The sequence below is a fragment of the Gadus morhua genome, chromosome 15, assembly GCF_902167405.1.
Source record: "Gadus morhua chromosome 15, gadMor3.0, whole genome shotgun sequence".
Lineage (NCBI taxonomy): Eukaryota > Metazoa > Chordata > Actinopteri > Gadiformes > Gadidae > Gadus > Gadus morhua.
This window is the reverse complement of record NC_044062.1, coordinates 20,797,912-20,870,000: the sequence shown is the minus strand read 5'-3', so window position 1 is coordinate 20,870,000 and position 72,089 is coordinate 20,797,912. Positions and strand designations below refer to the sequence as shown.

The 72,089-nt window shown below is 42.7% G+C and overlaps 2 protein-coding genes and 1 long non-coding RNA gene across 3 annotated transcripts; 2 read left to right on the top strand and 1 right to left on the bottom strand.

Moving 5' to 3' along the window:
- Positions 1-28,182: 28,182 nt before the first annotated feature.
- On the top strand, positions 28,183-30,381 carry LOC115560042 (uncharacterized). Its single transcript, XR_003979670.1, has 2 exons — positions 28,183-28,414; positions 29,241-30,381. It is a non-coding gene; the product is annotated as an uncharacterized LOC115560042 (long non-coding RNA).
- A 4,915-nt stretch (positions 30,382-35,296) lies between these two features.
- On the top strand, positions 35,297-37,091 carry LOC115560462 (uncharacterized). Its single transcript, XM_030379892.1, has 4 exons — positions 35,297-35,532; positions 35,720-36,004; positions 36,156-36,275; positions 36,717-37,091. Exons 1-4 carry the CDS (start codon positions 35,397-35,399, stop codon positions 36,962-36,964), a joined length of 789 nt encoding a protein of 262 aa, XP_030235752.1. The 5' UTR covers positions 35,297-35,396; the 3' UTR covers positions 36,965-37,091.
- An 80-nt stretch (positions 37,092-37,171) lies between these two features.
- Positions 37,172-39,234, bottom strand: LOC115560461 (protein ANTAGONIST OF LIKE HETEROCHROMATIN PROTEIN 1-like). Its single transcript, XM_030379891.1, has 2 exons — positions 38,824-39,234; positions 37,172-38,203 (listed from the first exon to the last, which is right to left on the bottom strand). Exons 1-2 carry the CDS (start codon positions 39,105-39,107, stop codon positions 37,306-37,308), a joined length of 1,182 nt encoding a protein of 393 aa, XP_030235751.1. The 5' UTR covers positions 39,108-39,234; the 3' UTR covers positions 37,172-37,305.
- Between the last annotated feature and the right edge of the window lie 32,855 nt (positions 39,235-72,089).

The following is a 72,089-nucleotide window of genomic DNA, read 5'->3' as shown; positions in this document are numbered from 1 at the left end:
TAATCTCCAGTCTGCCTCAATCCTTTTCAGCTCACTTAATTTTTCCTTGCATCTCTTCCTGAGGATGTTTGATTTCGTTATGAGCTGAGCCATCAAGGTGCCGGACTTACCCTCAGCTTGCTCGGTAAACAGGTCAGCATCTTTCTCCAGAGAGCCACATACCTCCAGGAGAGTTTTCTTTTTCTTCTTAAGCTCAGCGATGTGTTCTTCTGCAGCTTTCCTCTTCTGCCCTTGTGCAGCACCTTGGCTCTTCCTCTTTTCCAGCTCAAGGTGTTCTCTATATTTTGACCTTGCTGATCCCACCGAGGTCAGCAGCTCCTTGGTGAGAGGGACATTGGCAACCCCCCCACAAACGGCAACGTAGTCACCAGTCTCTGGGCAATGACAGTGTCCTCCTTAAGGTTTACAGTTTCCACCTCCTTATTTATCGAGAAGCCTCTCTCGACCGTTGCCTGCCCATGGGATAACAGTAGGATCTTCTGACAGAAACCCCAAAGCTCAGGGTAGGGTTGGCCGAGAAAGCCATGCAGAAACACATCAAGCCTGGTTTCGAGGGGCCGGAAGGACAAAAACTTCTCACTTTTAGCCTCGACAGACATGAAGTTCCCAAACTGTTGGATAATCACATCACCTGTAATAAAACAGATGAAAGGAAATATGTGAAATCTTATTTAGATGATTAATTATGATAAGCAGATGGTCTTATGTCCAATTGTTCCTTATAATCAGGAACAACATTAAAACTATTCTATGAACTATTCATACCAGCAGCGACACCTCTGGACAACTGCTTGTCTTGCAGGAATTTCTGCACTACACTCCTCATTTTTCCCTGGCACCAGTCCGGGTCGGAGTACATGGCTGTGGGATCCAGGCATGCCACCTGTCTCACAATAGGGTACTTCAGGGGGCTCTTGTCCTGGACTTTCGTTAGGATATTTGACATACCCTTCACGCAGTCCTTCCTAAACTCTAGGGCAGTGAGCTCTCCTATGCTGTTCTTTCTCTGGAGGTCCTGACAGATGGGTAATGTGTTGTAAATACAGCTGAATGGCCTAACACAGCATTCTCTCCTGCCTGGTGGATATGGAGCATCATTTGATAGAAAGTAAGTAATAAGTAATACATCTAAATTACCTTCAGGGCTGCCTCTGCACTCAAGCCTATGTCAGCTTCCTTCAAGTTGACCCAGATCTTTTGGTCAGCCACATCCAGCCTCACCAGCTGCACTGGAGTGATGTTTTGGAGATGCTCCCTCTTAACAAAACGCCTAAGCATACTCTGAAAGGGTAATAGGAATTGTTATATAGAGGGGTAGGTACCTTGATAACCACATTAACCATGATAAACATTTCTATATTAGTTATTTAAAATAATCTCTTAACATCACCATAAGAAAGTATAAATAATGATGAGTGACCTTTACTGAGCAAAAACATAATCTTTCAGTCATTTTATGTTTTTACGAGTTTCATGAATCAAGCTACCAAACAGCGTCTCCCATTTTTGCCTGCTACACGCATGCCCGCACACATACAGTATGCCCCACACACGCTCAACTTGTTTTTCTTTTCTTCTTGATTCTTCATTATTAATTTGATTACCTGGAACAACTCCACCAAGTCCTTGCAAAGGAATGGCATGACTGGTGCGTCAGTCTGATACTTCGTCAGAAAGGGAGTGAACGTCCTTGAGATGGCCATGAAGAATTAGTAGCTTAGGCAAGATGAGTGGATCTTGCTTGGCTGCTTCTATGGTGTCAAATGAGGCTGTTCCAGGGTTTGGAACCTTCTTTGTCCGCACTGCATCCACGTATGTCACCAGTGAAGGCCATACCTTTAATATTTCATCATGTATGTGTTTATTATTTCATCATGCACGTCTATTTTATCGTATTTTGCAGCACCTTGTCATTTTGTTTTGACAAGTGCTATAATATAAATAACGTTTAATTACTATTACCTCTATGGCCCTTTCTACAACTGGCAGGTTTTCAATCCACCGATGCCCACAGAATGGTAGCGGGAAGACTGAGGATTTGGTGAGGGCAATGAAGTCATCCCTCCTTGCTGGTGTGTTATGAAAAAGGTAGTGCATCCCCCTCAACACCTTGGTGGAAGAGAGCGGAATGAGGAGTTAACCGTCATCTCTGATGGAGAATGACTTTTACCCACCCATGCACACACTGATAGCACTGGTGGGACTTCTTCACTAAAATTGTTTAAAGGAGCAATATATTGCAGGCCCATTCCCCCTGTCATATCAGACTGTAAAACCAGCACCGCCCATTAGACCACACAGTGACAGTGATATCTTTTTCTCACAGGGGCAACTTGAGTCAAGGAGGCAAATGGGCTGTTGCCCGGGTAACCAAAGCAACATCCTGAGCAAATCCCGAGACTGACGGTTAATGTACATTATGTGTAAATGGTAATAAACATCTGTAATAACATTAAATCAAATTCAAGCTCTATTTATATTCTTTCTATTGTCCATGTGTGAAACTAATTTCCCTAGTGAAACTAATGAAGATTTCTCTTAGTTATAATTATCTTACCTTCTCCAGTTGCCACATAGAGAATCCACATTTGAATGCGTTATGTAGGGTGTGGAGGCCACAGCTACCCACATTCACCAGCTGGACACCACCATACTGCTCAGCGTGCTCTTGCTGTAGAAGCTCAAAGAATTTCCAATTTACATTGGGTCCATCCATGGAGATGGACACCATGTTCCTCAGATTCAGCTCCTTCACACACTCCTGAGAAAGAAGTTGATTATGATTATAATGACATGATTGCCAATGGTTCAGTTTAATTTATTTCATCCTCAGTTAACATTAACTCTCTCCCTCTTCCATCCATCCACTCCCTTCCCTTATGTCCCCATCTCTGTGCGTCTAAAAAAAATAATGGGGTAGAAATTACTACCCTACACAGCATGAATACACACACATGTATGAACTTAACTCCTTTACTCACACACACATGTATAAACACACAAACATAACACTCAAAGCTGCAAGCACTTTATATTCATCATACAGCCACATTATACCTTTTAATATGTAATTGCATTACACATATGCAAGCACACACATGCCGACACACACACAAACACAGACACACGCACACATAATTATATATACGGCCCCCAAGCACACGCACACGCACACATGTCATCATTCCCTATTTTAGGCCGACCATTATACTGAATAGGCCTGCATAATGAAATTGCCCAAATGCATATAAAGTTCACAATTAATCATTGAAAAAAATGTATATTATTTACTTTGAAGTGGTGCAGTAAATCTCGGGCTGTTGCGTGTCCCATGAATTGCGAGCCCAAGTACCGGGAATGCACTTGATCTCCGACCCAATATCGGACGTGCACGTCAAGTTGTTTGCTCTTAGTGGCGTGGTTCAACGTCTCATCAAACATCAACACAAAATCAGCCTTGTTGACGCTGCAGATTAGCTCGTTGCGGATGAACGGCGCTAGTCCGAAGCGAGTTATATACGCCGTTTTGTCCTTTCCGGCCGTAAAGGTGCTCGCGATTTGAGAGTCGGGGAACATCATACCGAAGAGCTCTCCTATCCCCTCATTTGAGTTGTAGGACTGGTGCTTGACCACTGTGTTCAAAATCCACAACACCTCTGCTTTCAGTGTTGGTGTCGCACCAAATGCTACCCTCAGGTCAGTGCTAGCAGCGCGGACCGTCTGCGGCGGTGACGCCGGGGCAGAGATGCAAAATGTAGAAATTGCTGGGGTCTGTGTGTGGCTCCTGGCAGAGGTTTTGTGTTTTTGGCTCTGCATATGGCTGAGGACAGCCTTAATCCCCATGGTGCCGAGCTTAAATGTACTTTTGCACAGAATGCATCTGGCCTCTTCTGGGTTGGCAACAGACGCTAGCCAACCTCTGAAACGGACGTCTTGCAGCCAACTGACGTTGAACTTGCATTTCCCCATTGTTGCAGACTAGCTAGCAAGCGCGCAGACATCCGTTTATATATGCAGCTAGCAAGAAAGTAGCCTCTCTACATCTCCTTCCCGAAAAGTCCCGCGAGAAAATTTAAAAATAAAATAGTCCTGCCCCGACAAATTTAAGACCTCCGAGTTATTTATTTAAGATCAGCGTATGACATTTTTGACGAATTTAAGACTTTTTAAGGCCTTAAATTTAGAAAAATGAATTTAAGACTTTTTAAGACTTTTAAGACCTCCGCGGACACCCTGGGTATCTGTTTCCAGAGCGGAGCAGGGAGAATGGTCCGTAGCCAGGATGGCTGGGGTCTTTCAGGATGCTGCTGGTCTTGCCCTTGCACCGCTTGGTGTAAATGTCTGCTAGATTAGGGAGTTTCCCCCCTACGGTACGCTCAGCTGAACGCACCACTCTCTGCAGAGCCTTACGGTCCTGAATGGTGGTGTTCCCATACCAAGCGGTGATGTTCCCAGTCAGCATGCTCTCTATGGTGCATCCATAGAAGCTCTGCAGGACTGGTTTGGAGGCTCTGAATTTCTTCAGCCTCCTGAGATGGTACAGTCTCTGTCTGGCTTTCTTTCCCACGGTGTCCAGGTGGGTAGACCACGTCAGATCATCGGTGATCTGGACACCGAGGTACTTAAATGTATCCACCCTCTCCACAGGGGTCCCATTGATGGATACAGGCGTGTAGTCCCGTTTCTGTGTCCTCCCGAAGTCCACCAGCATCTCCTTCGTTTTGCTGGCGTTGAGGTGCAGATTGTTTTTCAGACACCATTGTGTCAGGCACCTCACCTCCTCCAGGTAGGCCGTCTCATCGTTGTTTTGGATTAGGCCTACCACTACGGTGTAGTCAGCAAACTTTATGATGGTGTTTGAGTCTGCGATGGCTTCACAGTCGTGGGTGTACAGGGAGTACAGTAGAGGGGACAGAACACAGGCCTGGGGGGCCCCTGTGTGGAGGGTGAGGGGGGATGAGGTGTGCCGGCCAGCTTTCACCACCTGAGGTCTCTCTGTTAAAAAGTCCAGGATCCACCTGCAGAGGGCGTCGTTCAGCCCCAGGCTCCTGAGCTTTTTGATGAGGGTGGAGGGGAGGATGGTATTAAAGGCTGAACTATAATCAACAAATAATAGTCTCACATATTTCAGCACTTTCCCCTTACTCTTGTCCAGGTGTGATAGGACACTGTGTAATATGTGAGTAATGGCATCCTCAGCGGATCTGTTGGGCCGGTACGCGAATTGTACTTTGATACAACGTCAGCGTTTCATAGTATGATATTTTTTTAATTCTGATAAGTTGCGACACATAGGTATACTGACTCATGTATCGTTTACGGTTTAGTGCATTTGAGAACAGTGTGGTCTCAAGACGGCTGCATAGACCCACCAATATCGACCTTTGGTTTTGCATACTGGTTTTCATTTCTCTTCACAATAGATCAATAGAACTTCAACTTGGTTGCACTACGGCGTTGTTAGGTTTGGTTGTCATTCAATGCGCATGGCTGAAGCAATGCTCAAGGAGGGATGTAGTGTGAAATTAAATCAAAGTAGATACTGTAAAACAATTAAAATTAGAATTAAAGGAAATGTTTTTGAACAACTAACTGCTGTACATGAGTTTGTATTTCCACAATAGAAACAAAAGCTCCAGAACCAGATGAAGACACACCCGGAGCCTACAAACTACCACCGCCGAGCAAGGACTAACAGTCACATGAGGAGATCAAATAACAGCAGGATTTGAATCGGTTCTGTTTTGGTTGTCCACCATTAGAAAAATATTTTCATAATCAGCAACAGTTCGTAAAGTTTTCCACGAATAAGGTTAAAGGAATATATAAGGTATGGATATGTTATTGACAGAGCAAGGAGGGGTGTATGCGATGATAGGCACAAACTTTTATCCCCAATAACACAGCTCCGGATGGGTTGGTGACCAGGGCGCTGGCATGATTACAATCCCTCAGGTTCGAATTGGCAGAGAACTCCGGCATTAATGACCCTTTCACAGGATGGATGGAGAATATGTTTGGGAGGTGGAAAGGCATGATCCAGTAAGTGCCCGTCGCGGGAATAATGGCAGAGACCGTGTTAATTGTCACCGGCTGCCGTTGTATTCCCTGCGCACGAGGGCTACTGCATCTGCTGATCACCACAGCAGTGAGCGCTACAGAAGCGCCAAGTGCCATTCAGGCTTACATGGGGATCAGATATGATCCGATGAAAGTGAACGATACATCACCTGAGGGGCCCGACCCTATCCAGCTGTAATATGTAGAATAGTCAACACCTATACTATTCTAGTAGAAGCGCCTGTATATAAGATAATCAATATCCTGGATTTACTTGAATAACTAATTATTGAACCACCAAGACGGGTTGTGTTTGTTATTATATAGTATTGTTTGGTTGCGAGTGCAACCCGTTATTTCTGTATCGCTGCATTGATAATGGTACTGTTGATCTTCTTTGAGACGGTTGTTTACAGGCTTCCTGTTCCTGACACGACGACGATTGAATGCCTGAAGGAGGCTCCCATGATGTGAAAGTAACCTCTCTGTGAGCAAAGCCCTTGACAAGGAGGGACGAGTCTTGGGTTCATGAATTACAGGCCCCGACGGCGACAGAAGAAACAATGGCTGCGATAATAACAACGTCCAAAACCACCCACATGCAACAGCGCACCAATACACGAAGATCACCTGAACCACCCAAATCCATGCTAGCCTATCAATAATCTTGAATTTTTATCATGACTACTAATTTTGTACTTTACTTTTGCACATGTTGAAAATGTTATGACCTTGTTGCACATAACCAAAAAGTATTAGCTTAGGATTTCTATGGATACTTTTGTTTGTGTGCTGTTTGACCATATGATTGTATGATAACCAGGATATATGTTCATTGTTGTATTGTTTATATGACTTGTATTACCTATGAGACCCATCAGGGCGAATGCCGTTACAGTGTTATGGTAATCCGTGGTGGTTTTTACTCGGTAAAAACCGAGTTTTCCCACTCGGTTGGTGCTGTTGATGATTTACCCTACTTTGACTATGTTTCGGTCTGGTAAATGGTGTTTATGATTTAAAATATTGTATGGTCATCTGAGATGACCAAGGAGGGATTGTTAAGTATTTTAAGGAGCTGCATTACCCTCACATAGCCACAAGGGGAGCAAGACCTTATTGAAGGCTGCTCCATGCACAGAAGTCAGCACCTTTAGATAGGTGAAGAAGCCGAAGCTATTACATCACCCCGGCCACGCCCACTGCATAGGCCACGCCCACTTGACGTCCTCTATCGGATGATTCGAAGTGAAGAGCCCAGAGATCAATAGGTAGACGGCAGAGAGCCACCGGGCCTAAGCCCGGGGGCTTGAAGTAGATCACGGTATTTTCCTCTCCACGCCCCCTCCCTTAAGCTTCATAGTTTACCATACCGAAACATGCCTACTTTAACAAATAAAGTGAGTTAAAAGCAACCCGGGATTGGACTATTTTCTTCGAAGAATGCTGCAATACCAGCTACTTCCAGAGTGATGGTGAGGGGGAATGTGCCTGAATTGTGCAGAGATGTTTTGGAGAGGAAAGAAATGAGGTGTCAGAGACATATTTTCTGTTTCTCAGCCATGTTCTTAAGGTGTTCTCTGACACGATCGAAGCACTTGAGGCAAAATCCTTCAGCATTACATCGGTGTTTAAGGTAATGACTGAACTAAAACAAAGGCTGGAAAGAAGGATGAAGGACAGGTTATTTGGGTTCACTGTCAACACCAAACTGAAGCAGCTGCCCCCTTGCCAGTCAAAAAAATGTGAGGCCGATTTTTTCTGCTTTTTTATGATAGAGCAAAGAAGTACATCAGTGAAAGATATGACTTCTCTGACACAAGCTTTCATAGCAAAGTGGCCAAGCTTGGCCTCACAACTGCTGTGCCATTTGAAGACTTCAGTGCTGCTGTCCAGGCCTGCAATCTGGACATTGATATGGATGGACTGTATGAGGAATATGCCATGGTGGAAGGTTCCTTCAGTTCACCAGAAATGGAAGGTTGCCACAGTGAGGAACGATATTTGAAACTGTTCTCCAAAGCAGATGTACCACTTGTGAATCTCAGGAAGGTCAGCGCCTATATTTTCTCCATCCCATGCAGCAATGCACACACAGAACGTGTCGTTTCAATGATGACAACTGCATGGAGAAATTAGAGGAATCGTCTGGATGTGGACAGTGTCAAGGCTGAGCTGCAAGTGTGTGTCAATTTCACTTATCCCTGCACAGAGATGTACAAGAAGTTCACTGGAAACAAAAAACTCTTGGATGCAGCCAGGAAAGAACAGAAGTATTGCAGATAGACAATTTACTATTTTGGTGAGTACACTAATCTTATGATTTCACTGATGGGCTACATGAAATATTTATATTTATTGGGCTGAAAACAATACAGATTTTGGAAGGTTGATAACTAAATTGTTGCAATGTTGTTATTTGTCTCTGCAGGATATAAAAAGGCCCAGGGGCAGTGGAGGCTTGGAAGCCATGATGACAGAGGGGCTGTTGATCCTGAGCTGCTACAGAGGGTGAATGTGGAGTTGCCTAAAGACAGGTCTGCTGCACACACACATACACTGAAGACATGTAAAAAAAGACTGAAGCACTTTAGAAATGCTATACTTTTTGAGCAGTTGAATGTATTTTTTTTTTTTTAAATCTATTCTGTTGTTTACATAAAAGTTTATTTAGGCTTTTTTAAAAAGCATTTTTCTTTATTATGTTGTTACCTGTTAATTGCTTTTCACATTTAAGTCCCCACATGTTATGCTTTGTGGCACTCCTCACTTTTAAAAAGATTAATCTCAGTGGTCACTTTTTGAACACCACAATGTATTGAATAAATACAAATACTGTGAACAAACACTTTTTGCTTTTAACTAATATTTTTTTCTATTCAGCTACACAAACATCATCTTTAAACCACTCAAAATTGTACTATAAATGAGTGTATACCAGAGTCCTATGTACACCATAGTAATTTATTGATAATAATGTCCTCCTTTTTGGTGTTATTGAAATGGTCACCCTACAGTACAGACAGATACTGACTCACGTTAAGCGCAAGGTGCGGCGTGTGACTGGACACAGGTGGAGACCGCACCGCGTTATAACGGATTTCGAGAGTTCGCTGCTGCTTGCAATTCAGACGGAACTACCCAATAGTCAGTCACAAGGCTGTTATTTTCACTTTTGTCAGAGCTTATGGAGGCGAGTCCAGGAACTGGGCCTTTCAGGTCCATACCACACAGCAAATGCCAAAGTGTTAAAATCCCAGAGTATTCATGACCAGAGTAGATTTTATACACTTTGGTGTTGAATAGGCACTAAGTACATTTTTTGGGGTGTACCAGAAACACTCTTGGGTGTTGTCTTTAAGTATAATGCTGGTGTAGAGTAATTTAAGTGTATATTTTAGGATGATAGACTCCCTGAGTGTCCAACGGTTGATTGAAACTTTCCCGGCCGCACGTCGGTTTAGGTTTCGATTCGTCATTGGGTCGCTGCCAGGGGCGAACTGGCCATCGGGAGGTTCGGGAGATTTCCCGAACGGCTGGTCGATTTCAGGCCGAGCCGGCCGGCCGTAATTCTTTTAGATTTTCTATAATTATTATACATATATATATATTTTTTTATTACATATTTATATCATATTTTTTGTTTTAAAAGATGTAAAAAAAAAAATGAAAAAGTTAAGTAAGCCGTGATTTGGGACGGCCTGCGGCCGGATATTTGCTTACAGCGCGAAACGGAGCTCTTGCCTGACGGTGAAACGGGGCCGATGTATTACTGTCAATTTAGAGGGGGGAGCACCCCTACAGTGTATGGGGGCAAAGCGAGCGGCCAAAGCAAGGGGCCGAACGGCCCCTCCCAACTTGGACTGCTCCGCGGTCTGTCATTTCTGATTGGCTCAGCCTGACACACGGCCGGGTCACTTACAACTTCAGTGAGATCAACTTCTCGTTGATCTCACTGAAGTTACACCGAAATACGAAAATGTCAAAAAGGTGGTGGAGAGGAAAAAGAATTGGGTGGCACTCAGAAGTTGAGGTTGAAAAGGAAAAAAATGTTAGAGCAAGACGCAGCCAAATGTGCTAAATTAACCGACCATTTCCGTGGAAAAGCCAAGGTTGACGGTGACGCCTCTGTCAGCGAGACCAATGGTGAGGCGGGAACAGGACACAGCAACATAGCTATGACAGGTGCACTAGCATGCATGTTTGGCAATATAATAATGACTTAAACTAATTATGGAAGTACCAGAGACGTCAGAGAACTATTCATAATATTGTAATGCCCACGGAAGAGGCAGTGAATGAAGTATTGATTAGAGAGCGATTTATTAGATACCACCGCTAATAACCATTGGAACACTTCAACACCGGTAACCACAGCAACGGACAACAAACCCCGGCCCGCCCCCATCTCCCAAACCCTGTGTATGTGTCAATGACAATTTTTTTCCACTAAAATAATTCTATCTTGCACTATTTAGATCATTTTCAGCCTTGATTTACCTTTCTAGGCACATGCAATTTCTAATATTTTGTACATGGACAAGATTGCTTATAAAATATTTCCCAGTGATCTTCACAATATTCTAAACACATGCACATCCCAACATTGACATGCAGTTGCAATGCACATATCCACGGATAAGGACTCATTTTTATTATTTTACACCAGGGCAAAATTCTACGCGCGCTATTCCTGCGGTCTCATAAAAGGCCTCTCCATCCCAAAGTCCCGGCAAAATTTTTGGGCCAGTCCATCCCTGGTCGCTGCGCCTTCTCATTGGTTGAATCTAGAGACATGTGACCATCTGTCCTCTTCCACACTACGCGGCAAACTGTTTCGGCAGAGACCGTTGACTAGAGAGGATCGAATCAATATCGCCAAGGAATTGCTCCGAGTGAGCAAAGACATTTTTGAACTTCACGGGAATGTAAACAGGTAAGAAAAGTACCAAGTGAATAATACACAGGGTTTCTATGTTTCATAGTTAGTTGTGTGTGTGTACTTCATATAGGTCAGAAATTGTATTCATAATGGGTCTTAAGAAGGTATTAAAGTCTTAAATTTAACTTCTTCAAACCTGCAGAAACCCTGAATGCAGAATATTCAGCATTTCTTCGTCTTTTAGATCTGATAACCAACTTATAAATGCTAACGATTTTAGCTAACGTCAAACTTAATGGCCAATGCTAATGAGGCACATGTCTTCAATTTAGCTAACGCCTCGTTACCAATTTTAGCTAATGCTAACGAGGCTCGTGGCTTCAATTTAGTGGGAGCGTGTGTTCCCCGGGTCCTATGTTCCCCGGGTCCTATGTTCCCCTCTTTGTATGAGAATCGGGAACATCCTATGATAATAACTTGTTTGTATTTGGCCACCTTTTTAGATGCTGACTATTTATTGACAAGAACTTTTTGAACCTTTTATGTTGTGTCATGTGCTTTCATCAGGTGTATTTCATGCTCAAAGTATATTGCTCTCCCTTTTCAGGTTGGGATAGTGACATGGCCTCACTTCTCCTGCTGGTCTACCTCCTGCCACCACCTCCAAGTGGAAAGAAGGGAGCTGTCAAAATCAGTATCCGGGAAGCTGTGGATCGTGTAGTGAAGTTTCACAAGGTAATTGTATCCTGATCATTTTTTATTTTTTTTAAAGGTCCCATGGCATGCCGCCAGAGCTTGTGTGTTGCTGATGGATGTCACAATCTCTGTGTTTGTCAATCTACTCATCGAGTCTTGAAAACAAAATGGCGTCGACGGGTGATCTACTGATGGTATTGTGTCCATAAAATGTACTTTTTAATAAACAATCTGTACACTTCTCAATGCCTCGTTTTATATGTTAATACCCTTATTGTACTACCAAAGAAGTGTCGGGCTACTTCTAGCCTTTTAAATGGTTTAAAATAGCGATTTAGTTTTTACCATAACCACTGCCCCCATTGTTCCAAGTTTATAGCGTTTTGATAGAATCGGCTAAAAACAGCCAACTGAAGAAAGCATCTCTATGTGTTTTTTGTGCTCCAAAACAAACGTTTCAACTCGTTATCATACAAAACATATCCCAAATCCGTTTTACACCGGAATGCCCCTTTAATTGGTTGACAGGGACATATTTATTTATTTATTTTCAAGTTGTTGGTTACATCATATAAATGTAAAACTAAATATGGTTCTTGATGTAAAATAATTGAAGTTTAACTATAATGTTAACTATATTATATATGTATGCACTGTAACAACAACAGCAGCATCAATAAAAATATAATGTTTTCAAGAATCTAATGTGTAGACTCATTCATGAAGTGTTGATAATTCACCTCAAAGGTGTTGGTTGTACACCAGTCAGAGTACATTCTCACTCTAGAAATATTAAATAATCAGCTCTGCGAAGTGCTCCATAGCACTGACTTGGAATACATCTTTTTTCTCTCTGGGGTTCTAGGTTTACACTGCAGGTGTAAGGAAGCACTGAATGAGTGCCCAAAAGTACCACTAATAGAGTACATTTGCACTCTCAAAGTGTTCAAATGTAACTCTAAATTTGGAGTACATATTTTCCTCTTCTAACAGTATTCAGTGAACACTGAACTCTTGGACCTATATATACCCCGAAAAGGGTGTTCAATGTACACCCATAGAGTACAATATACACAGATTTTTGCTGTGTTGCATTTAAAGTGTATAGGGGTCATTCTCACGAAACCATGAAAATGCCATGGCATGAATGATTTTAAATATGAAACATGCAATTTAGTAATATAACAAAATATCATAGTGAAGATAAAAGTTTTCTCTACCTTGCACAAAGACTCATTTCAACATAGGAATTAATTATTTTTTGTATTTTATTGTATTTTCCACTGAAATTCTCATTACCGCAATGTGTCCGCTCGGCCTGAATGTACTTTATATTGTAATTTAAACAGAGTAAAACTAAAATATTCTGAAAAAAAACAAATTAATGTTCTACTACTGGATGTTCTACTATTGAAAAATTATGAACTGAATATTCATCTATAACAATGACAATTTTTTTTTGGAAAAATTAAGTGTCCATGACCGATGTTCTCATCCTCCGCAACATTTATGAATGACTGTTCACAGACACACACAGAATTTTCAATAAAGTTTGATTTTGAATGAAGCAAGACATCTGCCAGTACCTTCAAGATGACTACAAGGTAAGCAGTTCTCTTTACATTCTTCCAGTTAAAAGTTAAGAATTCTCTTGTCAGACTGCATAGACGACAAATTGATTATCATTACCGAAACAGGTAGTTTTCTACAATTACAAAAACATAAGATTTAAAATTTTCGGTGAAAATATACTTCAATAATGTCTTATCAAGGCCATTGAGTAACCTTGATGTTTGGCTAACATGGCTTCTCAATTGTTAGCATAACATGCCAAGGTTCCTCATCCTCCGCAACACCATTCTCTCTTACCGCTACTATTTAAGGCCAGTTGCAGTAGAGAGAACTTCTGTATCGGTAATGAGAATTGAACCATACAGACAATACTTTTTATTATTTAATTTATATTATTAACTATAGATTTAAATATGATGTGCTAACTGTTGATTTGTTGCTTTATGTGATGTTCCATTGCAGACAGTCAGCAAGTGACCATAAGAAAGCTCTAGCGAAGGCTAGGCTGAAAAAATTCAGAGAGAAGGTGTACAACAGTCCAGAACTGCTGGAAGAGTACAGAAGGAAGGAGAGAGAGAGGTTAGGGGTTAGATAAGCTAAAGCAAGAGTTATTAGCATGTACAAGGGTGGGCTGGTAAACGGTAAAACAAAAAATATAAAGCATTAAGGCCAAGTTATGCTACCACATCGACGCAACGCATGGGGCTTACGTCCCCCTTAAGGTACGGCCACACCAACCGCGTTACTCGCGTTAGGGGCGTTGAAAATCGGCATTTTTGCATAGGGAACCATTAGTATAGTCGCGTTGAAGCGTCGCGTTAGGGGCATTAGACGCGGCAGTCGCACGTAATTACGCACGTAAACGCACCAACGCGCAAAATTCAAAAGATTGAACTTTCAACGCTCCTACGCGTGACGCTTAGCCGCAATAGCCAATGAGCGTGGAGCTTGACCCGACGTCACTGGCAGAGAGAGCTTGCACAGAAGCATACGGCCGACATCTTTCTTTATTCTGGGTGGAAATAGTAACATAGTTACGCCATTAAATGCGTTTATGTAAACATTTCTCGCGAGAAATGTGCATTTTACTTTCATAATGTTCGCTCGGTGAATCTGAAGGATGTTTGGTTTGATAGTTATGACGAAGAGGGAACGCCATTCACTTGCATGGACAGCGCTACTCGCGTTATCCAACGCGAGTAACGCGTTTGGTGTGGCCGTACCTACACAATGATCAAGCGTCAGGTTAGGCGCGTTACTCGCGTTATCCAACGCGAGTAACGCGTTTGGTGTGGCCGTACCATTACGTCCTTGACGACTCTTCTTACCTCACTGCTGCGAGGATGAAAATGTCATCAAATATAATATAATATCCCCCCCCCCCCCCCGACACACACACACACACACACACACACACACACACACTTCAAAGCCATTCAGTCTCTACTATAATATGACGTCTATAACAGTACGATTTTCTCTGTGTTTTGAGACATTCTAATTTTATGTCATGCTTCCTTTCTGTTTTTTTAGACATCAAAAACGAAAGGAAAATTGTAAAATCAAGCAAACTCGGGATCTAACAAAGAAACAACATGAAAAGAAGAAGAAATTGTGGCGGAAAAACTCAAAAAGGTACTACAATAATAAGAAACAGCTAAAAGCTGTATTGAACAATACACCATCAAGCGAGGAAGATGATCAACAAGCAACTAATGAAGGTGAAAATATTCAAGAGGACGCAGCCTCCCCAAGAGAACAGCCATTCTCACCTCAGCAGCACTCAGATATCCCTGCCATCAACCCCACTCCAAAAAGACAGACTCTACATACACCAGGACCAAGGACATCTACCCCAAACCAATCACCCAGAAAGAGCAAGAGAAGAAAGGAACGACTATCAAAATTAAATTCAAAGTTGCGCCACACACAAAATACACTTCGGGAGAGGACCAAAGAGATGGTAAACCTAAAGAAGAGACTAAAAAGGCTTGAGAGCATGGTCAAGAGGAAGCAGATTACCAAGGTCAACATGGAAGGTAGAGAGGTCACGAATAAAACTAGAAAGAGAGATAATCAGAGAAAATTGCCCAGTAACAGCCAGAGAACCCTCATGCGCACAATTGTTAGCTGCTTCCTTCACCAAGATTAAGTGTCTACTATAATAAATGGGAAGTCTGGCGAAATTCGAAAAAAGGGCCAGATATTCCGCAAGAGATTCTTAACCGACACAATGGCAAATCTTCATATCAGATTTCTGTCTGAAAATCGCAGGCACAGCCTTTCCAAGTCTCAATTCTTTAAACTCAAACCATTTTGGATTGGCCAGAGAAGAATCTCAGACAGAAAAACATTTGCATGCAAAACACATGAAAACTTTGGTCTCAAAATAAAGAAGCTGTACCAGCTTGGGGTCATAGCAACATCATCCCCAAGGGAAACTGTACAGGCCAGTGTGTGTAGTGCTGATGATATGTCCTGCATATACAGAACATGCAGCAATTGCAAAAATAAGACTTTTCCCACAACAATGGATCCTTCAACGAAAGGGAATATCATTGTATGGGAGGAGTGGGTCACTAAATCAGTTTCATTCACCAAGAAATGCAAAGATGGATCCACTGAAGAGAAGCAAGGAAGGAATGCTTTTCTTGAAAAGAGGCATACCTCCATTGAAAAGCTGGTGGAACTCACACATGACCACCTCTCAAACTTCTCTAGACATATTTTTAATATCAAGCACCAGTTTGAAAGACTGAGGAGTTTGAGGGAGACCCTGACCCAGAACGATGTAGTGGTCCACATTGACTACAGTGAAAACTATTCTTGCAAATACACCAGGGAAATTAAGGACACTCACTTTGGAGGTGGAAACCAGCAGGTAACCCTCCATACTGGAGTGATCTATCTCGATAGGGGCAGGGTGCAGTCATTTACATCGCTGTCAGCCTGTCTTCAGCACAACGCCACAGCCACATGGGCTCACCTTGACCCAGTTCTTAAGAAATTACGAGTGGAGCATCCAAATGCCAGAAAAATCCACTTCATATCAGATGGGCCCACATCTCAGTATCGAAATAAAAAAAACTTCTACTTGGCGTCTACAGTGCCGTTCGTGCAAGGATTTACCCATGTGACATGGAATTTTACTGAGGCGTCCCATGGAAAGGGTGCTCCTGATGGAGTGGGCGGCGCCCTGAAAAACCTGGCGGACAGAATTGTGGCCTACGGTACCAGCATACCAGATGCCGACACTCTCTTTGAGCAGCTGAATCACAATTCATCAGTGAGGCCCTTCAAAATCACAGAGGAGGACATAACAAGTGGCGAATTAGTACCGCCGTACCTGAAGGCAGTACCTGGGACGATGAGAATTCATCAGGTGAGTCGCTTAAAGACAACACATTCAAACTAAATGTAAACAAGCTGAATTAACTATACCTAAAGAAATGAGAAATTAACCCTTCTACTCTTCACAATATTTGGAAAATATCCTGTAAACTGTAAAAAACAGATCTAAAAATTAAGTAATTTGAGTATTGAATTGTAGTTTGTTCATGCTGTGAATGTATGATACTAAAAGAGAGAAACTTATACTTACCTGGGTTCCTGGAGGAAATATCCCACAAACTCTAAAAGAGAGATGCTTTAAGATTGAAAGATAAGATGTTCTACGTGTGACATATTTCGGCTTTTTAGTATGTTGTACTAATATCAAAATACGTATAAGTTGTATGTCTTCATTTAATGTCTGAGTTGAATGTCACCTAAAGTTATATTATTTTCTCCTCAAGCTGACATCGACAAAACCAGGCCTTACTTACACCAGAGAAGTGTCCTGCTTTTGTGATTTTGACTGTGGATGCTTCAGTCCAAAAGAATTTGATTTTCAAGAGAAGGGGTCGTCAGAAAAGGAGAGTGTTGAGACAGTTTTGGAAGTGGGGAAGTGGGTCCTCGTTGAATATGATGCAGGACTGTTCCCTGGCACTATCACACAGGTATGTAGAAAAATGTTGTGGTATTGGCACGTCATGTTATTGATAATAAATCCTGAGTCCTATTAAGTAATTAATTGTTTTATTTTCTTCACAGATTGTCAATGATCAATATGAGGTTGACACCATGAGTTGTGCCGGAGCAAACAAATTTTACTTTCCATCTGTCCGATTTGATGGAGAAAAGGTCTGGTACTTCTTTCACGACATAAAATCCATCATCCCAGAGCCTCAACCTGCCACATCCTCAGCTCGACACTTCTGTGTGTTGCCTGAGATCTGGGCAAAGTATTCAAACAGCTGTAGGCCCTAAGTGCAGTGGTAAAATGGTTTGTTTCTTCTAATGTAGCTTTTAACTTTACCCTGTTTAGCCCTTTCAAATGTTTTTGCATGGGTTGTTTTTATTTGTTCTCTGTTTTGAGCCTATGGTATGTATGCAGTGCAAAATTATATTATATATTTTATTAATTCTATGAAAAATGAAATGTAGTGAAATGTAATGACATTTAATGAAAAGTGCAAAATGAAATTAATTATATTATATTATTATAGCCAATATTATCACATGTATTTTCTATATTAAATGTTACTTTGTTTTTAACCATACCTCAGTCTGGGTATACTTATTATCATTACCGAAATAATCAATCTCATTTCCGAAACCCATGTATCATTACCGCAACAGGTGTTCATTTCATGTTAATTTAATTAATTGAAAAATAGTAGTTTGTTTTTTAAATGCATGTGCATAATCTATACATTTAGTTCTTTCAGGTTTGCCACATTATTTCGAAAATATGCCAGGTTTCAATGAAATATCAACAATCTTAGGTTGTAGATTGCGGAAGGGGTTGCGGTAATAAGAGAAATCAGCCAAAATATAATAAAAATGTAAATTAAAAAATAAAATTATTTCAAAGTTTAAGTTAACTGTGCATGACTGTTAATGATAAAAAATAAAAATGTATTAGCATTCCAATTTGTCTTGACATTTTCAGACCGTTGCGGTAATGAGATTTTTAAGGATTTGTTTTGGAAAAAAGGTTCAAAAAGGTATTACATTTACTGACAATGTTTTTGAATTAGTGGTCACAAACACTTCAGACCTTGTTATTAAGGCCTAATGGTGCGGCCACACCAACCGCGTTACTCGCGTTGGACAACGCGAGTAACGCGCCTAACCTGACGCTTGACCAGTGTGTGGTGGTTCAACGCTTCCAACGCGTCAATGCGCCAACGCAGTTAGATGAGTCCATGTCCATGCAAGTGAACGGAGCGTTCCCTCTTCGTCATAACTATCAAACCAAACATCCTTCACATTCACTGAGCGAACATTATGAAAGTAAAATGCACATTTCTCGCTAAAAATGTTTCCATAAACGTATTTAATGGCGTAACTATGTAACTATTTCCACCCAGAATAAAGAAAAATGTCGGCAGTGGCTGCGCTGGAGTCCGAGGTAGGAAACCCAAACGCCGCCGTGTTTGGGTGATAAGAGTTTAGATCGGGTTAGATTAAATAATCTCGGATATAAATAACAATAATCGGGTTAAATTACTTCACATGGTGTGTCTGGTGTGTTTCCAGCATTCGCAGTGTTGATCAGCAGAGAAGCAGTCCGCCAAGACGTTGAGGTTGCTTAGCAACCAGAGACTCTGTCCATGCAAGTGAACGGAGCGTTCCCTCTTCGTCATAACTATCAAACCAAACATCCTTCACATTCACCGAGCGAACATTATGAAAGTAAAATGCACATTTCTCGCTAGAAATGTTTCCATAAACGCATTTAATGGCGTAACTATGTTACTATTTCCACCCAGAAAAAAGAAAGATGTCGGCCGTATGCTTCTGTGCAAGCTCACTACTCTCTGCCAGTGACGTCGGGTCAAGCTCCACGCTGATTGGCTACCGCGGCTAAGCGTCACGCGTTGGAGCGTTGAAAGTTCAATTTTCTGAACTCCGGGCGTTGGTGCGTTGGGCGCGTTACTGCGTTTACGTGCGTAATTACGTGCAACTGCCGCGCCTAACGCCCCCAACGCAACGCTTCAACGCTTCAACGCGTGTACCGCGCCTAAACCAATGGTTCCCTATGCAAAAATGCAGATTTTCAACGCCCCTAACGCGAGCAACGCGGTTGGTGTGGCCGTACCTTAAGAAGGAAATTTGTTGATACAAGCCTTTTTAAATATTTCATGTTTGAAATCTTTGAAACCAAGATTTCATGAGTCAGTGTCATAAAGGTGTATTAGATTAGGCTATGGTAAATCCCGAGTCTATCCGCGTTACCTTTGAATCCTATGTCGATTAAAGTCGAGTAGGCTAGTGAGTAGGGGAGAGCCGGGTCGATTGAAACACTTCAGTTAAACGTCTTTTTCAAAGATGACGTTACGTATACAAATAAATTCAACAAGTGATCAACAACTCACATGTGTGTTCTCTTAGTTACAAGTGTAATTTAATAAATATGTTGGATGATCGAGCTGTTTTTTAACTTTGAACGTAAGCTGACATCTGTTTCATACGCCCCGCCTAGTCAGGACGTTTGAAACACACATGCGGGACAAATGAAACAGCATATTTTAAAAATAAACTATTGACCTTACTCTTGTTTTTATGCAATATACCGGACAACATAGTAGTGTACTCGTCATTGCTAAAATGTCTACGCGCTGTACCGGTGGGACCGTAGGAAATATACAGAGACAGTTAAAATAAATAATAGGCTCAACAGTGGCCGCGTTTACATGGACACATCTGATCCGCATAGATTTCTATGCAGAATAGAAAATGATCATATATACGCCTCATTCGGAATACACTTATGTTAGGCATAGATTTCTATGCCGAATAGAAGAGGTGTAGTCCGTTTTAATCGACATGTATACACTTATTCCGAATAGATTGGGGTTTAACTTAGAGCAGCTGCAGTAGTTTGCAATTGGTCCACTGAGCTCCGTCTGTACTTTTATGCACACCGAACTTGACCGCTGTCAAGGAAAGTGGATTTATTGCCTGATTCACGTCTTTGTTATCACTCGTAAGTAGTCCGGTAGGCGTGTCCGGTTGCTAGGCGACGGGACATGGGTGTTTATTAATGACGTGTTCTCATCCAAATTCCTCTTGTTTGCGGCGGAGGAGGGGGTAAATATAAAGATCGGACGAGAAATTGACGTAGCTGTGCTGTCCTCCTCCTTCTTAAGTGAAGGAGCAGGCAGAGAAAAGCTCTCTCCTGTTGTGCTTTCATTAAAATCAAATACACAATGCCAAATAGTGATAAGACGTCCATTATGTCGCTGCCGGTCCAGAGATGTGTCAGGTGTGCGCGAGAGACATAACGGACACTTTTGTAACTATACATGGTATACAGTACATTTGGATCACATTTTAGTAACAGATCTATTCCGCATAGAAATCTATGCGGATCAGATGTGCTATGTAAACGCGGCCAATGTGTATCACAGATAACCCCCGCCTTTAAACTTGCAAATCCGTTGGCACAATTTGCTTCTAACTATTGACTTGTCAATATGTTCAGTTATTTTGGAATAGTTATGTTGTTAAATTTGTGTAGGTTAGGCAAGCAAGGCAGTAGGGTTAAACTGGTTAACAGAGTGTGATTTTTGTTCTCATGCAGAAGACCAGCTACTATGTTTTCCGTTGTCTGCTTTGACAATTCTGAGGAGGTTGAGGTTGTGCCAACGCAATGGTACAATAGTGGGGCATGCAGGTGGCCCCCCCCAAAAGGCTGAGGGAGTCAATCGGGCCATAAGGCAGCTGGAAGAGCCCCAGGATACCTGGCCTCTATTCGACAATGCCAGGTTTTTTTTTTCCCAGGTATGTATCCTTAAATAATTAACTGATCAGTCATGATATCAATAAATACAATCCTAAATTCGAGTTCTGTTCAACAGATAACTATCTGGAGTGTCGCCAGAAGCTGCCACTGGCTCAAAACCAGACTGATTTGGCATCAGAGGCCGAAGACCCAACAACAGACCGGAGACCCAAAAGAAAAATCAAGTATGACTTTTATGCTTTAAGTGCCTTTTGTTCCAACATATTTGTGCAAAGCCAGTCTCTTTATGAAGTCATGTATTTGTCTTTTGTTTTGTCTGTCTCTAATAAAGGCCAAGTAGACACGTTCGAATGGACTTTGAAAGACAAGACCCCTGCAGTCCTCCAAAGAAACAGGCCTTCCAAATCCTCCCTAAGGCCCCTGCTATCTCTGGACCATCCAACATCAGGCGCTTCATAATTGCGCAGCCCACGCAAAGTAGGTGTTATGAGGTCCCTGTGACCAATGAGGAGCCTCAGGGTTTTCAGGTAGTAGAATTGCAGAAGTAATTTAATTTCGCTTTTTTAGTGGAGATGATAGATGATAAAATAAGTAAATTGTTGTTAAACTAGGCAATCATAATTGAACATTAAGTTGAAAGTTGAAATAATAACAATTCATGATAACAATATATTTTTACGCCCGGCTCCAGCACTTAATGACCCTGGGGTCAACCCTTCGCCAAGCAATTGGCACGAGTTATGGTGGAGGTGACATGGCAGAGACAGGGTCAGAAAAGGAGATGGTAGGGACACCTTATCAGGGCCAGTCTGTCAGTCCAGGGACTGGGACTCAGAAGGGAGGCTGTGATCAAATGTGTGGAAGTACGAATTAATGTGTCACACTCCTCCAGCCTACACTCGATATATGAGTGATATATTCACTAGGCCTTCAGCGGATTCGAATTGTATCCGAATCCGTTCGGTTCGTTTACCACAGTTCGGAGCATTCTGGAGATCCGCGGATTTCGGTTTCATGAAGGCATTGCCTTATGTAGCGTATTTTGCCTACTGTAGCCTACGTCCGATACAAAAGGGTGTTTAGGACCCAGCGGAATGCATTCTCTCCAGTGCTGCCCGAGCCAATGAGGTAGCTGTAATAGGTTGTTTTCTGAAGTTCAAGCGCACGATTCCTAAATTTAAAGAAAGTAATTGATACAATTATATTCTAAATATACGGGAGATAAATACAAACGGGTGATAAGCGGGATACATGTGTCAGTGCACCATGTTTTCAAATGCATTTAGGGGAAAATTGATTGCACAAAAAAGCCTTGCAAGTTGTCTGATTGCAGTCAATTAACACATTGCAAATAGCCTGTGGGTCTCATTCATTTTTGTGTTTCTCCCCCAAACCCTCCGTCAAAAAAAAGTCAGCCTTTTTACTACCACGGACGTGATCCTAATCCGAACCGTATCCGAAACCGAGGCCCAAAACGGTTATCTGAACCGAACCGTGGACACACTGATCCGTTTCACCCCTAATATTCACTATATATATATTTATCCTTGGAATAGAATAGATAAATACACACAAAAATACATGCGTTGAGGATTTAAAACTGCCTTTTTATAGGCCTACTAAATGTTTATTTTTTTCTTTTTCAGCTCTTCTGCTTGACCTGTTGGTTAACCAACAAATCCTGATGGACCAGCAAAAGACCAGGATACGCATGATCCAAGACCTCCACAGAAACACCCAGGGAGGTCAGAGGATGTCCACCACCTCCAGGCATACTGCCTAATTTCCACTAGGGGATAAACAGGCTCTGGAGGCCCTGGAGGGCGACCTGGCAAGCCAGCGGGACCTTCCTCTTCCTTTGTTTCCCATACATAGAACAATGTGTGGCACTGCACCACAGAATCAACACTTAGCACCAAATGGATTCCGCTTCTTTTTTTTGCGATTTTTAAAGATAAATATCGTTCCGTTCATTCATCTCCTCATAGCACTCTTTCTCCCTGACATTTTCGTTCACACAAGCACACACACACACACACACACACACACACACACACACACACACACACACACACACACACACACACAGGCTGAAAAAGGGTCCCACTCCGCCTCACGCACCACACATTGCTTTCTGTCTGTGGGAAACACGTAAGGGATAATGCCCGCCGAGGTGTCCATTATCGGTGTCGTGGAAATATCAATCATAACTATAAATATACATCACATACAAATGATATTAACCTTGTTTATATAATTATTACATTAGAAGGAACTGCATTCATTCTCCCTGTATCTTAAATCACATCCCTTCCTCCACTGGAGCCAGCCAGTCTGGTATTGAAATCGGGCCAATCTACTGACTTCTTTGTTGTGTAAACTGCTTACAGCCATGTCTTACAGACCTGCAGACATGTCCAATATCCACCCATTGTATTACAAATGTACTTGGCCTAAGGTCCCTCCCACTCCCTTCCCACAATGAAAACGTTCCCTATAAGAATCTTGTGAATCTATTGTCTCGTCGAATGTGTTCTTGGTAACCTTTGGAGCCAGGACTTTTCCCATGATCATGCCTTAAGATTAAATCAAATATTTCGCTGTCTGACGTGTCCGTGAGAGAACTTTCTCTTCATCAATCGGGAATTAATGGACGACGCGGAGGCGTCGGTACGGTTGCGCAAATTAAGACCATTCATTTATATTTTCATGCGTTTTACAATCCAAATATAAAGTTTTTCACAAGCCATAACTTTGTTTCCCTGGTAACGCCTGAGGGGTTGACTAATACCTGGAACAACCATTACCCTCCCGTAAGGTTCTTATGCAACGGAAACGTTGTTCACTCCTCCACTAAATAGGACAGACCTTAGCTACGACTTGGCAACGGGAGGTATTCTAGTCCGCTCAGCTATAAGCCAGAGAGCTAACGTAATGCATTGTACATATTTCTAACCCGAAATTCTCCCCAGCCTTTATACCACAGATACTCTAGTGTCTAAAGCATATAAACGTGTTGTCTGATTACAGTTTACTTCATTTTTCACAATTCGTTTTAGCTCTCATTTAAGAGACAGGCTGATACGATACGCCAGCTAGCGCATTAATTGAGAACTGTGAACAGACAATTTGACGGAACTACTTAGCAGGTGTCCGTATATCAGGAGTTAATGCACACCCTGCAGCAAATCAGAATCGAGTATTCCCCCAGACCGTGGTATAATTAAGGGTAATGCTGAATGATTTATTCAAATAATGGTAGGCTACTTTTCTTTTGGATAAATAATGCTACTGGTTCTTATTTTTTATAGGTTATCACTCTTGGATTGGCAGGCGGAGCTGATGCCAAAGATACAGTGTGGCGCATTCTGAAACAGGCCATCAAAAATGACCTTGCCAAGAAAATCTCATGGCGGGGGATGAATGGAAAGATTTCATTTGAAAATCTACACCTGAAGGCAGTAGTGATGGGTAAGCATTTTAACTGTTCATCACGAGCATCCTGTTCTAGTCTCTGATAACTCTATGCAGATTTTATCAGGCTGAAACCATCAGTCTGAACTGAGCTCAAAGCACTTTTGAAATGTTTCTGGGAGACAACATACAGGGTTAGCCACAGCCTCAGAGCATGCACCTATCTCCCACCTGATGAGATCTATTGGCATGCTTACAGTTGGGACTTTGCGTAGGGATGAAGATTATAGCATGCATTACAGTATTGCTGTTTAAATCCAGTTATATCTGTTAAAATCACGAACACAAACATTCTTTGTGTATGTCTTCAATTTCAGATGCAGTGAGGCGCAATCCATCCTGCTCAACCGCAACGGATGTGCAGATTGCGGATGCCATTAAGCAATGGTTTTACTGGGCTGGGGATAGGGAGGGAGGGAGGAAAAAACGCCAGCCGGCTCCAAACCAGGAGCAAACTGGTTTGGATTAATCTAATAAAAAAATACTACTTTCAATTATTTTGTTTCATTATTCGTGCATTATACACATAGAACATAAATTAACAATGTAACTTATGAGGTTTGGGTCAGTTATGGGATCACTGGGTCAGTTATGGGATCACTTTGGGTCAGTTATGGGATCCCTTGGGGCAGTTAGGGATCACTTTGGGTCAGTTTTGGCTTCTTTTTGGCAAGGTTCTGGGTATTTTTGCCACTCTTTGGGATACTTCTGGCTACATTTTGGTATTCCAAAATTGGCTTTGGCTGGGTTTTGGTCTCCTTTTGTTTTTCTTTTGGTGCGCCTAATTTGGGCCAAATTTGGGCCGTACATCATTCCAAAGCTTTACCAAAATGGCATGCCAGTTTTGGCCCATAAGACTTTTGCTATCTGGGTTAGAATAAGACAACACTTTTTATGGTATTTTAGTGCTTCCTCTATTTTATATGAATATTAATATGCAGGAATTATCATATTTCTTTCAATAGCTTCCATGCCATGTGACCCAGTGACCAGGGACGTCCCTACGAATTCTGGGCCCCCTGACAGAATTCAATTATGAATTCCCCCCCCCCCCCATACAATTATATATAGCCTACATTTTTATATATTCATTCACATTTTATAATCATTAAATATTTGGTTAGACTAGGTCAAAATTGGGTAGTCATTATCATCAGAAGAAAATGAATAACAACTGTATAACAACATGATAAACCTACCTACTTACCTAGGCTACTTTGTACACTAGATAGTTAGTTACTATTTAGTTACACATTTACCTGGGTTGTAGTTACTATAGACAGAAATAAGCTAATAGACTGTGACAGTGCTGCTTCTACTTAGACTGTCCTCCTTCTCCCCTTCTTCTATTTCAACCTCACTGGCTTCTTCTGTGGGATGATCATGGCTCGAAGAGGGCCCTGACTCTAAAATACATCATATAATTCAGAATATGTCTCATAATTATCTGAACATATTAAACAATGTTGTCAACAGTCTATTTGATTGGATTGAGCTGGGCATGACTAAATATGTATTTGTATGTTTTCATTTGCTGCATTAGCCTACAATAAATAGCAGCTATTATTCTAAGGGCAGACTACTTGTCATTTTAGCTGACTTAAAACTTAAAAGTCAGCTAAAATGTGAGTATCCTTAGTTTAATGTCTGCTAATATTGTAATGCAGTCAATCAAAATATTCAAAATCTGTTTACATAAATGTTATTATCATGCTGGCAAGCAGTATGGAATGTTAATCATTGCATTATCTCCAATTATACCATTGTCTGGGTGAATACTTGATTCTGATTGGCTGGAGGGTGTAGGTTAAAAAGTGTTAATTTACCCCTAGGAAAGACGTTGACCCTATGGCCACGTTGCTTGGCAACGCCTGCATACAGGAGATATTAAATGGTCTGCTCCACTTGTAAAAATAATGTAGGCTTTTTGTACATAGGCAGGCTATTGGATATCATGTGAATGGTAATGCAAACGATCTTTTCAGTTTAATCATCAAGTGCAGGCTGTAATTATTTTAGCTACAGTAGCGGTAGCTGCTAGGCTAAGTCTTGGGAAAGTGTAGAGGAAGGCATATACCTTTCTTGGTAAAAAACTGGGTGACGAACTGTCGACCGCTTTGAGCTCTTTCCTCTCTCTCTTTCCTCTCTTTCCTCCCCTGACAACCTGACTTCTTAATTTCACCGACCGGGATACACACAAACTGACTTTAGACTGCTAGTTTAAGATACTAGCAGTCTGCACTTGCTTCACAACGATCTGCCTGGCTGCTACTTTGCTCTGCAGTAGCGTAAGACTTGGGCTGTACCAAATAATGACAAATGAGAGGGGTGATAATAGGGTGAAGACTTTATAATGATTTTTGTAAAAATGGAGAAACAAACCACAACAAAACAAGGAAACAAACCACCTTAATTTGATGATTTAATCCGAAAAGGGGGGGGGGGGGGGGGGGGTGGAGCGATTATTTTTTATTTATTTTTTGGCTCTAGGGGGCCCCCCCCGTGGCCCCCAAACAATTGCGGGGCCCCAGGCAGTTGCCTGGTATGCCTAATGGGATGCGGCGCCTCTGCCCATAAGGACGTCCCTGCCAGTGACTCCAAACCAGTATTTAATTGTAGAAGCAAACCCTAAGAATAAGACACACCACGTTTCATGGTATTTGAGTGCTTACTCTATTTTATATCAATATTAATATGCAGGAATTATCATATTTCTTTCAATAGCTTCCATGTCATGTGACCCAGTGACTCCAAACCAGTATCCAATTGACCCTTCGCTAAGCCACGCCCAAAAACCGCCCTAGGCCAATCGTAGTTTAGCAACGGTAACTAAGCGCGGAGGACCTGACAAACTTTTGTGCTAAGTGAAGATGCCGAAGCACTGTGCCTATGGGTTGTGCAAAACGGACAGCCGATACCCAAAGAGTTTGGAGGGTGGTGTTGTTTTTTTTCCATTCCCGAAACCCAAAACTCAATACGAGAAATGCCGTGAGTGGATCAAAAAGTGTGGGAGGCCCCAATCACAGATGAATGTCTCGACGATAACCAAGAACACTTACATTTGCTCCAAGGTAAGAACAAGCTAAAGTTATCAAGTTATCAAGTGAGCTAAATCATCTCAGTATTGCTTGAATATAATTACGGTCCTTTGTTCACAATGCATATATTTTAACGTAAAAAGAGACTATAAGATACTGTTGAATGTATTTTGGCACTTTGTTAAGTGTCCAACATGAAGACAAGCTAATGTAATAAGTAACAGTCCCCGTTTTTCGCTTACAAAGATTAAAACATTACACTGTTTTGCAGGTGTTTACATGTCTGAACTGATCATGTCCCCGGATTTTATCTCAGAAATATGGTCACCTCATAATGTAATTAAGCTAGCGGATAGTTAACTCATCTCAGTATTGCTTGCAAATGATTACGGTTCTTTGTTTAGAATGCGTACATTTTAACGTAAAATGAAATGATAAGAGACAAGATGCAGGCTCGCTTTGACATACTGTTCAATATATTTTAGCATTTTGTTAATGGACAGCCGACACACGACTTCCCCAATCCCATTGCTGCTCTGCCGGGGTCAATTCGTACGCGGGAGCATCAGGGGGGTTGCCGGAGGTCTCCACGGAAAAGGTACGCAAACTTACAGGTTCACTAGTCACTTATGAGACGCTCTCACATCTGTTTAAAACGATGTTCTTTATTAGGTAGTGAAATTATTACACAATACAGCATGCATACTTCATATGAAATGTATTTATTAATTATTGAAAGAAAATGATCATAACCTCAAGAAAACAACTGTGTAATCAAGTAACTAAACTAAACCTGTGTTCAACTGATTGTTTACAGAATCAGGTGTGACCAGCCGGAAACGAACACCTCATTCTCCACCGAGGACACATCACTACAGTGTGACTTGACCAACAACAGCGGTAAATTTAAATGGGGAGGAAGAAACTAAAGAAAAACAAATCTAGATTGTTTTTAATGTTACACCACTTTTCCACATCAAAATGTATCCTCTGTAAATGGTAGTCCTCCTCACACATCACAAAAAAGTCACACCAAGGCATGCCTGTAAGTCCCAGCTGCCCTATTATCTGATAGTAGTAGGCGTGGGTCTCCTTTAACCTTTGACTACCATCTGACTGTTTTTGGAGATAGGGACGGACATTCTTGGCAGCTGCTCTTTGATGGACATTTTATTTCAAGAAGGCCAAAGCTTGTACCATCTTTGACCCTCCTATCTGGGGATGTGCCGAGGTGTGGAGCATTGGGATTAACCACAAAGCCGACAGGGGAAACTAGATTGCCTGTTATTACTGTATACTTCTGCGCTGCCTCGGGCTCAAGTTCTACCCCTCGCCTCATTGCCTTGGTCTGCTTACCTGAGGTGGCCTTGAGCCTAACAGCCAAAGCACCGAAGTCGGCCCTCCTAGAACAAATACACTTAAATACACTTGATGTGAGTCGTGGAGCCCTTGCAAGATGCCAGGTTTTATTTGCATCTTGTTGTCTGGTCTCTCTTTCTAGGGCTGCAGACTGGGATAGTGTGATTGCTAAGACATCTAGACTACACATGTCTTTCTCAGACAGCACAAAACAATAATTTGAGGGCTGTGCTGGCAGAGGGAAATCTGGGAAGTTATATGAAGTAGATGAAGTAGATGATGGTCCTGGAGGGTCAATGAGAGGAAGCTGTAAAACATAAGAAAATAATAAACATTAATCATTTCTCTTTATTTTTGTCATTAACAGAAGATCTCGACAACCAAGAGGAACCGAGTCTGCAACCAAGCCGTGAAGCCAACCAAGAGGAATTGAGAACTCTTCAGGATGCATTAACTGCACAAAAGCAGGAGATAATTAGTCTGAGGGTTAAGCTTGAGGCAAAGGACAGGGAACTCCACCTTCAGAAGTGCACAGACTTAAACCCTGAGATATTGAACATAAGCCATGTGCCTGATTATTTCAAATACTGCACAGGTTTTACCTATGACCAGTTTAATGTCTTGTGTAATTTGTTTTCCATTCCAACTGACCCAGATGCACCACAAACACACATTCCACTGACATATAAAAAGATTGATAATGAGATCTTAAAACTTACGCTGCGCAGTCAATTGTTACTGACACTGATGAAATTTAGACAAAATTGGGACCACAAAGATTTGGCATTCCGCTTCAAGATTCGTTTACAAAGTGTCAGCACTTTGATAAACTCCTGGGTGGACTATATGTTTGAAATTCTAGGGAAATTGTCTGTTTGGCCACACAGGGACGTTATTCCAGAGAATATGCCAGCTAAATTTACAGAACTTAAAATTGAGAAACCTAGTTCACTAGTGTTGCAGAGTCAGACTTACTCCACCTACAAGTCTACAAACACCCGTAAGTCTCTGGTGGCATGTGATCCACGAGGTGCCCTCATTTATGTGTCTGCCCTCTTCACTGGATCCATTTCAGACAAGGAAATATTCAATAGGAGCAACATCATTGATGTTTTGAAGGGGTGTGTTCAGTGTGGCTACCTAAATGTAGGAGATGGATTGATGGTTGATAAGAGTTTCCTAATAGAGAAAGAAGTTGAGGAGATTGGCTTGAAACTTAACATTCCACCTTTTGCAAGAGCAAACAGACAGATGCCACATGCAGATGTTGATCTGACAAAAAAAATAGCCAAGCACAGGGTCCATGTTGAAAGAGCTATTGCGAAGATACATTTTTTTAAAATTGTGTCAGGCAGAATCCCCATTTCTCGGCTTGGGAACATAAATCAAATATGGTATGTTGTCAGTATGTTGTCTAACTTTCAGCCACACATCATCAAATATTAAGGTTTGTGTGGAGAACAGCTAGGGGGTCATGATGAAAAATAAAGAATATATACTGTACTATACACTGCCTCATCTCATTCATTTACCTGGCTTAGACCACTTCCTAGTGAGTATTTCTCTCCTCCTACAGTTATGTGAATAGGGGGCCTGTTCACCAAGTAGCTGATAGGTGTTCCTGTCTGCCTTTTGAGAAGCGCAATTTTCTCCTCTGAGACGTAACTGAGACGGTCCTGAAAAACAATTCCCTATCAATGCAACGGTAGGGCTTTCATGTGCAGAAGTCTGTTGTGCATCCTACTTGGAAACCTTAGATCCCTAATGTTCAAAGTACCTGCTTCCTGAAGAGCGACAATCAATTGGCCGCCGCTTACGACTTTCGGTAGCTTTAGCCACAACTACAGTTGAAATTGGTACAGCCCTGATCTTGCTACCCTTTGGCTTGTGCCACTGCTGAGGTAGGCTTGTGCAAGATGACGTGCTCGGCTCATAATCTCTTGCTTTAGATATAGCCAGGTCCAAGGCATATACCAGACCTACTACGTGTGAGCAGTAGCCTGCGGCGCTAAAAAATAAAAGCGGGAGAATTAATCTTTGCCAAAGTGATCAGACGTCTTGGTGCTATTTAACAACACGTATGTACAGTTTAAGCTGTTCGATTTATAATTATTAGAAAATCACTTACCCTGCTGTGCAAGAACATTGCTGCTCCTTGATGCCTCCAGTAGTAGCGCTAATGAGTAGCAAGTGAGGTGTCTCTGTTTTCAATTGCGACCTATATTCTTTGGCCTCAATATTTATTTCCCCATTGTCTGACTTCGCGCAGATGTCATGAATGTATCCCTCAAAAGCATACTGAAGCCCCTTTTGCCTTGTTCTTTCAGAGATCTCCCCTGAACTCCAGAAATTAGCTATTATCTCTCTCGGGACGTCAGATAACGGTACATACATCATTAAGTTTAATGAGAGAGGTACGAAAGCTTGTCAGGCGTAGCAACAGTAGTTAAGGGGGGCGGGGCTAAGCGAAGGGTGAATTGTAAAAGTAAACCCTAAGAATAAGACACACCGCTTTTCATGGTATTTTTGTGCTTCCTCTATTTTATATTAATATTAATATGCAGGAATTATCATATTTCTTTCAATAGCTTCCATGTCATGTGACCCAGTGACTCCAAACCAGTATCCAATTATAAATCTAAAGCCTAAGAATAAGACACACCCCTTTGTATTGTATTTTAGTGTTTCCTCTATTTTATATGAATATTAATATGCAGGAATTATCATATTTCTTTCAATAGCTTCCATGTCATGTGACCCAGTGACTCCAAACCAGTATCCAATTGTATTACTAAACAGGTTCTGATTTAATAAAGAATTATAATAATGAATAAAATAACGCTAAGAGGTTCACATATTTTCAAGCAGCAATTTGTGTATGTCTATTATTTATATATATACTGTATATAGTAGAGCTGTCAGTTAAACGCGTTATTAACGACGTTAACGCAAACCAATTTTAACGGCGTTAAAAAATTTATCGCGCGATTAACGCAATTGTTTTATTTAAAAAATATATATATATTTTTTTTTTGGCTCAAAACATAGAAGCAGTAGCCTGACTGCTATGTTCAAAGCAGTCGTTTAATTGCACTATAGGCTCTTTTTTTTTTATCGTCCTGTTTTGATCAGTATATACCAATGTTGTTATCAATAAAAAATCATTTGCACAAGGCAAGCCGATGCACTTCACCATGTTGATAAGATAATTAAAATGAGAAGAATTAATGGACAAAAAAATCAAGGGATATTTAGCATATAAAAATAATTTTCGATTAATCGTGAGTTAACTATGACATTAATGCGATTAATCACGATTAAATATTTTAATCGCTTGACAGCTCTAGTATATAGATATATCGATACATAATAGCATATGTATAAGGCTATATATGTGTTTCACCATTGCTGGAGGAAGCAAGATATGTAATAATTATTACCATCATTAGGTGGCGATAATGCACCTGAACTTGAAGGAAAATCACATAGAATTTCGTAAGAAGAAGGCAGTCAGACTTACTGAAAATGGTCCGCTTCAAAAAAGGCCAGAGAAAAAGAGCTACAGACCTTTGGCAAAAAGCTGGTGGTAGGGATGTTGTTCTCAGGTCCTTTATTGATCATAGATTTTAAGTAAATGTTACATCTGAGCAGTGGTCCTCAATTACACTTGCCTTGGCAAACACCACAAAAGGCAAATTCCACAACTGGTTAAGGGTCATCTGGGATGAAGACAGAAGAGGAGTCCGCACAGAGTTGCTTCATGCAGGTAGCCCTACTGTTCTTAATTTACTTTGTTGAGCCCCCAGAGGCTGTGAAGTGTTAGTCTATTTTTTTGTCAGGCTACATCTAAGTACAGCAATTTGAATATAATTAATGAATTTCTGTCACTGTAGAGCAGTTTCTCAAAGTGTTTGCCGTGACGCATGTTCTAGGGTTTATGATTAGTGCATGATCATTGTTCCGTGCACTTTCCTTCTATCCTTCATTCTCATGTCTCTTGTTTTTCTGTCTTTATTGATGTAATACTTTTTTACTGTTACTGTTTTTATCTGTTAAGTATATTTTTATCTATGCATTGTATGGTGACCTTTGGTGTCATGAAAGGCGCCCTCAAATACAATTAATTATTATTATTCTTGTTATTATTATCTATTGTCATATTGTCATTTATACTTTATGACTGTTACGTATTTTAAGTACATAAGCTGCTCCCACATAGCCATTAGGAAGCAGGATCGAACACACAAGCTGCATTACCCTCACATAGCCACTAGGAAGCAGGATCGAACACTTAAGCTGCAATAACTACTCCAGCCACAGATGGCACCACCTTTAGACAGGGGCGGAGCTATTACGTCACATAGGCCATGCCCACTTGACGGGAAAAGGCGCGTGTTTGAGTTGGAGAAGACAGAGGCTGCATCCGAATACTCATACTTGCATACTATATAGTATGCATTTTGTAGTATGCGAAAAATATAGCGCGTCCGAATACTCAGAATGCATTCTGTAGTACGGAAGACGTTTCCGAATGCGTACTACCGCCAAAGTAAACCACGGACCTCACTACGCTATCCCACAATGCAACCGGAGTCTGGTAACAAACAAAGAAGAGATGGCTGACCCGACACCACCAACAGCGGCTCCCGCAAATTTCGAAACATTGAAATGTAAGTACAACATTGAAATGTAAGTACAAGTATTAAATGTTTCTTTAATCGGTCATTATGAAAACTGTGCTGTCTTTCTTGTCATGGTAAGGTCAACCCTTGATCTGTTTTTCAGGCTAAGGTAAATGCTACGTGTTAGCAGCTATCTATCGACAATAATAACGTAATTTCAGGTAGTAAACTAGTGCCGTTTTGTTAGTCCATCGTAGCTTGTGTTTGCTGTGGATATAACATTTATGTTGGTTTATATGATGGCTTAACGATAGGTTACGATTGTTAAATGCGTGTTGCGTTCATACTACAGTCTCGGCATCTGTGCAAGCACGCGAGTGCCTTGCACAGATTACGTGCCTCCTTCCCTCCTTCCCTGTGTCAAATAGCTCAGGGATTGATCAGGGGAGGGAATAACGAAAGGGAATAACGAAAGAACAAGGGCATTGTGCGGTCGGGCGGGATTACAATAAGGAGTAGAAAAATATTAATTGAGAGTGGGAGAGATATCAACGTACCAAGTGCCAATATGTTTTGAACTGGTAGTCAATAAACTCACCAATGAATTACTTTGGCTGAATATCTGATTTGTCATTATTTGCTTGGACGCAGGGACTGACAAGGACACCCGCCAGTTTATAGCCTGGCGGGCAGCTAATGCAATGCTATTCACGGAAGAAATCGGCGAAGGATGGCTTTGAGTACATAAAAGTAAACATATGTTCGAAGACTTTGGTTAAATATTGTTGTTTTATCCTGTGCTCATTGTTTTTGTCTCTCTTCTGCAGACAATTTATTAAAGACAAGGGGCTGGGGGGGAAGATATCCACCCAGCAGGTGAAGAGGAAGTGGGAAAACCTCACTGCAAAATACAAAGTACGTTTTTGTGCTTCTACATCAAAGATCATGCTAAATGTGCTAGGACTGCATAATTTTAAGATATCATGCTTCTTGGTAATGTTCCATAGGACTTGCGCAAGCCCCAGTCGGGGGTTGGCACTGAGGACGGGAAGGCCACAGCGGCGTCATGGAAGTGGTACAGTGAGATGGACGGTATTCTTGGACAGAAACCATCCATCTCACCCCCGGTAGTGATCTCTTCCTCCGGCCAGGGCGCCGCTGTGGCCACCCCGTCCTCGGTGCCATGCACCTCAGCAGATGACACCATCACCCCGCCACCAAATAAAAGGCACTCGTCAGGTGCCGTTACAGGGTTGAGGGAGCTCAGGGAGAGAAGGGAGCGGCAGGACCTGGAGAGAGAGAGAGGCTAGAGAGCAGGAGGAGAGGCTTAAGGTGCGGCCACACCAGACGCGTATCTCGCGTACTTCGCGTATGAAATCGCCATTTTCTCCATAGGGAACCATTGGTTTACGCGCGTATTACGCATATTAAGCAACATTTTACGCGCGCATGTGGCGCGTATATTTACGCGCTATACGCGCGTATATCGCATACATTTCAGAAGAGTTCAAAAAATTGAACTTTTTACACGAAGTACGCGAGATACGCGTCTGACGAGACACGCATTGCCCAATCAGCGTTGAGCTTGACCCGACGTCACTGGCAGAGAGTAGTGAGCTTGGACAGAAGCATACGGCTGACATCTTTCTTTTTTCTGTGTGGAAATAGTAACATAGTTACGCCATTAAATGCTTTTATGGAAACATTTCTAGCGAGAAATGTGCATTTTACTTTCATAATGTTCACTCGGTGAATGTGAAGGATGTTTGGTTTGATAGTTATGACGAAGAGGGAACGCTCCGTTCACTTGCATGGACAGAGTCTCTGGTTACTAAGCAACCTCAACGTCTTGGCGGACTATTTCTCTGCTGATCAACACTACAGACACTACACGAACAGAAATGGAGGTCGATCAACATATCATCGTCGCCGTGTGCGGCCGTCCTGTCCTGTACGACACCACGATGGTGTCGTACAGGGACAGGAACAAAACAGAGAGGGCGTGGGTCGACGTGGCAGAGGATATTGGCGTTCCTGGTAAGATCAGTGAATAATGTGTGTGGGTATTTTGCTTGGCTTCAGCTATCAGTTGTGTTCTACTATGAAAAAAGTTAGCGCCGGTTAGCGGTAGCACCAGTTAGCAGTAATATTAAGTGATACTACTACAACAGACTGTCCCGCTTGTCAGGTTACACAACTTAATATGTATATATGTTCTTGTCAGTGGACGTATGTCGCAGGAGGTGGAAGTCACTCAGGGACAGGTACATGAGATACAAAAAGAATGAAAAGGAGGGAAAAAAGAGCGTGTCAGCGGCAGGGAGAGTGGACACGTGGAGATTTGCTAGGGTCCTGTCCTTCCTCGACCCCTTTGTCACCCCGAGGGAGACCAGCAGCAATTTACCTCTGGGGGCAGAGGAGGTTGAGGGGGACGGGGCTCCAGAGACTCCACTGTCAGGGGCAGGAGAAGATGAGGAGCTTGAGCAGGCAGCAGCATCGCACAATACAGGTTTGTTGACAAGTGAAGACACGTACAGCTTCTGTATTATGGCCACAGGAACGATTTACAGTGCGGCACGATTCTGTCTATCTTTAATGTGCAATATAGATATATATCATCCAAGCAAAAAAAAAACAAGTCTTCTTTCTCAATAACATAGACCAGCCCAGCAGTGAGTCTGATGTAGAGGACGCTGATGCTGCTCCTGCTCCTGTCCCTGCCGTTGGCCCTTCCCATGTACCTGTCCCTGAGGCTGCCCCTGCCCCAAGACCACAGGGCGGTATGTACAGGACAAAGATGTATAGCATTAATTTCAGGGGTTCAACTATGTTTATGGCTAACCGTTTAAGCTTTAACTGATAAGAAGACGGTTTATGGATTACTACTAGTGCCGTCAAGCAATTTAAAAAATTGATCAAATTAATTACAGGCTCTGTGATTAATTCATCTAAATTAATCGCATACCTATACGACACTTTTATGCTCGTTTATAAACAGCTGTATAGCCTACCGTTCGTTTCTCTCCCATCTCTCTCTCGTAACTTCTTGATACTCCCCTGATTAATTAATCGAAATGAACGCGTTCATTTGACAGCCCTAATTACTACTATAAGTTAAAGTTACAACACTTCAAACCAAACACGCATGCATGTTCAACAGGCTTTTCACTTGTGAAGTATTGCACTAACTTACAAATGATGGTGTTTTACATTCCATACAGCGACGAAGAGGAAGAGAGCAGCCAGGGTACCGGAGGGGAATACTGTCCAGACAGCCATCCTCCAGGCCCTGCAGAGGCATAATTCTGTGCCTACCCCTACCCCCCTTTCTGGGAATGAGCACTTTGCCATGGGCCTAGTTCCTTCCCTGGATAGATTGCCACCTGAAGTACTGGAGTACGTTAAATTCCAAATCCGTAAAGTCATATTTGACCAATCTAATTTCACCGTTCAATTGGAACCTATTTAAGCTTATTAGCTAGTGGTGGTGACAATCTCTCCAGGGAAAGAACTAGGCTGATGTCACTGTTAACTGTTCATTTGTTATTGTTCTGTTCTGTTTATATTATATTGTTCTATGTTATTTTTATTATTTATACTTTTATAATTATTTTTTAAATAAAATATTTCTCACAACTCTTCTCTCAATATATGATTTTAAGTTCTAGCATGCATGGACACAAATATACATTTTTAATAACACTACTTAATTGAACAATTTTAAAAACAATTTAATAATAATGAAGGAATCCCTTTTGTTTTGTGTGGGTGGCTCTTAAAAGAGCCGTTTTGGGGTTGTTGTGCACTGCACTATACGATGGTGTCATGCCACGAGACGGTCCCTTCTGCAGAGAAGTAGGAGGTGAAGGTCTCGCGGATCCGGATGGCCTCTCTCCCGGCGTTGTTGGCAGCCACTCTCCCCAGCCCTGGCAGAGGCAACACCACACCAACAGGGAGGCAATCTCTCACTTCTGCTGTTGGTGCTGTTCTGCGGAGGAGGTTGTGGAGCACACAGGTGGCCTTGACGCATCTCTCCGCCAGCTCAGGACGGACCTCGATGACCCTCCGGTAGATCCGCCACTGGGAGGAGAGGATGCCGAAGGCGTTCTCAACCACCAACCGAGCCCGGGACAGTCGGTAGTTGAACACGCGCCGCTCTCGGGGGAGGATGCGTCCGGGGAATGGCCTCATGAGGTTGGTCCGTAGCGGAAAGGCCTCGTCCGCTACAAACACATGAGGCAGGGGTCCTCTCTGCGCAGCCGCTGACAGTACTCTGTCAGCAGGGAGCTTGAGATCGCCAGCTCGGAGGGCCTGACCAAACACCGAGTTGGCCAGAATTCCTCCATCACTGGTTCTCCCATAGCCCCCCACATCGATGATGCGGAAGCACTTGTCTGCGTCGACAACTGCCAAGAGAACAATGGAAAATGTTCCCTTGTAGTTGAAGAACTGCGAACCGGAGTTCGCAGGGGCCTTCAGAACAACATGCTTCCCATCGATGGCACCGCAACAGAGAGGGAAGTTCCACTGCTCCTCGAACTGCTGCGCAATCACCCTCCAGTCCTCGGTAGTGGGCACAGCCATGAACTCCTCCACCAGGCAGTCCCATATAGCCGTCACCCCATCGGACACGATGGAAGCCACGGTGGAGGACCCGACCCGGAAGCTGGTGGCTATCGTCCGGAACGAATCGCCAGTAGCCAGGAATCTGCAACACATGAATAATTTATTTTAGCCTCATTGAGAATTTTTGTTGTATACCAAATATGTAGGCCAATTATCTCACTGATATCACTGCACAGGTATATGTCTTGACTAGTGTTTACAGTGGATTTGCATCAGCTTATTTTACTTTCAAAAACATGACAAGGAGGTCAAGAATGAATATTTTGGAGCCATGATGCATTTATTTATTTTGTTTATATAAAACTCTGGTGACATGCATGTATATGAAGATTTGCGTTTAGGTTGAAACCATAGATAATAAATAAAAACACTGTTGAAACACTGGGTGGAGCATTGACAGGAAATGCATAGCAGGTAGGTGCAAGAGGGGAAACAGATGTGCAAAGCAAACTGCTTTATCACCATGTTGTCAGCACGCTTTCGTTTGACTTGTGTTGAATTTAACCCAATGAATATTGACTGATGTCACAATGGCCTATGCTCCCCCGTTCTTAGTTGAGCATAGTGCACGATGCTTGAATAAATGGGTATGCACTATCGGAACACGCCCCCGAACAATTTCTCTCCCGTTATGTATATAGTTTTTGACTACAGAATGTGCTGATTGTTATAGAGTAATTAGGCTATGAAACCGCAACTTACCGGAGACAGACAGACAGGCGCTCCGCAGCTGATATGGAGCGCCTGTAGTTGGTGTCCTGACGGGAGATCCTGGCACCAACCCGGGCTAGCAGGTCATCGAACTGGGCCCGACTCAGTCGAAAGTACCGCTGAAACCGGCCGTCATCCAGGTGGAGTTCTTGGAGCAAGTGGTGTAGCCGTCTCCGGAGGATGTTGTGCACCCAAACACGACGGCGTTTGCGTTTGCGACGCTCCTCGGACTCCCACAGCAAATAAAGCGCAGCGATGGTGCCGATATCAGCCATGTTTCAGAACAAAAGAAAATAGCGGGGGGGGGGGAGTTTTTGGCGGGCTCATCTAGGCGAGTGACGTAGGCGCGTATAGCGCGTATAGCGCGTATTGCGCGTATGCGACCATTTTTGACACAAAATGGTCAAGCAACATTTTACGCGCGTATCTCGCGTAAAAAGTACGCGAGATAAGCGTCTGGTGTGGCCGCACCTTTAGGAGACAGCTGGGTGAGAGGGAGGAGCGAAGAGACAGAGAGAGACGTGATGCAGAGGAGCGGAGGGAGCTGCAGGCGAGAGAGATGGAGGAGAGGAGGGACAGGGATGCAAGAGAGAGGGAAGAAAGATTCCTCCTCTTGTTGGAGCGAATGAGGGAAAGAGAAAAATAAAGAAATAAATAATCTTTGAGAATTTTTCAGTGTATGTGTTGATATTTTGCTCAAGCAATCAACAGTTTATTTACTCCTTTCCGAGTCCAATACAATAAACAAACCAATACATCAATTATTGTCCATATTATAAATAAATAGCAGCATATATACAAATAGATGGCAGTATAAATATCACATCTCTACGTGTGTGTCCACCCAACCGCACACCAACCAACGACAGAAAGAAAAGGCCAAGATCTGCAACACACCGACCTGAATAGCCGCAGCAGCACTAACATACCAAGCGACAACATAACTAGGGTCGGCTTAGCTCAGGAGGTAGAGCAGTTGACTTGTAACCGGATGGTTGCAAGTTTGATCCCCAGCTCCTAGCAGAGTGTTGATGTGTCTCTACGCAAGACACTTAACCCTAATTGCTCCTGATGAGCTGGCTGTCGCCTTGCATGGTTGACTCTGTCGTCGGTGTGTCAATGTGTGTATTAACCGATGTAAGTCGCTTTGGATAAAAGCGTCTGCTAAATGTAGAACTGATTGAGAACTGATTGAGAATTATTAAACAATGAATCACTGGCTTTATCTTACAGATAGTCGTGCCCGTGAGGTGCTGCCACACGAGGCCCAGCAGCAACAGCAGCAGCCAGGATCGCACGTGCATCATCCCCTCGCCTTGTCTCAATGACCCTCTCACCTGCAGGACCATCATTGTCACGCCCATGGTCATCCTCCACAATGTCTGGCTCAACAAGGTCTCCATTGGCAACACAGACATTGTGCAGGATGGCACAACATGTGACCACGTAAGGGACAAAAGTGGGGCTGACCTCCAGTGCCTTAAAGAAAATGGACCGCCACCTCGCCTTCATCATCCCGAATGCCCTCTCAATGACATTTCTCGCCCGTGCGTGCTTACGATTGTAAAGGACAGGGTCTCGGACTGGTTCCCTGTAAGGGGTCATTATGCAAATTGGGCTCGTCAAACACGGATACCCACCATCCCCAAGGATGCACCGGCCCTCAGGTGGGTACAAGGCCTCATAAAAGACCGGACTGTTCCTCAGCACCCTTGAATCGTGGACAGAACCTGTGAATCCAACAAAGACATCGATGAACCTGCCTCGGTGGTCACAGATGGCCTGCATCTGGATTGAATGGAAGAGCTTCCGGTTGAAGTAGCAGGCTCCATCTGCTGCTGGGGGCTTCACACGAATGTGGCAGCCATCTAATAATAATAATAATAATGCATTTTATTTATAATGCACTTTATATTCAAGAATCTCAAAGTGCTTCAGAGAAAAAAAATACCAAAAAAACTATTAAAGAGGGGGAACCTCAAAGAAAGTTTAGCTAAATGCTCTTTTAAAGAGATGGGTTTTGAGGTTCCGTTTAAAAAGAGCTGTAGTCTGTGGAGCCCTCAGGTGGTCAGGGAGGGCGTTCCATAGTCTAGGGGCAGCAGCAGAAAAGGCCCGATCACCCATGGTGCACAGCTTCGTATGTCGGGTTTGGAGGGTGTGAGTGGATCCTGAACGGAGTGTACGTGAGTTTGTCGGGGGGGTGAGGAGTTCCTGAAGGTAGAGGGGGGCAAGTCCGTAAAGGCACTGGTGGGTGAGGAGGGAGGCCTTGTACTAAATTCTGAGTGAGACAGGGAGCCAGTGCAGTGATTTCAGGATGGGGGTGATGTGGTCATGCTTGCGCACCCTCATCAGGACCCTGGCAGCACTGTTTTGAATGTATTGGAGCCTCTGGATGCTCTTGCCAGGGATCGATCAATGAGGAGTGCATTGCAGTAGTCCAACCTGGAGGAGACAAAGGCATGGACGAGCTTCTCTGCATCAGCCAGGGTGAGTGATTGGCGGAGTTTGGCGATGTTCCTGAGGTGGTATAAAGCTGTCTTACAGAGGTGTTTGATGTGGGTGTCAAAATTAAGTTGTGGGTCCATTTTAACACCGAGGTTGGTGACGGATGTGGAAAGGGGGATGTTTTTGCCAGAGAAGGTGATATTGGTGATGGTGGGGGAGCGGAGCTGATGTGGCGTGCCAACAAGGATGGCTTCCGTTTTATGGCTGTTAAGTTGTAGGAAGTTGAGCTTCATCCACGCCTCTATCTCCTCCAGGCAGGTGGTCAGTGTGAATGTTGGCAGAGGGGCAGAAGAAGTGGGGGTTGTCCTGATGTAGAGCTGTGTATCATCAGCATAGCAGTGGTAAGACAAACCATGCCTGCTAATGACACTACCCAGGGGGAGCATGTACAGTGAGAACAGTGTGGGGCCCAACACCGAGCCCTGGGGGACACCGCAGGTGACGTTGTTGGTGTGTGATTTTGCTTTGCCCAGGGCAACGTGCTCAGTTCTGTCAGTGAGGTACGAGGTGAACCAGTTCTTTACATTTCCTGATGCAGGCGGTGAAGGAGAATATTGTGGTCAACCGTATCAAAAGCAGCTGTTAAGTCCAGGAGGATGAGGAGAGATGGGGAGCCGGTGTCTGCTGCCATCAGGAGGTCATTTGTGACCCTGACCAAGGCTGTTTCTGTACTGTGGCCATAGCGGAAACCAGACTGGAATTTTTCAAACAAGTGATGTTGTATGAGGTGATCCTGGAGTTGTGCTGCAACTGTTTTTTCCAGAACTTTTGACAGAAATGGGAGATTTGAGATGGGCCTGTAGTTGGAGAGGACTTCTGGATCAAGGGTAGGTTTTTTTAATGTTGGTCTGATGACAGCAGTTTTTAATGCAGATGGGATATGGCCGGCCAGGAGGGAGTGGTTAATGATATTGGTGATGAGTGAAGAGACAGCAGAGATGTTGGCCTTCAGCAGAGCTGTAGGGAAGGGGTCTAGTGCACAGGTGGATGGCTTCATTTTCCTTCGCAAGCATTCCCCACTGCCACATTGAATGCTTGCGAACCAGCCGATGCCGCAAAGCCATTCCCAACTTCCTCCAGGTCCTGGGGATGTCCAACTACCCTCCGGAGAATGCCCACAATAGCCATGCATGTCCGGTGTACCATGTCGAAGACCGTGGGCCGTGGGATGTCGAAAGCCCTCGACACCACTGGATAAGTGGTAGCATGGGCAAGCCAATAAATGAATACCAACACGTTGATCTCTATTGGCCAACCATGGTCCGAGTCAGACCCCAGCATTGCAATAAGGGCTGTGATGGTCTCCCGAGACAAGCGGAGATCTCGCTTGAGGTCTCCACCATTGTAGTAGAGACGAAGGATGGGCACATGCAGATTAACCTCACGATAGGATGTGGGATTTCCACCTTGAGCCTGTAGATAGACAAAATGAATGATAGAATAATTGTATTTAATTTTTTTTCAACATGTACGTTATTTGTGTGTGTGTGTGTGTGTGTGTGTGTGTGTGTGTGTGTTCAATAGAAAAGGAAAAATTAACTTCAATCATCTTTTTCACGGAGTAACAAATAACTGTAAATGTATTATTATTCCAAAAAAATGACTTACCAAATATGATGCATATCCACATATATACATCATAACCTGCCGATAAGTCGCTCTACGAGATGACCGACGACGACGCCTTCTAGCAGCGATATCCATTTCAAGAGCCATTCGCGTAGAAAGAGACATTTTTTATTTAATAGCAACGATAACAAGACGGAAAACAGGTAAATTTTGCCGCCATCTGGGGGGAGATACGTCATCTCCAAACATCCGGTGGAGTTTCGGCGGTGTTCGGAAGCGTTCGGAGGCATTCTACGCATAGCTGTAGACCGTATTACACAGTCAAGTGTAGTATGGTCAAGTAGTAGACAGCGAACAGAAATAGTATGTACTAAGTATTCGGATGCAGCCAGAGACTATAGGTAACCGCGGAGAGAACCGGGCTTAAGCCCGGGGCTTGAAGCTCACGATATTGTCCCTCACACGCGTTGGATACAATTCCCTCCCTTAAGCTTCATAGTTACCATACCGAAACATGCCTACTTTAACAAATAAAGTGAGTTAAAAGCGACCAAGGATTGGACCACTTTCTTCAAGAAATAATGCAAGAATGACTCAATTTACAAATTAAATGGTGTAAGTATCTTGTTAGCCATATCTCCACTATAACCAACAATGTCCTAATTTTTAGAAAAGAAAAGGCAGAGAACAAGACGAAAGGGTACTGAGCAGGATGGAGTAAGGGACAATAAGAAAGATGAAGGGGAAGAGCAGACACCATCAAGTGAAGAAGACAGGGACAGTACAGATGGTAGAGACATGTGTAGACTGTCTGATACAGAGACTGTTGAGGACAGAGAAGGTCCTGAAAATAACAATACACAGACCAAGAAAAAAAAGAGAGGACCCCAGGGTACTGAGCAGGATGGGGAAAGTTTTAGCAAGAAAGGTGAAGAAGAGCAGACACCATCAAGTGAAGAAGACAGGGACAGTACAGATGGTAGAGACATGTATATGTTGTCTGATCTAGAGACTGTTGAGAACAGAGAAGGTCCCGAAATAAACAATACACAGACCCAAAAAAATGAGAGAAGGATTTCAGGCTTCTGAGCAGGATGGAGAAAGTTTTAGCAAGAAAGATGAAGAAGAGCAGACACCATCAAATGAAGAAGACGAGACAATGCAGATGAAGAAATAGATATTGTTCAGACTGACAGTGACAGTGTAAAAGAGAGCAGAGAGGAATGTCAGGAGACTGTGGACCAGACTAAGAAAAAAAGTTAAAGTAGGAAAGGAAAATAATCAAAATGCACTAAATCAGATCAACAAACAGGCTTCAGAAGGTGCAAAGCAGGGCCAAAAGTTTTCAGAATTACAATCACTAGAAAACAATGGAACAAATTAAAACCAAAACATGGGAAGAAAAGTCTTCGTCCCCCATGGACTGATGTACTGTATGAGACATACAGTTGCTTTCAAGTATCAGCATGTGTAGACAAGTTACAGCCGTAAAATAAAATCCCCTTTTTCCGTGCCTCAGCACACTGTACATTTGGAGGATGCAAGGCTGTCTACAGTTTTTTTTAAAAAAAGCAGGCCAAAATCAACGGATAAAATAATGTTTTAAAGTTATGCGCTTTGGTGAAGTCAGACACCGTAACAACCAAAGAAAATTTAGGCCAGCCAAATACCTACGAAGAGGAAAGATTGCTAAATCTGTAAGCAATGGTGTCCGCAATTATTATTACAGCATGTTAAAAAACACACCTGTGGAAGAGTATCATGGCTGGTAATGTCACTAGAAGCCTCACCAAGGATGTCTTAAAGAAAATTTCATCTGAGGTTAAAAAGAGTGCAAGGCTCCATGATGTTGTAATGCTTGAACTCATGCTTACACAAAAGGTCATTAAAGAGAGCAGCAGTCATGCATCCTCAAAAGGCTATCTTCAGCGCCTGAAAATTGATCCATTTGCTGTACATTTACTTACTGATACTGGAATCAATATTTTAGCTGAACATTTAAAGCAAACACCCACCGCCCTCTTCCTTGATGCTACAGGTGGTGTGGTGCAGAAAATCCCTGACCAAAACAAAAGAGTATTGTATTATGCTCTAGTTTTGCCAGGCATGGGCAAGGATAAGCCTCCTTTGCCCGTCACAGAACTATAACCAACAGCCATTCCATTCTATCCATTTCCTATTGGCTAATGGAATCCCAGAGGAATTTGTCATATACAACAAAAAGACGAATAACACAGGTTGAGACTGATTATAGTTGGGCTCTAATTAACAGCGTGCTTCTGTCCTTCAACAAGGAGAATATTTCAATGTACCTCATCAAAGCATTTGGAATAGTGTCTGGACAAACTGAACAGATTCCCAAGTTCACTGTGCTGCATCTGTGCTCTGCACATATCAGGAAGGCTGTGTCACAAGCATTTAGCAGGAAAACAGGAGACATGGGCATACAAGAATATGCAACATTCAGTTATGCTTTCCTCCTGAACTGCACAAGTATGCAGGTGGCCCATGAGGTTTTTGTGTGTGTGCTTTTTGATGCAGAGGAGTACACTAGTTTGGTAAAACAGAGCAAAACATAGCTCGACAAGTGTGTTTTGAAAATCCAGGACATAAAGCTGGAAGACAGCGGACATGTAATGGGAGAGGAGGAAAGCAACAATGAGAAATCTGCTAACAGTGCTGTTGGAAAGTCCCCTTTTACACATGCTTTTCAAGTCAGGCGTGACCAAGCCCAGTGTGACATCCTATCAGAAGATGCTGTTGGCATAAACAACCATCACCTCTGTCCTGGTGTCATCAAGTGCTGTTAAAAAATTATATGGGGTTTTCCCATTGTGGGGTCGTTTGTTGCTTGGGGATCTGTGACGGCATGGGAAATGCACAACCATCAAAACAAATGGAAGAGAAAAAAACAGGGATACCAACTGCCATGTTGAACTCTGGTTTGGTTTGGTCAAACACTCTATCCTGTTAAAGAAAAAGTACCTGAGACCTGCAGAGTTCATATCCAAAATGTTTGCCTCAATGCAAGGAAGGTATGTAGAGCACGTTGGGCAACATAATCTGCCAATTCAGATTCTGGATAAAACAGTTACAATAAGTTCTCGCAGGCCAGATGAGGCGGGACAGCTCTACTGGTCCGTCAAAGTCTAAGTCCAAGTACTTCAATCCACCAGGAAAACTATCAAAACCCCAGGAGCCTTCATGCCAAAAAAGTGAAGAAAAGAAAAGAGGCTCAGGATCAACAAGTTACAGATGCACAGGTACTGTAAATATTGTTTTGCACTTAATGTGTTTAAATGGTTCTTTAGATACATAGATATAGTATATATTTCTTTGTTGTGGCAGTATCAGATTCAAATAAATGTTATGTTCAAATAAGTTATTTGTTACTCTACTCTACCAAAATTCAAGCTTCGTTGGTTGCATGACTTGGAGCGGAAGGTCTTGGCAAAGGCAACTCTGCTGGCAGAGTGCCGGAAACTTCTCCCCGAGGAAGAGCAGCAACAACTAGGTACCAGCGCCGCCAAGACAACACGGCGCCCGGGTTCTAACAAAGAGGATGAATTATTTTCCTTTGCAGAGAATGAGGAGGACACCTATTCCACTGCTGAAGCTGAAGTAGCCGAGTTCCTCAAATCAGGAGCAACCGGGATAGACTCTCTGAATCCATTTCCAATGATAAAGAAACTCTCTTAAACTTAATGCAGCAGTGCTCCAGTGGAAAGACTCTTTAGCCTGGGAAACCTGATTCTCTCTCCAAAGAGGAACAGGCTGTCAGATCACAAGTTTGAGAAGCTTCTCCTCTAGAGGTACAATCATTGGTTTGAGGGCTAGGAATGTTGATGAGCTGATATGATGATGGCATGTAATTCTCCCCACGGTGCTCCACAAGGTCAAGCAGGTTCATATTAAGTTAAATTTCCGTGTGTGTGTGTGTGTGTGTGTAGGGTATCTGCAGGTTTCAGCAAGTCAAATTTAAGACTTATTAAGACCTTTTTAATACCACCTTGAATGAAATTTTAAGACCTTAAACCCGCAATGGTGGGGGGGATCCCGCTGTATTACAACCCAAGCATAGCATGTGTGTCACTCAATGAGACTCATTCAAGTTTACTTTCTGTCTGTTTATTGAACATAAAGTGATACTCCAGGGCTCCAGACTAACTTTTTCCTTGGGTGCACTGGTGCGCCTAAATTTTTAATTTGGGTATTTATGGTGCACCCAAGTTTTGAGTTGTTGAGAGGGGGGGGGGGGGGGGGACAGCGTCTGGGCCCCCGGGCAGTCGATATTTACGCCACTGATAATAATATTTTCACCATTAAATAAATGCCTTCAGTAAGACCTGGGGGGTATACCACGAACCTCGTTGAACATACCCAGGCTTTCTTGGGAAAACCTGGCTCGACAGAGCCGCAACTCGCAATCACAGTTAAATTGTACCACGACGCTCACTTTAGATCAAATTAGTTGAACCAGGTTTTCCGCTTTAGGTTCAATGCGCGTTCACATAGAAGGGGCGTTTCTCGCGTCATTTGACTCACCTTATGCAAAATAAATCGCGCAAGAGCGGTGTATTTCATCCAAGGCGAGCAATGTATTATTATGAACTCCTACGAGGAATTCAAAGTTCAAATCACAGCCAAGGGGAACACGGTTGCCCATAATATGGCTAGGGTGGCGTGCTGGCAAAAATAGCCGACCGTGTTAATTCGTCCGTGAAAAGATTCTGCATATTGTCTAAAAAATATTATGTATCATCATCCCTTTTACCCCCATATATGTGGGGCCCCATGAATCGCGAGCCCAAGTACCAGGAATGCACTTGATCTCCGACCCAATATCGGACGTGCACGTCAAGTTGCTTGCTTTTAGTGGCGTGGTTCAACGTCTCAAACGTCAAAACAAAATCAGCCTTGTTGACGCTGCAGATTAGCTCATTTCGGATGAAAGGCGCTAGTCCGAAGCGAGTTATATACGCCGTTTTGTCCCTTCCAGCAGTAAAGGTGCTCGCGATTTGAGAGTCAGGGAACATCAAACCGAAGAGATCTCCTATCCCCTCATTCGAGTTGTAGGACTGGTGCTTGACCACTGTGTTTAGAATCCACAACACCTCCGCTTTCAGTGTTGGTGTCGCACCAAATGCTACCCTCAGGTCAATGCTAGCAGCGCGGACCGTCTGCGGCGGTGGCGCCGGGGCAGAGATGCAAAACGTAGAAATGGCTGGGGTCTGTGTGTGGCTCCTGGCAGAGGTTTTATGTTTTTGGCTCTGCATATGGCTGACGACAGCCTTAAACCCCATGGTGCCGAGCTTGAATGTAGGCTACTTTTGCACGGAATGCATCTGGCCTGTTCTGGGTTGGCAACGGACGCTAGCCAACCTCGGAAACGGACGTCTTCCAGCCAACTGACGTTGAACTTTTTTGCAACCCATTGTTGCAGACTAGCTAGCAAGCGCGCAGACATACGTTTATATATGCAGCTAGCAAGACAGTAGCCTCTCTACATCTCCTTCCCGAAAAGTCCCGCGAGAAAAATAAAAAATTAAATAGCCCTGCCCCGACAAATTTAAGACCTCCCGAGTTATACATTTAAGACCAGCATATGACATTTTTGACGAATTTAAGACTTTTTAAGGCCTTAAATTTAGAAAAATGAATTTAAGACTTTTAAGACCTCAGCAGACACCCTGGTGTGTGTGTGTGTGTGTGTGCTACAGACAGACTGATGATGGAGATGTATGGACAAAGACTGATAGACTACTAAAGCACTTTATTGACCATTATTGATTTAATCAGTTGTTTCATTTATCTTAACGGCCAGAGTGGAGGAAATATTATTTTTGTTAAACATTAACTATGTTTATGAGGCTGAAAGTACTTTTTATTTATTTAGTTTATCTTTGTGAGGCTGAAAATACTTTTAAGTTTGCCCATCATTATTGATGATGAGGTCTCCAGTTGGTGGAGTTTAGCAGTTTTGAGTTAAGGTTACAAAGAACGGATAAACCTCACTGTGTTTACATTGTATACATCTATTGTATCAGTTTTGCTAAATGGTCTGAGGCACAGTTTAATTTTTGCACTGCCAAACCTATACTTTGTACCAGTTTCAAAACATACTGTATATTGTGTTTTGTTGATCCACTGCTTCATCGTAGTGCTACCGGGTACAATGATCAAATTTTTACATTTGTTTTGTCAAACACTATGCCACATCAACCCCAAAATAATGTGTGTGCATTTGTAGAGGTTTGGAAACAGTTGGAAACATGGAAATATTTCATTCATTTGCACTCCCACTACTACACTGCTATGGCACGTTCAGGTCACTAGGTGGCGCATTGCGCTTGTGGTCCCTAGCTATCCAGTTAGGGAGGCAACACATTAATAAGATAATTTAGAGAAAAAAAAAAGTTACTTTCCCTAGTAACTAGTTACCTTGAATGTAACGAGTAACTTAAAGTAACTGAGTACTTTTGAAAGAAGTAACTAGTAACTGTAACTAAGTTACTCATTTAAAGTAACTTGCCCAACACACTGCGGTCTCTCTTCATTATCCACCGTTGTGCGGTGCACCGTGCGGAACCTTGGGGCTAGCCTGGACCCTCTGGGAGGTGAGGAGTCCCACTGTATCCTGGTGGGGGTTCAGAGGGTTCCTGTGATTTTTGATGTCCCTCACCTTCTGAAATCAATCAGGAACAACCTGTTCAAACATGGTCTACAGGTAAGCACAGTAAACAAAGCAATCACAATTGCAAGGACTCATACTGAACATACAAGATATCATAATGATTCACATACGTATTTATTTACATCCTTAGACACAAGGAAAAATGTTCTTTGGAAGCACATCAGCCAATTCTATGAGCTGGACAAGCTCCACACTATTCGAATGGCCCCGAAGCTAACTGATAAGCACATTCTGCTGCCAGCATTTTCAAAGATTTCAGTTTGGATACACAGGTGTTTAGCCACACTGTCTCTGCTGGTACATTTTTCATCTTCTCAAAAACTTTTCTTCGATAACTAACTGCAGATTGTAATGTGACACTGACCAACTATTCAATTGTCGTATCTGTTGTGATCCAGGCATTTCTGCGATGATAACAATGCAGACAGCCAGCAGAGGCAAAAGATACAGCTGACTGTGTAGCCAAATTAAATCACCTTTTTGATGTGCTAAATTCCAGGTAATTATGAAAAAAAAAATAGTACCTTAACCCCTTAACGCCTGGTGTCACAAATATGCAACAAACTGTTTTAGTCAGTCAACCAGCCGAGATAGCATCTGCATTCCCCCAATGCCGGTTAGTGCATATTCGCTACGGACCTAGGAACCTTCGCAGTTGTTTCCCGTGGGACCGCAAAGTGACGGACCTGTTAACTCTTTACGCACAAGGATACATCCGGTTATGCTGCTCACGATAGGAGTTGGGGATGTTCAATCCTGTGATAATTTTAAGGTAAGTTGTGGTTAGATAAAAATACTCACATGCTTATTGTGTGCTTATACACTTGACGTAATGAGGTGAAATGTGTGTGATTCGTATTTTTGAAGTTATTATCATATTTAGCTTTGTAGCATATTAGCGACAGTAGGCCGCGACAGTAGGCCGTTAGCCTAATGCTAACCACTAACCAGCGCTATTTAGTAAAACTCTTTTTGGGCGGCTTATCTAGGGAATCCACTGTATTTTGCTAAGTTATTTCAGATAATCATTATACTGACACTACGCTGGGATGTGAATACAACTGCCATTTATTTTTATGCAGACCTGAATGAAACCCTCAGTTTTTTACGGCAAGCGCGCAAGGGCACTCCCACAAGACAGTGAGGATAGTTGTCTGAGTGACAGTGCAGGCAGCGATAGGCCTACAGTTGTACTTGATTTATTTATACATAATTAAAATCTGGTCAAACATTTCTAAAATCTTAATTTTGGTGTTGGCTGGTAGATTTTCTAATGGCTTATTCTGATCCCTGCAGATGAGGGTGAGAGGAGCAACAGTGAGGAGGAGGAGGCTGAAGGAGACGCAGGCAGTGTGGGCAACGGCGGTGAAGGTGTTCCGGGGAATGAAGAGAGCAGCAGTGACGAGGAAGTGGTTGCTACCAACAGTGGCCAAGCTGCAAGAAGGAAACAAAATAGACGAAACAAAGAAAAAGTGACATGGAAAACAGTGAAACAGACTCAAAGTTCTAAAAAAAACGTGCCAGTGTGGCAAGGGTCCCTCCCCGACAGTGACTCAATTAGACAGCCCATTGATTATTTCAGAGACTTTTTTGACCTTGACCTTTTAGCGCTTATTGTCAATCAGAGCAATCTGTACAGCACCCAAGAAAACCCCAACCACGCCCTGAAATTAGATGTGAAGGAACTGGAACAGTTCATTGGAACCGTTGCGTATGAGTGTGATCCGCTTACCACGCTCTAGGATGTACTGGTCTAATGCATGTCGAGTAAACCAGGTCGCTGATGTGATGCCCCGTGACAGGTGGGAAGAAATCAAACATTACATTCATTTCAATGACAACACGGCAACCAACAACAGTGACCGGCTGTTCAAAATTAGGCGACTAATTGATTCACTGCTCCCCAAATTCCAAGCTCTCCCTCAAGATCAGATGCTGTCAATCGACGAACAAATGGTGCCATTCAAAGGCAGATCTGTTCTAAAGCAGTACATCCCCAAAAAGCCCTACAAATGGGGATACAAAATCTTTGTTTTGTGCGACACAAAAGGCCTGGTGCACTCTTTTGACATTTATGCAGGGACATCTGATCCTCCACCAGGTTCACCAGACATCGGGGCAAGCGGGAACATCGTGCTAAAACTTGCACAAGTTATTGAAGGCTCAGTCAACCACCTGCTGTACTTTGATAACTGGTTTTCCTCACTCGATTTGTTTGTGGCTCTTGCTAACAGGGGGATACCAGCCCTTGGCACTGTGCGGGAGAATCGTCTGCGAGGCTGCAGTTTCAGCAAAGACAAAGAGCTCAAAAAGAAGGGAAGAGGGACATTTGAGGAGCAACAGGCTGTTGTTGACCGTGTGGAAATTAGGGCTGTCAAATGGTTTGACAACAGAGGGGTGAACGTTGCCAGCACTTTTGCAAGTGCCCAGCCTGTTTCCCTCATAGAGAGGTGGGACCGAAAGCAAAGGAGGAAAGTGTCTGTGGAATGTCCAAGCATCATCACCCTTTATAATAAGTTCATGGGTGGTGTTGATGCACTTGATGCCCTAATCGCCTACTACCGCATCCACATCAGGTCTAAGAAGTTCTACCACCGATTCTTCTTTCACTTCGTGGACATGGTGGTTGTGAATGGCTGGTTGCTCTATCGGCGTGATTGTGACAACTTGAATGTTCCACGGAAGAAGCAGAAGGACTTGCTGGCTTTCAAGGCTTCCATTGCACAGTCCCTCTGCATGCAAGGCAAAGATCTGTCGGCCAAAAAGAGGGGGCGACCTTCGTCTGACGTGGAGCGAGAGTTCCAGAAGAAACAGCGCAGGGGACCAACTAAGGCTATTCCCACAAAAGATGTCCGTGCTGATGCTGTGGGTCACTGGCCTCAAATCGACAGTTTGCGGCAATGCTGCAAGTTCCCAAAGTGCACAGGCCACACGAGCTTCAAATGCGCAAAATGTGACGTTCACCTGTGCCTCAATAAGAACAAAAACTGCTTCTGTGCATTCCACGAGTGTTAAAAAAGGGGGAAAAAAACATGTGCACGAACCACGTGTGTGTGTGTGTGTGAGGGGTGAGGTTAACCCTAAGGGCTACATAGTTACAGAAAAACAGTTTTTTAAACCTTCTTACATTGTTTACATTGTTACATTGCTGATGTGTGGTATGATTGTGTGTGTGTGTGTGTGTGTGTGTGTGTGGATTGGGGGTGGGTTAGGAAGAAGGATATGCATTGAAAAGGGTGTGTGTGTGTGTGTGTGTGTGTGTGTGTGCGTGTGTGCATTGGAATAGAAAATAATTGCTTCAAATGAATGAAATGCAGTACCTGCCGTTGCAGGTTTATATAAATAAAGGATGATAGGATGAAATAAAACATTGAAACATTGAAAAGGATTAAATAAAATATTGTTTTTTCACTGTTATATCACTGTGTTATTGTTATGTTATTATTGACCATTATGCCTGCTGTAGCAAATTTGCAGCATACCAAATTGACCCCAAATTGACCATTATCCCTTTTGTCGCAAATTTGCAACATACCAAAATTTCTATTTATTTTTTGTGCAAAAGTGAAAATAATAATCTCAGCATTATTTACCATCTACTTTAAGGTAAAAACAAATAAAATATTTTTTTATATGCAGCTATATAAATTCAGGCGTTAAGGGGTTAACTTTACAAACATACAACTTACTAACTACAGCCTATTAACTACGACCTACCTAACTTGACCCCACTTACTACGACTATCTACCTACAACTATACTACTTGCAGATCCGTCAAGGATTCTAACCCCTGGCAATGACCACCAGGCTCAGGAAACCAGGAGAAGGATAACTTGGGCGAGGGAATGCGTCAGCTGGGGGGCAAGCTGGCAGTTCAGGTCAGTCAATAAGAAAAGACAAACAATCTAACTGCACCAAATCAACATCTAGGCTAAGGAACACACTAACGCCCCCAGATCTCAGCATAAGCCACCACCTTCCCAGCACGGAATGTGCCTCTCCTTCTTGTCCACAAGAGGTGCATAGATACAGGACTGATGTATCTGTGGACCTCAAAATGTAACCAGGACTTCATTGAGGTAGGGAAACATACAATTACTTTGAAAATAAAAAAGTTACCTGTTGAAAACTAGGATTTTGACCATCTGCTTTTTTCTTTTAAAGAACCTATTCTCCTTGATTCGGGGCAAAGGGGGGCACGAATACAATCCCAGTGGGAGGGAATTCGCCGCTGCACTCAGGGGTTTGAGTGTATCAAACATTATACCTGCTCTTTCTGCATCAAACTGCGAGCTGGATGACGGGACAACCCTCCTAGCCAGTATCTCAGAGGACGCAGTATCTCAATGGTCATCTCAACAAGACAAAATACTACATTGACACACCGCTACAGTCATAAATCACATGAAAGACATTCACATATGATCATGCTCATATTCAATGTAACACTGTATATTCTCTTACTTGTAGACTGTTGGCGATTGTATCCAGGAGGAGGGCCTGTTCTACGTTGCTGGCTGGCTTGTCCGGGTCCTTCAAAAGGAGGAAATTGTCCAGGCCTGTCCACACTGTGAAGTGCTGCTGTTGGGTGCCCGACATCAGGACCACAGCTACGCCACAAGTGAGGACCAGCCCTTCCTGGAGGCAAAAGAATACACGGCAACGGCAAACCTAATGAGGCCTTCGGAAGGGTTTTTCGCTGCCATCCAGCTTTTGGAGGGGGAATTTGCAGGGAACGCAAATTCTGACGCTTTCTGGCCTCTCACCCAGATCACCAAAAAAATGGAGAGGGCTCTGGGCTGTCTGGGGGTGTTCAACAGCCTCTTCAGCTCACACCCTGAGCATGCCAGCCTATAAGAGACAATAGCAATTAAAAAAATTGTGCAGTGCAGGCTCGGGGGGGAAATCCGTGAGAGGAACAGGAGGCTGAGCAAACAGCAAACGGCCATAGCAGCTCAGAGAAAGCTGTCCACCTTCACGGCCTGAATGGAGCTGGAGCTGGAGGATCGTTGCTGTAACTGGCTGTGGAGGGGAGCTAGATGGAGTGTTCTTCCAATTATTCCTGTGGAGAATATACTAATAATAAAAAAGATTAAAAATCAAATTTGAATACAAGTAAATAAATACGGAAGATAAAGAAGTTTTTTTTTTTTTACTACTTGCAACGATTGTTGTTTATAAATTTGTCCTTTAACATTGCTGTACATTGTTCTACAAAAGAAAATCTAACTTAAATGAATGTGCCCATGCATTTTAACTGCATTTTAACTGAGCCAAGTAGGTATACGCTTTGACTAGAGAAAAATCAATAACTTAATGATTGTGCGCTCCGTCTTTTCAGTCAGTGTAATTTATTTTCTACAGGATAATTCGCAGGGGAGAAGACGACAGGTGGAGACATACAACAACTTCATTTTGTGGTGTTTATCGCGCAAATTTGTCCTTGGGAAAAACAACCAGTAGTTCGACCTATAGGTTAGCAGCTACTACTACTGGTGCAGCAAGAGGCAACACTAGCCTACTGTATTTAGGTGGTGATATTTAGCTGGCTCAGCTAACCCCAAATTTTACAAAATGGCTCAAAATAACTTTGTATTAAGTTTAAATGAAAAAATAAATAAATGCATTTTATGTCACACCTGGGCTGCTATGTAGCACACACCAGGGTCATCAAAATGAATTTTTAAGTATCACGCCTGGCTTCAGAAAATGGGTTACAGACAGTGTGCAAAATATGGGGGGATCCGGGGGGGCTCAACCCCCCCCCCCCGATTGACCCATGAGCCCCCCTGAAAGCCTCAAAAGCAAAATTTGAGGGGGCAGTGTTTCCCACAGAAATTTTGGAGACTATGGGGGGGGGGGGGGGGGGGGGGCATTCAACTGGACATGCGCGGTGGTTTGCCTACTAATAGTAAACTAACACTAACAAAGAACTAATTCCTTGGTATTGATTATGGACTTTGTATTTGTTGAGTTGTGGTGCACTATTGTTGCAGCTCACGTTGCATTCAGATGAAATAATAAATGATGGAATTATCTTTAGCCGTTCTTGGCGTATATTTCTGCAGATATACATTCGACCCAACAGATGGCCAATCTCCTTTTTTCAGTGTACGCCAATTTAAACACATTGGCGTGGCCTAAATGTCACCTTCTCAATCGTTTCATAGGCTATACATTTGTATAAACCCCCCGTTTACACAATGGGAAAACACATGTTTTCATACGTTTTGCCCTTTCATTTAGGCTACACGAAAACTGAGTTTTTATAATGGGAAACGATCATTTATAAAAACTCTGAAACTCCGTTTTTATGTTTGCGTGTGCACTAGGTCAAACGGAGTTCTATGTTCTCAAACAGTATGCATCTAAAAATGCATCACCTCTGTGAGCATCGTATGTTTACAGTTAGTTAACTTACTGATCATGGATGCTGTTAAGGTAGTGCTCATACGTTAAGGCAAAAGTCGCGCTCTCTCTATTTTTTAGACAACTCAAGACCCGCTGCAACGTAAGCACATGCACGCTAAACTGATTGGCTTTCATCACGATTCGTCAGACTCTCATTTAAATAAAGTTCAAGGATTGCCAACTTGGATTCGGCTGCAGAAGGCTATTCGGCACAGTCGCAGGCAGACAGCCGAACTTCGTGCTCTCATGCAATCCCAATGAGAGCGACACGAACTTCGTCTGAGCAAAAAAAAAAAAAAAAAAAAAAACTTCATGTGCACGCAGAGACTATGGCGGCCGAAATTAGACTATGGCGGGGCGCCATAGTCTCGTCAATGTGTGGGAAACACTGGGGGGGATCTCAAATTTTGTCCAAAAAAATTAATAAATATTTATTTTATATACAGGTGCTGGTCATATTATTAGAATATCATGAAAAAGTTGATTTATTTCATTAATTCCATTTAGAAAGTCAAACCTGTAGAATGTATACATTCATTCCAAACAGACTGATACATTATAAGTGTTTTTTGCCAAAAAGAAGATGATTATAGCTGACAACCAATGAAAACCCTAAATTCAACATCTCAGAAAATTAGAATATGGTGAAAAGGTCAGATATTGAAGACACCTGGTGCCACACTCTAAATAGCTAACTAACTCAAAACACCTGGAAAAGCCTTTAAATGGTCTCTCGTTTTGATTCTGTATGACACACAATCATGGGGAAGACTGCTGACTTGACAACTGTCCAAAAGATGACCATTGATACTTTAAAGAAGGAGGGCAAGACACAAAAGGTCATTGCCAAAGAGGTTGGATGTTCCCAGAGCTCTGTGTCCAAGCACATTAATAGAGAGGCGAAGGGAAGAAAAAGATGTGGTAGAAAAGAGTGTACAAGCAAGAGGGATAAACGCGCCCTGGAGTGGATTGTCAAACAAAACCGATTCAAAAATGTGGGGGAGATCCACAAAGAGTGGACTGTAGCTGGAGTCAGTGCTTCAAGAAGCACCACACACCGACGTATGCAAGATATGGGCTTCAGCTGTCGCATTCCTCGTGTAAAGCCACTCTTGAATAAGAGACAACGTCAAAAGCGTCTCGCCTGGGCTCAAGACAAAAAGGACTGGACTGCTGCTGAGTGGTCCAAAGTTATGTTTTCAGATGAAAGTAAATTTTGTATCTCCTTTGGAAATCAAGGTCCCAGAGTCTGGAGGAAGACAGGAGAGGCACAGAATCCACGTTGCCTGAAGTCCAGTGTAAAATTTCCACAGTCAGTAATGGTCTGGGTTTCCATGTCATCTGCTGCTGTTGGTCCACTGTGTTTCCTGAGGTCCAGGGTCAATGCAGCAGTCTACCAGGAAGTTTTAGAACACTTTATGCTGCCTGCCGCGGACCAACTTTATGGAGGTGACGATTTCATTTTCCAACATGACTTGGCACCTGCACACAGTGCCAAATCTACCAGTACCTGGTTTAAGGACCATGGTATCCCTCTTCTTGATTGGCCTGCAAACTCACCTGACCTTAACCCCATAGAAAACCTATTGGGTATTGTGAAGCGGAAGATGCGAGATGCCAGACCCAACAATGCTGAAGAGCTGAAGGCCACTATTAAAGCAACCTGGGCTCTCATAACACCTGAGGAGTGCAACAGACTGGTCGACTCCATGCCACGCCGTATTGCTGCAGCAATTCAGGCAAAAGGAGCTGCAACTAAGTATTGATTGCCATACATGCTGAAACTTTCCATGTTCATACTTTTCAGTTGGCCCACATTTCTAAAAAATCATTTTTTGTACTAGTCGTAACTAATATTCTAATTTTCTGAGATACTGAATTTGGGATTTTCAGTAATTGTCAGTACTAATCATCCAAATTAAAAGAAATAAACATTTCAAATATATCACTCTGTGTGTAATGAATTGATATAATATGTAAGTTTCACGTTCTGAATATAATTACTGAAATAAATCAACTTTTTCATGATATTCTAATAATTTGACCAGCACCTGTATATATTAATGGTCACTTTAATCTTTTATGCTCACCATGTCCAGCATTCAGAATTCAAAACATTCATTCACAACTAATGTTCTATTTTTTGCCAAGCGGAACCAGCCAGTCCTGTGCTCTATGCAAATTAGCCATGCGCGCCAAACAGAATAAAGACTTATGTTGAGCTATACTAAAAATGGCTAGCAAGCGAAAGCCAGTGAATGTATCACTCACACACTTTGGATTCACATCCAAAAAGGTGGCACTCAGAGATGAAGAGGAGCCTAAAGACGATGCTGGTACAGCTAGCACAGTGGCAAGAACAGAGGATTCTCTCCCACCCAGTGGCTCCGCAGAAGAAGAACAACGTGCAGTTGAGGCTAAGTGCTCCGAAGACGCAGCAGGTGCTGCCAAAACTTGAACTACTACTGCTGCTAGCACAAGTGACTTTCCGGCTGGTTGGACACTGAAGCAGATGGGCGAATGGAAAGATCGCAACGCTTGGCTTGTCATTAAGGCAGGAAATTTGGGGTGTTTAGTCTGTAGAATTGCAAAAACATTGCTACTGTCAGAAAGGGCCCGGGTGTACACCTCGCAGAAGAATGGATCAACGGTGATGTTACGAGCTCTGAAGCAAAGAGGCTACGGAAGAAAATATACAAACACAGGGACAGCCAGGCCCACACAAGGTCAGTGGAAATAGCGCAGATGTAAGGGAAAGACACCCTCCCGAACACGTTCATTGACATACAGTCAGAGTTACTTAAGACAACCAGAGTCTCGTTCAGAACAGCTTACACCGTGGCAAAAGAAGGGCTATCCTACAAAAAGCTCAACCCACTAATGACAATGCAGGAGCTAAATGGAGCCGAAGTTGGTAATATCCACAAATCTGACCATGCATGCGCAGAAATAATAAGTCACGATTCCAAGGAAATGGATTCACGGGTGTCAATCACAATTGACGAAAGCACCATTCATGGCAGGGCCTATCTAATACTCTTCATAAGATATCAGCGGCAAGGGGAATGTAGAGATTGTTTTCCTGAATCTACAGATGGGGTCGATGCTGAATTCATTTTTAACTCGATGATGGCGAGTCTACTTAAAGCGGGAATGGATGATGCACCTGATAAGCATTGCCACCGATGGAGCTGCGGTGCTGGCAGGAAAAGCCAGTGGGCTTGTCGTTAGACTCAAGGAAAAGTTTCCGAACGTGCAGTCTGTACACTGCCTGGCGCATACATTAGAACTGGCTGTCAAAGATTCTCTTAACCCTTAGATGCATAAGTGGGTCAAAAATGACCCGGTGAGGTTGTTTTCTTGAAATATCTTCGTAATGAAAAATTCTTATCATTTCATGTTCCAGGTATTCCTCAAAAAACATGTTTTTGATATAATGCCATTAACATTTTTAACTTACCCTCTATACATTTTAAGAAATTGTAGTTTTTTGTTTACTACCCCAAGCTTCCATAAGTGGGTCAAAAATGACCCCCATGCATTTTCTATGGAATCCAATGGGAACCTTTGATTCCTATCAACTGTGGCTGTCAGGAATAAATTAACTGTGGACCACACAGACTATATCAGAAGTGTCACCCCTCAGGAAGATTATTTTACAATAATCTATATAGCAATCTATATAGCAGAATGAAAAAAGCAGAAATAATCACATTTTACAACAAGACGAAAGGAGGTGTAGACACCACTGACCAGATGGTTGGCACCTACACCTGCAAGCGCCAAACACAGAGGTGGCCCATGGTGCTGTGGTACAACATAATTGACATTGCCACCCTGAATGCCTACACCTTTTTCTCGGCTCAGCACCCAGAATTCAAGAGTGGCATCACCAATGCACGACGGCTCTTCCTCAAAGAGCTGTCAAAGGAGCTTGTCACACCACACATGAGAAGTCGACTGGAAGGATGCCCCCAACTGCAAACCCCGATTATTGAAGCAATGGAAAGGTGTGGGGTGACAAAAGCCACAACCCAGCCACAGGAAAGAAGCAGACAGGGCCAACCAAAGAGAAAGAGGTGTCAGATCTGCCCAAGTAACAAAGATCGCAAAGTAAACAATAGGTGTGGGAAATGCAATGTACGTGTGTGCAATGATCACAGCCAGAAACAGGTAGTTTGTCTGAACTGCATACAGTGATGAGACAAGGCAAAACAGGGAAAAGAGAGAGGAACTGTCAATGACTGGACAGTTACAGACAGACATACGGACGGACAAACAGTGGATGTTCACATTTTTCTATTGCTGTTCTGGGTAATTTTATTTTTCAAAAATGTTAAAAAGTGAAAAATAGAGATATTTCAAACATGAAATAATTCTTGTGTGGTCCTAAATATAATACTGAATATTATACAAGTGATTATTCATGACAAAAATGGCATAAAAACACATTGATTCTAATATGGGTCATTTTTGACCCACTTATGGAAGAGTGTAGGGTCCAGTCACTCGTGCATCTAAGGGTTAAAGAAGTGGCTGGGAATAATCAGTTTGAGTTCTTTATTTCAAAGTTATACTCCCTTTTAGGGCTGTAACGATACGCGTATCAAACCGAAAATCGCGATACTCAAAGCCACGAACCTGTCTCGCGGTGTGAGAAGGCAGAAGCGCGATACGCCCTTTCTAACTCTGCGGTCAAATTGTCCGATTGAAATTTGCTAATAATTTGTCTAAATAATAGTCTGCTGACAGCGCCCCCTCCTATCGATGCCGTAAGTATGCGAGTGCAATCCTCCGTGGCTACGGAGGATCGCATTTCTCCACAGCCGTCGAAGTGCTCATATGCGATATGAACGACAATTATCCAGAGGGGGCTTGTGTGATCCTGTCTCTAGTGTTTTGTGTGATTTGACTGGCAGTTTGTCTGCTTATAGGTCGGAATGAAGCGGCCACCGATTATTGACAGGATGGGTACTTTATTCTACCGGACTCGTTCGCTTCTTCACTAGACACACGCGCTACCGCTCGCTCTCCTCGCTCGTCCACTCACTCGCTGACGTCACTCACACACGCATACGCACATTGCCATTCTGGCGCACACACATATGCTACTCGTAACGCCTCGTTATTGCGACGTTCATGACATTCAGGTTTTTCTCCATCTATTGAAAGTTAGGCTATTAAACATGTTGCATTCTATACGGCCTGATTATGTCATTATTTAAGCTACATAGCCTAATAAGAAGTGCTAATAAGGATTTTGACTAAACCAACCAAACAGTTGAAAAAAGCATCCTCCCACACGTTATTTCTTTATTCATTTAGCTATACTTTAATAGTATTCTTTCTGTTCAAATCTGTTCAGTGTTCCAAATTATTTGTTATTAAATGTTACATTAAGTTAATGGGTATATAAGTGTTGTTTAAATAAAATGCTTTTTAAATTTAAAAAAATCGTGGGATGTATCGAACCGTGGGTCAAAAATCGTGATACAAACCGAATCGTGAGTTTGTGTATCGTTACAGCCCTACTCCCTTTACAATCAGTCAAACAGGAACACCAGATTGCTTAGAGAAGCAGTGGCCAAGCTCGACATGGAAATACTGAAAATAGGTCAAATATTCACCATAAATAGTACAGCAGATAAGCATAAAAATTGAGAAAACATAGGTGAAATTTCTAACATAGGTGTATTTTAAGATGTGGAGGGAAGTCCGATTTTGCCTGTGACGGCCGTGAGACGCCAAATCCAAGATGGGTATAATGTTCAAACTCTCATAATTTTGGAACCATATAATGTTATAAAACATTTAAGATGTCATTTCCAACTAAAGTGGATATGCCCAATCATTTGGTGACACTTTTGAGAACACCAGTGTTTGAGGAAACATATTTAGGTCAAGGTCAAGGTAAGAATTTACAATTTTTTGTCCGTAAATGCGAACTTTTGCCAGGTGGTGGCGCTACAGAAAAATCTCTTAGGGTTACCAAAATCCACGTGGTTGGTCCTGTACCTGTCATGAATGTTCACAGAAAAAATTTGACATGTTTCCCATTAGAACCTTTTGAGTTATCGAGGTCACAAGGCAAGCCCACGTTATCGATGATCTGCCTTTCAGTTTTGAACCTTTAAATGAAGTTGCTACACTGGTTGAGATATATAATAGGCAAAACCATTTGCTTGCCTTTTTAAGAAATAATAATGATAAGTTAACAACCATGGTCTACTTGAATACTACACACAAATTATTGAAGAAAAAAATCGAACTGTTATGCCCTAGTCTTGGGGTTTGCAGCATTCTTCTAAGAAAGTAGTCCAATCCCGGATCGCTTTTAACTCACTTTATTTGTCAAAGTATTTCGGTATGGTAACTACATTTACATTTAGGGCATTTAGCAGACGCTTTTATCCAAAGCGACCTACAACAAGTACATTTGTCATAAGAAGTGCATCAATATATCGCTGTCGGTACAGAAAGGATGTTCATTGAACCAAGTGCAAGTACCACAATCGCTAGGTCAATCAATTCTCCGTGTTACAGCCATGATAGCAGCTACTGCAGTTGCTACACAGTTAAGTACTACAATACAATACAATACAATACAGTGTACAATGGTGGTCAGAAGTGGGAAGGTGGCTATGCAGAGTCGAGGTGGACTCTGAACAGGTGAGTCTTGAGTCTTTTTCGGAAGATAGTGAGCTAACTACGGAGCAAAAGGAGGGGAAGTGTGTCTAACACGTGCTGAGCGACTCCCAGCTGATCAAAACTCTAACCCGCAAGTCTGAGCTACCTGAAGTTTCTGAATCTCTCCACTTCTCTGTAGACTGTTATGGTCAAATCCACGCGGCCTGTGTGAAGTGGGCGGAGCCGGTGTGACGTATTAGCCTCGGCTTCCTCACTTGTCTGAGGTGCTGCCTTCTGTGGATGGAGCAGCTATTGCAGCCTTCAGTAAGGTCCTGCTCCCCTTGTGGCTATGTATAGTATTTACGGCTTATATGTTTGGTCCTGCTTTCTAGTGGTTATGTGAGGGTAATACAGCTTGTGTGTTTGAATCTGCTTCCTAGAGGCTATGTAGGGGCAGCTTCAGTGGTGTAGTCTATTTTATTGTAGTGGGTATACTGTGATGATTCCCTTCCAGCCTCGTACAAACCCGTCCGACCGGTACGTGTACGTGTGTGGCGCTTATGGGGTGTCGCACCACACTCACCAACGCAGGGGTCTACAACCCGCTGATTTAAGAGTATAACGATTATCAACAATCATGGAAAGCTGAGTATGTTTATCAGTTTTAATAACAGTATGAACCAATAGAACACAAAAATGACAAGTTGTCCTTTGTATATCTATAGTAGGAATAGCACATGCTAAACAAGGACAAAATCTACTCAAAATAATTTAATGAACTGTTTACATCCATGGCTAACCAGTGCATGAGAAGGAGATGACAGGAGACTAATGTTTCACTCTTTCAATTGCTCTAATTTGAGCTCTTACTGTTGTTATCTAACATACCATACAGTAATTGAATTGTGTAAAAGTGTGAAATTACTGCACCTTAAAAATGACCATGAATTAGCTATACTCTCATTTGCATAGTGATTAACATTATGAATTTCAATTGTGTATACCAACTGTATGTTGGCTGACATTTACCTATAACTTTTTTTCCCTCCACTCTAACCAAGGATGCCTGTTTTTAAATTCCCTAGCCTGACACCCAGTCTGAAAGGCAGGCCAGGGGTTCTCATCTAAAAGTAACAAGGAGATATAAAGTGGGATTAAAACATTGTCTTCTGTTGACTACTTGGACACACACGCACGCCCACGCACGCACACACGCACACACACGCGAGAAGGAGGGGCTCGGCCCGCCAACTAACGTGCAGAGATGCAGGGGCAGCTTCGCGCTTCGTAACAGAGACAGGGCAGAGCGCGAGCGGGAATTTTATGAATGGTGAATGTAGGAGATAACATCCCCTGCTTAAAGTATTTTATTGCAGTTATACCCAACCGATATTTCCGAAAAATAAACACAGAAGTGAAAGATCTGTCACAAGACGATTGATACGTATCCGTGCACATTTTTAAGTGGGTATACGCAAATCCTGGTGCGTTCCTAGTGGGTATACGGCGTATACCTGCGTATCACGTAGACTACACCACTGGGCAGCTTATGTTCTTAAAATACGTAACAGGTTGGAGGACACCACTTAAAATAAGTTATTTTCCCATACCGCAGTCCACAAATCAAAAAGCAAACGGAGAAGTATGTGTAAAAGTATTTACTTTACAAAACAGTGAACAATATATTTACAGCTAAATTAAGCTTTGCTGATTCACCACTACTGCTTCTACTAAGCTACTGTTTAGCAGGACAACGAACAGTCTCCAGAACAGGAGCACAGTGCAGTGCACTTCAGTGCAGCTTTGGCACACTTGCATCGTCCAGTGCATCCTTTCTGGCACCGACAGCAGATTCATTTGTGACATGACTTAGATGCCTCAGGAAGGGTGGTCCAAAGCGGCTGCCACCCAGTGGTTTCCTTTGTCCAGCCCCAGTCGGATGGGTCTGGCATCTCTGGATTCAGGACCAATGCCTGGTTCCAACAGTTGTATGCATGGCTCAACAAAGTCAAAACAGCTGTTGAAAAGTGTACCATGGATGACATGATATCGTGGTCTGCTTATCACGCTGACGCACACCAAGCAGTCATTCCGCCTGCAGCAATCAACTCACTACTTCCTCTGTTTCTTGATAACGCACACTCAGTGGCAATGGTGCGTCACTCAATGGACATTGTCAGGGCGGCAGTTCAGAATGTGAACCCTGGTCAGATTCCTGACCAGGAATTTGAGGAGTGGTGCATACAGCGAGCAAAGACCACTGTTCACTTTGACTACTGGCTTAAGACCCTGTTTTTGGAGCTTCTCATGCTGCGTTACATCAGATCACTTTGAGAAGGTAACTTCCAGCTGTATGTGGAATCCCTGACTCAGATCATGCCCTGGATGTTCTCCCTCGATCACACGCAGTACTCTAGATGGCTTTCTGTACACATCCATGACATGATAACTCTTGCCAAAAATCCTTATGTCCTAGCAGAATTCATGTCTGTAAATTTTGTGGTGCACAAAACCTGCAACCAATTCTCTGGCATGGCACTTGACCAGTGTCACGAGCAGAACAATGCAAAGGTGAAAGGTTCTGGTGGGGCTATTGGACTGACTGGCAATCCAGGAGCACTCCGACGCTGGATGATAGCCGGGTCAGAAATTGCCAGGATCACATCAGAATTTCAGCAGCAAACAGTGAAGCAGCAACATGGTGCTAGTGGCACTGGACAACATCACCATGATCATAAACCTGGAGTACAAGCTGCCTTCTTGAAGGAAGTAAAGGCACTTGTGAATTTGTTGGGATGGGGAATCCATTCTTAGAACACAGCCAAGACCTACTAGTCATTGACACAAGGGACATCATGGACCCCCCAAGTAGCTGAAACTGTGAGAAGGATTGAAACCCTTGGTGAGGAGCAGTACACCAAGTTGTGACCGAAAGGCTAGAAAAGTGTACAACAATTCCGAAGAACAAACTGCCACTGTTCAGTAGGCCACCATTTAAAATTAAGTCCAAACAGAATGCACAACTTGCAGCTCTAAAAAGTGATTGTGGTCTTTTTTTCTCGGCTGTACATCTCCTGCCAAACACGAAATGGAGATATTGACAATTTCTTTTCCCATGAAAACCAGGCAGCCCCACCAGCTCTGTCAACTGGAGGAAAACTCTGCATTGGTGTTAAAGCCTGGAATCAGGCAGAAAAGTAAATCAGCTTTAACCCCAATGCAGAGTTTTCCTCCAGCTGCCAACCTGCTTCAAAATAAATGTGGGCCTTTGGCAGATGCAACAATTGTTGATGGTGCAGTTGTGGTTCAAATGTTGAATCCTGGAACATCAAGGACATTTAAAGAATATGGAGAAAGTATATTTGCACCATACATCTCTCTGCTCATCTGGTAAAAAGCTGTCGCATCGACCTCGTCTGGGATGTATACCTACCTGCCAGCCTGAAAGCCTCAATCAGACAGAAGAGGGGAAAGGGCACAAGGAAAAGGGTGGCTCCTTCTACTGTCATGCTAAAGAACTGGAGGGACTTCCTTCGATGTGATGAGAACAAAAGTGAATTGTTCACATTCCTCACACATGAAGTGATTAACCTTCCTCTAGCAGAAGGCAAGGAACTATATGCAACAGATGGAAGTGGAGTCCTCTGCTCTCCTGCTGAGTCAGACTCTGCCTACCTAGCCCCATGTTCACAAGAGGAGGCAGACACCCGCCTACTTCTGCATGTGTCAGATGCCATGCATACTCATCTTCTTTGGCAGCTGCAGTAACCAGGAGGTCAGAAGGAGTGGAGTGGAGTCCTCTGCTCTGCTGCTGAGTCAGACGCAGCCGCTTTGGACCACCCTTCCTGAGGCATCTAAGTCATGTCACAAATTAATCTGCTGTCGGTGCCAGAAAGGATGCACTGGACGATGCAAGTGTGTCAAAGCTGCACTGAAGTGCACTGCGCTCCTGTTCGTTGTCCTGCTAAACAGTAGCTTAGTAGAAGCAGTAGTGGTGAATCAGCAAAGCTTAATTTAGCTGTAAATATATTGTTCACTGTTTTATAAAGTAAATACTTTTACACATACTTCTCCGTTTGCTTTTTGATTTGTGGACTGCGGCATGGGAAAATAACTTATTTTAAGTTGTGTCCGCCAACCCCAAGACTAGGGCATAACAGTTCGATTTTTTTCTTCAATCATTTGTATGTAGTATTCAAGTAGACCAACTTATCATTATTATTTCTTAAAAAGGCAAGCAAATGGTTTTGCCCATTATATATCTCAACCAGTGTAGCAACTTCATTTAAAGGTTCCAAACTGAAAGGCAGATCATCGATAACGTGAGCTTGCCTTGTGACCTCGATAACTCAAACGGTTTTAATGGGAAACATGTCAAATGTGAACATTCATGACAGGTACAGGACCAACCACGTGGATTTTGGCAACCCTAAGAGATTTTCTGTGGCGCCAACAACTGGCAAAAGTTCGCATTTACGGACAAAAAATAGTAAATTCTTACCTTGACCATGACCTAAATATGTTTCCTCAAACACTGGTGTTCTCAAAAGTGTCACCAAATGATTGGGCATATCCACTTTAGTTGGAAATGACATCGTAAATGTTTTATAACATTGCATGGTTCCAAAATTATGAGAGTTTGAGCATTATACCCAGCGGAATGTCGGCCATCTTGGATTTGGCGTCTCACGGCCGTCACAGGCAAAATCTGACTTCCCTCCACATCTTAAAATACACCTTATGCCATGTACTAACTATGTTAGCAATGTCATGCTTTTCTCAAAAAGTGCACAATTGTTATTAAAATGTGAGCTTATCCGCTGTACTAGATGGGTTTCCAGCAGTTCGATCCTGCTTCTTAGTGGCTATGTGAGGGTAATGCAGCTTGTATTTTCGATCCTGCTTCCTAGTGGCTATGTGGGGGCAGCTTTTGTGCTTAAAATACGTAACAGGGCTGAGTGAAGGCAGGGCGAAAAATAAACAGTGATTGCGTCTCTAACTGAGCGATTACCGGAGTCAAATTTGGTCATGACGCTTAAAGCTCTTGACAAGCGTTTTTGGCCAGGAGAGCAGGAGGACCTGCTTTTGCATGGCGAACCAGAAGTACACAGCCTAGCGAAAGCGCTTGGATTACCAACCAGGGAGGCCGTAGAGCAGTTTCGAGACTGGAAATTACAGGGCACTGCACCGGGGAAAACATTGGAAAGTATGCGCATAGTCTCACGTATCTCCTTACGTCAGCTGAGTGCGAACGAGGCTTTTCCACCGTTAATAACACGGACAGCCAGATGCGCAACAGGTTGCGCGAAAACAGCCTGTCTTCACCCCTTTTTGTGGACCTCCTCTGGACAAATTCGACCCAGTTCCGTTGGTCAGAAGCTGGACAACGACAACCACAAGAAGTTGAACCAAGGCATCTTTGGTCTATTTTAACTTAAGGTAAGAGAGAGAGAGAATGAGAGAGAGAGAGCGCACCCGCCGTGGTGATGTCTGGCTTTTTGTGGGCTGTCTGTCAGCATCCGCTGTGTGGTGCATCCGCAACATCATCATTTGCGTAGGTTAGGTTAGATTAGTTAGGTTTGCGATTAGTTAGGTTTGCGATTAGTTTTATTTTTATTTTACTTGAGAGTAGGCTAGAGTTACTATGTTTTGTCATTCTCCACTACATCTGCATTGGAGTAAATAGCTGGAGCTTACAGTTACTTTAGATTACCCGTTGTTGGATACATTGCATTTTCCGTTAGTTGAATTTCAGATTGATCTGTCTTAGTTCACCATCGGCTCAACTACTTGGAGATGGATAACTTAATTATAAACAGGCCTAATTATGTTAGTGAGAGTGAAATGGTCGCAGTTTTTGCTGTGGCTTTAATCCATGGACATAATAAAGGATGGACCACGGACTGGAAAATGGCCGCCCATTCATTCCTATGCAAACCTGCTCAGTGGCGCATGGCTACATACAGGAGCGATTTGCTTCCGCGTTATGTGGCCAAGACACGTGACCTATTCCGTGACGTACCGGATGCAGAATCTTCTTCTTCTTCTAGTTTAGTGGCGGATCATAGTTTTTCCCCATATACCGCGACCTACTGGACTACTACACAGGAGTTTGTGACAAGGACGTTGACAAGGACAAGGACGTTGGCAAATCATACTTTAAATCATACAAATAAATTCAAAGAAAAAACCAAACTAACGAAACAAAATAAACAAAATAAAACAAACTAACAAAAGAAATGAATAAATAAAAATAAGAAATATATATACTTAAGGTTAAATTCTTCTAATTAGGTTAGTATCTTTTAGCTAATTTATCAGCAATTTCATTGCCATATATTCCATGGTGGGCTGGGGTCTTTTAATAATAGCTTTTTATATTGTAACACTTGGTTCAAATCCTATTTCTTACACATGCAGCCATTTGGACACCATTCTATGATTCTATGATAGCTGATAACCAAGGTACACACTGTAATACTATAATCAAGAGGACATACAGGCAGTTCAAATAAAAAGAGATAGAACTTTATTGATCTGGAAACTTCATAAATATGTAAGATTGCTCCATATAATACCATAGTAACATAGTAAACGTATGTAGGCCTAAAAAATTCAGTTCAATGTTATTGCTTAAGAAACAGATTCCTTCCAACTAACTATTTTACGAAGAATGCAATCAATAATTTCTATAAAAGTAAATGTTTACATATCGACCAGCAACGAAGTTGGAGTAGCCTACCCAAATATTGAATTGTAATACACCAACATTGTCAACTGTCATACATAGCTAACCATAACCCTGTCATACATAGCTAAACAAGCAAATGAAAATGAAATACCTACCAACTGAAATGTTAATATTAGACAATTAACAATATTATGAATCATCTCCCATAATCATTCAGGTAATCAATACGTCCGTGCCTGTTACAGCTATTTCAATGATGTGTGTTATATATCCGTGTTCAACGCCATTCATGTTAAGTAAAAGGACAAATCTCAGACTTTGGAAGTTAATGGAGTTAATGGAAGTTAATTCGGAATTTAATTTAATTCGGAAGTTAATGGAGCCGTGCACTTCAAAATAGGTCCATAGCAAGGAGCCGTTTGTTTCAGTACGGCTCCTTTCAGCTGCCCACCCAACATCAACTGCTAATAAAACGCTTGAGGAGGCGTTTTGAAAAGAAAAAACTTACATTTTTTTAGAACAGGGTAGAAAGATAACTAGAACTGCAAGCAGTTATGCAGGGGTCCAAGAAGTGTGCATTTCGCCGGCACAACGCGACAAGAAATGTGCATTTCGCCGGCACAACGCGAAGCAAGTATTCAAAATGCTACCGTGAACAACATGTGGATATAAAGGTTTTGACTGTGGGAGCTTCGGTGTGGGAGTTATAGCCTAAAACGCGTTTTCAGAACATTCCATTGGCCAAATAGGAGATAGACAATGTCGTCGTTTTTTGGCGCCGCCCTGTGGCGAAATTTTCCAAAGACAATTTTCCTTTTTCAAATAACTCCCGCCCACATTAATAATTCTTGGCCATATTTTCTATATAGACTCGGGTTTGCCCCTTGATGGTTTCCCTTGAGTTTGAAGAACATTCCTTTGGCCAATTAGAAGATATACAATTTCCTCGTTTATTGCGCCCCCTAATGGCGAAATTTTCCGAAATTTTTATCGAACGTCATTAAGGTTAGCACCAACATGTCTCTAAAATTTGGACTCGTTCCGATGTCTAATTTTGGATTTCTTTGGATTTTTGATTTTCCACGTCTAATTTAGCTCATAAACCAATATTCAAAACGCTACCGTTTCGTCGTCGAAGGTCCGATCAAAAAAGTGTCTATCAATTCTATGCGTGTGCGTCTGAAGATGCCGTGTGCAAAGTTTGGTGTCGATTGGTCAAGAAATGTGGGAGGAGTAGGGAAAATACAGTTTTGCGGTTTTCGCGATTTTGCGAAAAAAAATTATAGACGCAAATGGGCGTGGCCTATGCCAAAAGTTGCAGCAGACTCCAGTGAATATGTGTGTACAAGTTTTTGGACTGTGGGAGGTTCGGTGTGGGAGTTATAGCCCCAAACGCGTTTTCCCTTGGTATAGCGCCACCTAGTGGCCGGCGTGTCTGTATTTTTGTGGTCTGCGTAATGTTCACGGACCTGGATCTAGTCATGCAATTGGCGTGTCGGCACCATTTACGGTTTGGGCTGTGGGCCCACTTCTAGAGGGAAATAATAATAATAACTAGAACTGCAAGCAGTTATGCAGGGGTCCAAGAAGTGTGCATTTCGCCGGCACAACGCGACAAGAAATGTGTGTTTCGCCGGCACAACGCGAAGCAAGCATTCAAAACGCTACCGTGAACAACATGTGGATATAAAGGTTTTGACTGTGGGAGCTTCGGTGTGGGAGTTATAGCCTAAAACGCGTTTTCAGAACATTGGCCAAATAGGAGATAGACAATGTCGTCGTTTTTTGGCGCCGCCCTGTGGCGACATTTTCCAAAGACAATTTTCCTTTGCCAAATAACTCCCGCCCACATTAATAATTCTTGGCCATATTTTCTATATAGACTCGGGTTTGCCCCTTGACGGTTTCCCTTGAGTTTGAAGAACATTCCTTTGGCCAATTAGAAGATATACAATTTCCTCGTTTATTGCGCCCCCTAAAGGCGAAATTTTCCGAAATGTTTCTCGAACGTCAATAAGGTTAGCACCAACATGTGTGTAGAATTTGGACTCGATCCGATGCCTAATTTTGGATTTCTTTGGATTTTTAATTTTCCACGTCTAATTTAGCTAATAAACAAATATTCAAAACGCTACCGTTTCGTCGGCGAGGGTCGGATCAAAAAAGTGTCTATCACTTCTTTGCGTGTGCGTCTGAAGATGCCGTGTGCAAAGTTTGGTGTTGATTGGTCAAGAAATGTGGGAGGAGTAGCGAAAAAACAGTTTTGCGGTTTTCGCGATTTTGCGAAAAATAATTCTAGACGCAAATGGGCGTGGCCTATGCCAAAAGATGCAGCAGACTCCAGTGAATATGTGCGTACAAGTTTTTGACTGTGGGAGTTTCGGTGTGGGAGTTATAGCCCCAAACGCGTTTTCCCTTGGTATAGCGCCACCTAGTGGCCGGCGTGTCTGGATTTTGTCGTCTGCCTAGAACTCAGGGACCTGGATCTAGTCATGCAATTGGCGTGTCGGCACCATTTACGGTTTGGGCTGTGGACCCACTTCTAGGGGGGAATAATAATAAACACTACAAAAACAATAGGGATCCAACCTGTTGGCTTGGACCCCTAACTAGAACTGCAAGCAGTTATGCAGGGGTCCAAGAAGTGTGCATTTCGCCGGCACAACGCGACAAGAAATGTGCGTTTCGCCGGCACGACGCGAAGCATGTGTTCAAAACGCTACCCTGAACCTGTGGATACAAAGGATTTGACTGTGGTA

What these genes read in the sequence shown, in the direction of transcription:
- LOC115560461 (XM_030379891.1), bottom strand. Translation starts at nt 39,107, where the DNA reads ATGGCTGATATCGGCACCATCGCTGCGCTTTATTTGCTGTGGGAGTCC. An exon ending in CGCCTGTCTGTCTGTCTCCG is followed by an intron (nt 38,204 to 38,823) that starts GTAAGTTGCGGT and finishes CATGTGTTGCAG; the next exon opens with ATTCCTGGCTACTGGCGATT.
- LOC115560462 (XM_030379892.1), top strand. Translation starts at nt 35,397, where the DNA reads ATGGAGGTCGATCAACATATCATCGTCGCCGTGTGCGGCCGTCCTGTC. An exon ending in AGAGGATATTGGCGTTCCTG is followed by an intron (nt 35,533 to 35,719) that starts GTAAGATCAGTG and finishes TGTTCTTGTCAG; the next exon opens with TGGACGTATGTCGCAGGAGG. An exon ending in TGCCCCAAGACCACAGGGCG is followed by an intron (nt 36,276 to 36,716) that starts GTATGTACAGGA and finishes CATTCCATACAG; the next exon opens with CGACGAAGAGGAAGAGAGCA.